General features: G+C 50.2%; 2 protein-coding genes across 7 annotated transcripts; one reads left to right on the forward strand and one right to left on the reverse strand.

Annotated features, from left to right (window-relative positions):
* The first annotated feature begins 1446 nt into the window (after positions 1-1446).
* On the forward strand, positions 1447-25322 carry ZNF787 (zinc finger protein 787). Of its 6 annotated transcripts, none has more exons than XM_060130173.1 (4): positions 1447-1615; positions 7434-7523; positions 15238-15326; positions 23572-25322. In XM_060130173.1, exons 3-4 carry the CDS (start codon positions 15248-15250, stop codon positions 24636-24638), a joined length of 1146 nt encoding a protein of 381 aa, XP_059986156.1. In that variant the 5' UTR covers positions 1447-1615; positions 7434-7523; positions 15238-15247; the 3' UTR covers positions 24639-25322. The 6 variants fall into 6 exon arrangements, with proteins under 6 accessions (XP_059986156.1, XP_059986158.1, XP_059986155.1 ...); XM_060130175.1 differs by lacking the exon at positions 7434-7523 and adding an exon at positions 16658-16755; XM_060130174.1 differs by lacking the exon at positions 1447-1615 and adding an exon at positions 6523-6625.
* Positions 25323-29275: 3953 nt separating this feature from the next.
* NLRP5 (NLR family pyrin domain containing 5) lies at positions 29276-58483 on the reverse strand. The gene is made up of 11 exons (XM_060131663.1): positions 58127-58483; positions 55046-55123; positions 50023-51619; positions 48834-49001; positions 45194-45358; positions 43280-43450; positions 40310-40480; positions 37490-37660; positions 34831-34998; positions 31476-31646; positions 29276-29408 (listed from the first exon to the last, which is right to left on the reverse strand). The coding sequence occupies exons 1-11, from the start codon at positions 58413-58415 to the stop codon at positions 29276-29278; spliced, it is 3282 nt and encodes a 1093-aa protein (XP_059987646.1). The 5' UTR covers positions 58416-58483.
* Between the last annotated feature and the right edge of the window lie 8497 nt (positions 58484-66980).

Genomic DNA, 66980 nt, shown 5'->3' on the forward strand with positions numbered 1-66980 from the left:
ATTTTATGATTGATGCTGGCTGAGCCTTGAAGGCATACAGCAACCACAGTAGTAGAAATAATACTACTAGTAAGTAATATTAATCACTACCATTTCCATTGAGAGCTTACTATGAGCCAGGTATTGAATTAAGCAAATGTACACAGATCATCTCGTTAAATTGAGGCTGTGAAAGGTGTTATTCAACAAGCTAATGACTTCCAAGCTTATGACTGTTTTGGTGATGACGATAAGAAAATAATTATAAATAACATCGATAAATCATCTGTTGCTTAGGTGACAGCCAGCCAACTACAGACCCGGGAAAGGACGAGAGGGTCCCAGCCTGCAAGGACACTGTGGTGTAAAGAGGAATTTGAAAAGCATATATTTACTAACAGAAACAGCTAACTAAGCTTACAAAGCACCCTCCTCACAAGAGGGGAGGTGGATCCCTAGCTGCTATGATCAATATTCTGTGACAGATACACTATTGATACTATGTATAAAATAGATAACTAATGAGAACCTACTGTATAGCTCAGGGAACTCTACTCAATGCTCTGTGGTGACCTAAATGGGAAGGAAATCCAAAAAAGAGGGGATATATCTATACGTATAGCTGATTTACTTTGCGGTACAGCAGAAACTAACACAACATTGTAAAGCAACTATACTCCAGCAAAAATTAATTAAAAAAAAATTGTTACAGGAGGTAGTTTGCACAGGCACGGGTCAATGCAAGAATTTGGAGCCAGACTCCACGGGTTCGAGCCCAGGCTCTGCATTCTCGGTTGTGTGACTTTCGCCAAGAGCCTTGATCTCTCTGTTCCTCGTATCTGCAAAACTGGACTGGGTACTCAATAGGACTTAAATGTATCTAAAAGCCCTTGGAGGCAGGCGTGCAATGTTATTTTAGAAAGGAGGACACAGGCTCAAGAGATGGACGTCGACGCCGGGCGGCGCCTGAAGTGCTCAGTCCAGTAAAGAAAGGACCAGCGTGGCAGACGAGGGACCGCTCCGGGCACGCGGGCTCCAACCGCTGAGAGCGGCGTCGGCAGGTAAGGGGTTACAACGATAGAGACGACAGGAGGACCATGGGTGGCATGAGCCGCCCTAGCTGCCGTCCTCACGAACGCCTCCCGTCCCGGGCTAGCGCCGGGAGCCGAATGCGCAGGCGCGAGAGCCCGGCGTGGGGGCGGGGGGCACCTCCCTAGACACCCGGAAGTCTCCGCCTAACGGGCCGAGCCCGGGCCTCCTGTCCTGGAAGGGGGCGGGGCCCGAAGCCCCTCAGAGCGCGGCGCCATAGAGCGTGGACGGAGGACCCTTGTCCTAGACGCATCCGGAAGTGGCTCCCTGGGGCGCCCGCTTCGCACCATTTAGCTGGGGGGGGGGTCGGCAGCTAGGGGTTGCCGGGCTCGCCTTCCTAGAGCGGCGAGGACGGGGTGGAGGCTGGAGGTGGGGTGGGAAGGGGAGGGGGGAGCGGCGCGGGCGGAAGCGGCCAGGAAGGTCACTTCCGGCCTGGGCGCCCGTCCCCCTGACCCCAGGGTCTGAGTCGCCGCTGCCGCCGCTGCCACCATCCGCGAGGGAGGAGAGAGGAGGAGGAGTGCGGCGCGGCGGCCCCGGGACCGAGGAGGTGAGGGGAGGGCGCGGGGGCGGGGGGCATGCGCCGGGGGCCGGGTGGGCGCGCGCCTCAGGGCGCCGGGCTGCGGCCGGGGGGGCGGGCGGGGAGGCGGGAGGCGAGCGCGACTGGGCGGGCGAGTGCGCGTGCGCGCCGCTGGGGGGGCGTGAGTGGGCGCGCGGCCGGTGACGCGGGGCGGGGCGGGGGCACCGGGAGGGGCTGCGGGGAACGCGCTTGGGGAGTGCGCGTGCGCCGCTCCCAGGAGCGCGCCCGAGGCGGGAGCGCGCGCCGGGCCGGAGGCTCGGGCGAACGCGTCCTCCCTAGCTTCCCTGGCCGGTCGTGGCCGGAAGCGGTGGCGACTCCCGGGGGAAGTTGAGGCCCCGGTGGGGGAGGCGGCCGCGCGGGCCCAGCTTGCCTGACCGGAAACGGCGGCCCCGGGGGGCCCGTCGTGGCCCCCGGCCTGCCCCCATTCCTTCCCCCTTTCAAAGGAACTCGGTCCCGCTGTCGTCCCGGGCGGGCTGCGTGCGGCCTTTGATCCGGCCGATAATTACGGGCTTTCCGGCCGGCGGGAGGCTCATTCATTCGCCCCTGCGCGGGCGGCGGGCAGGAAGCGCGTGCGTCAGAGGGGAAGTGATGGGCCAAGGTCAGGCACTGCGTGGCCCGCGGGGCAGGGCAAGGACGGTGGCCAGGCCCGATGGCCATCCCGAGGCCTCCCGGGCGCCGAACCGCGCCCCTGAACCCCAGCTCCCAGTCTCCGCCGTAAAGGGGGACACCCCAGTTCGTGGAAATGAGTGCCCTTCGGTCCCGCGGGGTCGGGCAAGCTTGGGATGGCGTGATCAGTCGGAAAAGTGAGCCACAGCGAGTGTGGACAGAGGCTGTTACAGAGCCGTTACCAATGCTTGGCACCAAGGACAGGGAGATGAACAAGGTCCCTGAGGGAGCGGGTAGAGACCTGGACAGAGGTCCGTGCCCCTCTCCTCCCCTCTCCACCCCCGTCCTCATCCAGGGGGCCGAGGGAGCCAGGGAAGACACCCCACCCAGCCCAATCCAGAGGGGCAGTCAGCGTTTTAGGAAAGGACTGACTTGGTTTGGGTTTTCCGTGTGGTTCCTGGTGCCCGGCCCTACGTTGGGCAATGCTGAGGATCCAGCTAGGAGCTGGGTCTGGCCTCGCTTCTGGGGAAGCACAGTTGCTGTTGATCCTGGCTTATCTCCTAAGACTGTAAGCCTCTTTGGCTAAATGCAGCTGGCATTCACCTACCTGTCTCTGCTGTAGTCTCCTTTGTCCTCCTGCCTCAGCCACAGAGAACATTGAGATCAGATTCCTTCTAATGTTATCTCTTGTATTAGCCCTTTTCCTCCTGGAAGTCATCCAGGTCTGACCACCACCCAGCAGAGCTAGAGAACAGGGAGGGCTTAGCACCATGCTGGGCCGAGGAGCAGCACTGTAGTGTGTTAGCCCGGGGCTCTGGGGTCAGACTGACTTGCTTTCAAGTCCTAACTTCACCGTTCATCACCTTTGTGACCTTGCGGCACAAGTAATTTCTCAGTTTCTACTTGAGTGAAACAGGGATAATAATAATAGTATTGATCTTGGCAGGAAGATTCTTAACGCTTTCCTCTTAGAGCCAAAGCAAATCTCATAAAAGTGGGTGTAAAGCATGTGGACAGGCCTCTGGGGCCAGGCATTCCTAGGCCAGGCTCTGGCTCCGTCTCTTCCAGCCCTGTGACCTTGGACATGCCACTTCCCCTTTCCCAGGCTCAGTTTCCTCCTCAGTCCCTTAAGATGGAGAGCACAGTCAACCGTTCGCTGGATAAGCCTGGTCCATCAAAGCTGCTGCCCAGGCCCCGCCCTGTGCTGGGCCCTTGGACACAGCGGTGGTCCTGGTGCAGTGCTCTGCGGTGGGGTGGGAGAGGAGGGTCACTCGGCTGGGCAGCACTTCCTGTCCTGGAGCAGCTCAGAGCCCTGGCGGGAGGCACGTGCATGGAAGCCCAAGGCTCGGGAATTTGCCAGGATGGCCCTGGGAGCTAGAGGAACCCAGAGGGAGGGCATTCTGGTCAGGGAAGGATGTCTGGGGAGATGGCGTGTTCCGAGTCTTGAAAGACAGAGGAATTGGCCAAGAGGACTCTGGGACTCCGGGGAGGAGGTTGGTGAGTTCTGGGCAGGCAGAGGTAATCTTGCTCCATGGCCTCCAGCGACTGCCTGGCTGCCCTGTGCTCTTTGGTGGTCACTCCTGGGCACACAGATCTCTGGGCATCTGTGCTCAGATGAGGCCCATAGCCCCCTAACCCTGTCTGGCTGTCCCACAGTGCTGCTTGAGGTCTCCTGCCTGCCGAGGCACGTGCCGGGCACTGCCCCCAGGGACTCAGCTCTGGCCCTGGCCTCCTGGTGGAGACAGACTGCAGATCTGACGACACTGGCTGAGCCCTAGGCAGGCGGCTGGCCCTGTGCCCGGTACTCAGTGTCCTGAGCCCTCGGAGGCCCTGGGATGGGGTGGTCACCCCACTCTGGGGGGGACTGAGTCCCAGGCGCCACGGCAGCACCGGAGCATGGGTCTGTGTGAATCCAGAGCCTGGCCCTTTCCCATGATGCCACCGCCTGCGTCAGCTTCTTTTGGCCAGGCTTGGGACCTGGGGGAGACAAAGGCTGTTCTGAAGGAGGTCTCTTAGGTGTCATTAGTTGGTTTGGGGACTCGGGGATCCCCTTTCGGTGGGGCAGCTATCGTGAAGATTCGTACAGGCGGGGCCGCTGGCTCAGGGGATTCTGAGACCCAGCCCCTCATTTCAGGTGTGCCTTTCACAGGTGGTGAGGACACGGGCAGTGTGTGCTGAGATGCAGGTGTCAGGAGGCCTCACTAACCTATGAGACAGGTAGGGGAGTTCTGTTGTCATGCTAGTAGGGTCAGCAGCCCTGTCGTAGGAGCAGAGAGAGCCGTTGCCTCACCCCACTGTACAGCCAGCCAGCAGAGCTTGGGGTGAGGGGCTGGCGGGGAGGGCCCTGGGCTGCTCCTGGGCCTGCCTTGGCGGGCTTTCCCTGGCTCCGTCTGCCTGGTCTCTGGGCTCTCTCATGCCGAATGAGGAGTCCCGTGTGGGCAGCCTGGTAATGAATGTTTCTGGGGACCTAAAGACGCATCAGACGTGGCCCCAGCCTTGAGGCTCAGGGTCAGGCCGGCCAGAAAGTTGTGGCCCCGTGGGGCTCTGTGTGCAGGGTCTGCTGGGAGGTCGCAGTCCTCCAGGGCTGCGTGGGGGACACGCAGGGGTGAGTAAGCCGGGGAGATCCTCCCAGGGACATAGGCTGCATCTGTACTCGTGGAAATAAGGGGAGCAGGTGCCCCTGTCCTCGGTGGAAGGGGAAGAAGTGCCTTGGAGTCTGGCACGCTGGTTTCACCTTGGCCCTTCTGCCCTGTGGCTCTGTGGCGTTGGGTCAGCCAGTGAACTTGTCTGAACTGCGCTTTAAACTCCTGGTTCACGCTTACTAGGCAGTACCGGGCACCTGGCTCCTTGTGGAGCGCGTCATCTCGTCTGATCTTGACGCCAAGCCCACGAAGAGGAGACACGGGGTGAAGCAGCTGCCCTAGGCGGTGGGTGGTGAGGCCGATCCCAACCCCGGCAGCCTGCCCTCCTGCCCGGAGAGGACGGCCTCTCGTCTCTTGGTGGTGGTGGGGGATCAAGATTATGTACCTGCTGCACCCTGTGCGCGGTCTGCAGTGAGTAGCCTGTGCTTGATGAGTGCGAGCTGGCCATTTTTTTGAAAAAATTAATTATTTATTTTTGGCTGCATTGCGTCTTTGTTGCTGCGCGCGGGCCTTCTCTAGTTGCGGTGAGCGGAGGTTACTCTTCGTTGTGGTGCGCGGGCTTCTCATTGTGGTGGCTTCTCTTGTTGCAGAGCACAGGCTCTAGGCACACGGGCTTCAGTAGTTGTGCCACGTGGGCTCAATAGTTGTGGCTCACGGGCTCTAGAGTGCAGGCTCAGTAGTTATCACGCACGGGCTTAGTTGCTCCGCGGCATGTGGGATCTTCCCGGACCAGGGCTTGAACCTGTGTCCCCTGCACTGGCAGGCAGATTCTTAACCACCGCACCACCAGGGAAGTCCTGCGAATTGGTCTTATTTGATAAGAGGGGACAGTTGAGCTGAGGGAAGGGAGAAGTCTGGGAAGGATTTCCGGAGGAGGTGCTGTTTTTGCTGGGCTCTGGTAGCAGATCTACAGGGGGAAGGCGGGTGGGCAAGGTGGAAGGAAGCACCGTGCAGATCGCACAGATTGCCAGGTTGGGAGAGTCCATGCTCACCTGGAGGATGGGGAGTCTGGCCCGTTGGCCTGATTGAGGGGTGACAGAACATGAGATGCCCCATAGGTGCAGTTCTGGTTTTTGTTTTTTGTTTGTTTTTGTCCTGAAGAGTATTTTGTTTGTTTAAACAATTTTCAGTTGCTCACCAACATTTAAGAATCAGGAGTGGTCACAAATGTTTCGGAAGCTCTAGAAGCACTAGGTGGTGGCCGGTGGCTGGGACGGGGCAGAGGCTGCAGTGCTCCCCTCTACTCCTGGGTGGGCCTGCGGCCGTAACAGTAGGTCAGGGTTCTAGGAGTTCCAGAAACTTCTGTCTCTCGTGGAGCAGATGCGGAGTGGTGACTGGGGCTGTGCGTGTCTACCCTGAGCTCACTCTTTTCTGAGCCAGCCCGGCCCTGCTGAGCCCCTGGGAAGGGCTTCAAAGGACCTGAGAGAGGCCAGGTGTGGGAAGTAAAGCAGTGTAATAGACTTAGCAGGAGGCAGCCTAATTGAAGGAAAGGGGGAGGAAGCAGAGAGACAGAAGGAAACTGGAGGGGGAGCCTCAGGACCTCGCTCAACCCTGTGTGTCTAAGCATGCTGGAATCCTTGTAGGGAAGAGTGGTCTGCCCAGCTGGCCCCAGACCAGACAGAAAACATCTAAGTGGTCAATCCATGGAGAAAACACGGACAGTTGCCACCAAAAAAGGGGTGCAAGATCCTGATGGCATCACAGAGACATTCCCCCAACATTCAAACCACAGGTCTGACGTGGGGAGGGCTCCCGGACCACCTTGGGGGCCCGGGGGGCCCAGACAGATGCAGAGGAGGGAACAGACCGGGTCTTCAGGCCTGGAGTGAGGGGTGAAGAAGCCTACAGAAAAGGGAAGTGAGGAAGGAGCTAGATGGGAGATGTAGGGGTGTGCCTGCAGCCCTGGGGGTACTGGGGGGCACCTACCATCCAGGGAGGGCTGAAGAGGGGCTGAGGGGCTGAGGCGGCCCTGTTGAGTCGGTGGTCTGAGAGCTCCAGCCCACTCACCTGCAGGGAGCTGGCGTGCACAGGAGCGGATGCTGGAGATGAGGAGGGCCATCCCAAACAGTGGTGGGTGGTGGCAGCCTTGGAGGGAAGTAGGCCCTGCGCTGGGATGTCGGCGGGGCTTGTTGGGCTAGGGATTTGACATTTGAGCAGACCCTTGAAAGGTGAGAAGGGGCCAGGCAGGTGGAGGACTGGGCCAGGCTCTCTGGCGGGAAAGAGGAGGCCTGGGTGGGAGGTGGGAGTGAGGGGCTGGAGGAGGAAGTGAGTTTGCAAGGGTGACTGGGGCCGATGGGGCCCTGCAGGACCTGCAGAGGAGTCTGGATTTTGGACTGAGTGCAGCGGACACATGTTGGAGGTGGTTCAGGCAGGGGAGTGATGTGAACTGAGCTACCTGAAAAAACAAAAGTAACGGTTTCATTGTGATGTAATTCCCATGTTGTACAGTTCACTTACTTAAAGTATACAGTTAACGTATTCACAGGGATGTGCAACCATCACCACGCTGATTTTAGGACTTTCTCATCATCCCCTAAAAGGTTGTGTACCCACTCGTGTCCCCCGGGCCGGAGCCTCTGAGAACCCCTGGTCTGTGTTCTGACTGGATTTGCCTGTCCTGGACTTTTCACGTGAGTGGAATCACACACCACGTGGTCTGTGTCTGCCGAGGTCCATCTGTGACGCAGCACTGGTCAGTGCTTCCTTTTCCTGGCTGAGTAATACTCCAGCTACAGATGGACCACGTTTGTGCGTCCATTCACCCGGTGATGGGGGTTTGGGTTGTCTCCACTTTCTGGCTGTTGTGATTTATGCTTCTGTGAACACGTGTGTATAAATTTTGGGGCGGACATGTTTTCATTTCTCTTGGGTACGTGGCCAGAAGTGGAGTTGCTGGATTATACTGTAATTCTGTGTTTAACCTTTTGAGGAGCTGCTAATCTCTTTTCCACAGTGGCTGCACCATTTCACAGTCTCAGCAGCAATGCACGAGGGTTCCAACTTCTCCACACCCTCGCCAACACTTGTGTTTTCTGTTTTTATTATGTCCGTCCCAGTGGGTGTACAGTGGGGTCCCTCTGTGGTTTTGATGAGCGTTTCCCTGAGGGCTGATGATGTTGAGCATCTTTTCATGTACTTAACAGCATGCTGTCTTTGGAGAAACCTCTCTTCTGATCCTTTGCCCGTTTTTAGCTGCTTATTTGAACTGAGTGCCTTGAAAAGATGAATTGGTCCGTGGTGTGGGGAATGGACTCTGGAGGGGTGTTTGGCAGGAGTGTGGGCCCCCGGGGGGTGGGAGGTGGGAGTTGGGAGAGGAGGGTGGTGAGGATGGCAGGCAGGGGAGAGGGAGCGGGGAGGGAGCTCCGGGAAGGGAGGGAGCGTGTGTGCACACGATGGTGCTGCCTACTGTCCCCGGGGTCAAGGCTGAGAAGTAGCCACTGGATTTGGTGACCAGAAGGTTGTGGGAGTGGCGGTTGGAGGATGGCGGGGGAGGAGGTGGGGGTCACAGCTCAGCCCCGACAGTGGAGGGAAAGCAGCTGGAGAGGAGAGAGAGGCACGCGGGGTGAGGGGACAAGTGAGTGGGCCCTCGGGAGGGTCTGGGGCGGAGAGCGAGGACAGGGGGAGCAGGGAGCCGCCGGCAAGCAGAGCTGGGGGAGGAGGACGAGGTGAGATTGGCAGCAGAAGAAAGAGCTGGGTAATTGGTGGGCAGGCATCCAGAGGAGGTGGGCGGGATCTAATAACAACAATAATAACGATAATTTGTCTTGCACTTAATAGCCAGCGCTAATTGAATCGCTCAAGGCCCCAGCAGGGGCGTGTCTTCGTCTCTGCAGAGCGGGGGTCTGAGCAGGGTGAGGCTGGGCTGGTACTGTTGAGCGTTTGGGGGTCTGGGGGAGAGTAGGACCCTCTGCTTTTGGCCTCCCGGGCTATCAGAGTCCACAGTCAGGCTGGCTGCGGGAATTGCCCCTTCTCCCCCAGAGAGCCGCCCGGGTCCTGAGAGCAGCTAGCTTAGGGGCTGCCCGAGGCCCTCAGCTCTGGCCGCTCCCCTCTGAGGTCCTGGGGCAGGACCCCAAGCCCCCCGGATCAGGACAAGAGGGCCCAACAGCTGCGTGAGTGGATGAGCGCATGAGTGACTGGCTGGACGGGGGAGGGAGTGACCTGGGTAGGATGGTTTAGTGAACGCCCTCGGCTCTTCACCAGGATTGCGGTTGGCCCCCCAGCACGCGCTTCCTGACCTCTCACTCAGCTCCAGGGGTACCTGCTGGTCCCTGTTGCACGGGGGCGGCAGCCGAGGCCCAGAGAGGCTGGGCCGCATGTGCAGGGTCACAGAGTGGAGTGGCCGAGGCACCAGGCTCCAGCCTCCGTGCCAGGAGCCAGGGCAGCACCGCCGCCGGGGCCTTTTCTGCGGAGACAGAGGAGATGCCGGGGTGTTCTCACCTCGTGGCTGGTTTTCAGTCTCCCTGGTGGGTGGTGTAACCTCCCTCTGCTCAGGGCTGAAACCGAAATGCAGAGCGGACTGTCCCCGAGTCCCCAGGTGTGCCCTGCACCAGGCACCCCTGACCAGCAGCGCCAGTGGGGGCCCCTGCCGAACCCCCAGAAGTCATCGAGAGAAGCTGCCTCTTTCTAGGGCCTCGTAGTAAAGTTCTGCCTAGTCAGGGCTTCCTGCGTGTCTGGAGTACCATGCAGACGCCTGGCTGGGCCTGCACGGCCCTGCTCTGGCCCCTCTGCCTCTAGTGCCTCATCTACTACCCCAGGGCAGGGCTGGCTCCGTCGTTTTCAGGGCCTGGCATGAAATGAAGAGGTGAGCCCCTTGGGCAAAAAGCAAGAAAAAAGCTTTTCCCTTTCTTCCGAGGTCTCTCAGCCTGTCAGGGTGTTTTTAACTTGGTATTTCGTGTCGCATTCCCCCAGGTACAGGGTTGCCCTTAGGGTGCAGGCCTGGCTTCTGCCCAGGCCCCCGTAGGACCTCCTGTGCAAAACACGGATCCCGAGATAAGATTAGCAGTAGTCTCAGGGCGGCGACCACAGAGTATTGACCCCCATGCGCTGGGCTCCCTCACCACTGGTGGCCCTGCTGTGGCCCCTGCAGGCACCCACCTGCCCCTTCCCGCCCTCCATTCCACCATCCAGGGCTCAGCCTCCCTCAGGCCCACCTATCCTGTCCCTGCCAGGCCTTTCCTGTGTGTCTGCTTGGCCTGGGACGCTTTCCCCTAAATCCTGGCATCCATCATTCCTTCGCATCTGGGTCAGCAAACTCTCCTTAATGAGCCAGAGAGTAAACGTTTGAGGGCTTACAGACCAAGAGGCCACGTTGAGGGTATATGTTGACACCTACATACCAGTTAACGTGTGACCATTTAAACCCCGTGAGAACCGTTCTTGGTTGGAGGGCAGCTCCCAGGAGGGTCATTGTGTACGGACCCTCCCTTACGTTATCCCGTCTTGGCTCCAGTCTGGCCCATGGAGGGGCCTTTGGCAGTCTGTAGGGGGTGTAGGATTTTCCTCTGCCCTCCTAGGGCTTCCGGCTGGACTGACTAAGGCGGATTAACAGGAGAAAAGCATACGAATTTTATTTCCGTGAGCTTGGGAGCCCTCAGGAGAAAATCGCCGGAGTGCTCCTTATACACCAGGGTGAGCAGGTGCCGTGGTGGGGAGTAACCGCGGGACCCGGGGGGTTGCAGGAAGGAAGGTCATTTTAGCAGGTCTCTCTCGGGATGTTTCTTCTTCCTGGAGCCGGGAGGGCACTTTCACGTGCCCCCTGCTTTCGGGGGAGAAGGTGCGTTCAGAGCGTCCTTGTTGCACCTGCTGTTTTCCGACTGCCCTGAATTCGGGGTCATCAGTGTGGTAAAGCAGCCTATCAAGGTGGAAGTTCTGCATCTCACGTCCTGGTTCAAGAGCAGCCCCTTCCCCTCCATGCCCAGCCTCACTTTCCTGCTGGCTCTTCCCACCATGGAAATCGGGGTGTTGGTTCCCTCACTGCCTTGTTCTGGGCAGCGTGGCTCCCGGTGCTCAGTAAGCACCTCTGGGTGCAGGGAAATCTCTGGTGCAGGGCTGGCCGCTGTCACCTCCCTGTCCTCCGTCCCTTCCCCCAGAGCCTGTGGGTTCCCTGGAAGGAGGATGGAGGCCAGCCCAGGCCCTGTCGCTGCAGGAAGCTGGCCTGAGGTGGACGCTCGAGGCCGGGAAGTCCCTGCTTTATTGACTTAGATGTGATTGTTCCAGTGGCAGCACATGATAACCTCCTGGCAAATGAGTTTCAACCCAGAAGCCACAGAGGAGCGGCCTCTGTCCGTCCCACCTCCTCAGCCCCCGAGCCCTTGGCCTCTCTTCCTTTTCTTTCTCTTGTGTGTTTCTGTTGTTGCTGGGGTTTGAATAAGAGGGCCCCGTACGAATTCTTAGGTCTTTTTACTTTTTAATTGAGATATAAGTCACATGTTGCAAAGTTCGCCCTCGTAAAGTGTACAGTTTAGTGGTTTTTTAATACCGTCACAGAGTTGTGCAACCATCACCACTGCCTGATTCCAGAACATTTTCCTCGCTCCACAAACCCCGTGCCAGTGCGCGATCCCTCCCCGCCCACCCCCAGGCTGGCAGCCGCTCATCTCGGCCCGGACGGTTCACATCCCCGAGCCGCGCTGAGTGGCCTTGTGTGCTGGCTGCTTCCCGGGGCGTTGGAGTTGGCACGCCTTGTTGGCTGTCACACACAGCACTGCTGTGAATAACACTTAGGAGTGGGGTCCTGGGGTCACACAGTGACCCCGTCGTTATCAGGACGTGCCAGGCTCTCCTCACGGCGGCTGCCCTACCGGCACACCCGCCCGCCGCGCAGCTTGCACGTTTACCTGTGATCTGAGGGCCCACGCAGTTCTCCCTCCCCAACACCCCGATTTCCCTGTTGTGATACATAGGCCTTGTCACCAGAAAGAAGCCAACCTTTAGTCTTTTCCCCTCGTTACACAAGGAATTATCCATTAATGTAAAAAAAATTGAGAAGGTGAAGGTAAAGGAGAAGAAAATGTTAAGGTGGCTCTTCCTGTTATTGGCTGGGGGGGCGGGGGCGGGGCGGCCACTTTACAGCGTTGTTTCAGAGGCTGTGAGATGTCCGTAGACTCGCTTCCCATGGTCTGTGATCTTATTACACTTTCTCCCACCACGGGGCTGGCGGGTTCTTTCCGGTTCTTACCCTGTTCTAAATCTTGCTGTGGCAGACCCTGCAGGAAGCATTTTCCGAGGTTTGGGTTTTCCCCGCAGATTAGCTTATGAAGTGGGCTTCCCCGGGCAGGGGCCGTGAGCTCCACAGCGGCATCACCTGACTGGGCCCTCATCACCCGATGGGTCCGAGGGCCGGTCTGTCCTTCTGGTATGGGTCTCACCACTTCCTGCAGTGGGTCCTAGAAGGGGGGTGGTCGTGGGGGTCGGATTTGGGGTGCACTGCGTTCCGTCCCTCGAGCCTCTGCTCTGTTAGTTGGCCTGTCACCCACCCGTTGGCAGCACATGTCTGTGCCTGGCGCTGTCGTGGGGCCCCTGGAGGGTCTCGGCAGGGCCCTGGAGGCCGGGTACATCCCCTGCCCCGTGACCTTCAGCGAGGCCGTGGGCCCGGGAGGGAGGCAGGGCAGCGTCCTCCTTTGTCCCCTGGCTGCCAGGGTCCTGGGAGTCGTCTCAGCCCTGAGTCCCGCACCACCAGCGCTGAGTAACTCCTGGCTGCTGTCCAGGTGCTCCCTGCTGTTGCTGCAGGGGACCCGGGATCCGGCCCCGCTGCGTCCCAGATACAGTGACGGGAAGCTGCCTTGGTTTTGTCATCAGCCCTGCCGTGGCCTCCAACCAGAGCTTGTCCGCCTCACCACCGGCCTCACCTCTTGCCACTGGCTCCATTCCCATGAGCTGCCTGGTTCAGGCTCCCACCTTCTCGTCAGATTTCGGCAATTCTTGCGTGCTTAGTGGGGGTGTCTCCCTCTTCGTGTCCCGACAGTCTGCTCACTGCCGGGTCCAGGGGGTGCTTGGGCAGCTCCGCCCAGAGGTGGCCCAGGCCCCGACAGACCTCTTTGAGGGGCGTCTCCCTCCCTGGCCTCCTGGCTTGTCTTGCCCTTGGATTGCGCCCCTGCTCTTAGAGTCCTTGTGACCATTTGTTGAGCATCAGGATGGTGGAGCGGGTGAGCCACGCGGCCTGTGTCCCTCCTCTGCTCCTGGGCGCTTCCACCTCTGTGCCCTGACCCGGGGGGTGGGGGTGGTGGTCACGTGGGGCACTTGGGCGCAGGTTAATGTAGGGCTGCGTCTGACTGTGGGACCTGGGCCCGCCTTCCCTCCTGGCCCGCGAGCTCTGCGGCAGGCCTGGCCTCTCCGGTTACTGCCCGTCTCCTGGTCTCAGGACTCCGTGAGTGAGCGCTTGGGAGAGCCAGGCCCAGACCCTGAGCGGCAGCTCCGCTGGTTCTGGGCACAGACTTGGAGCTGGGACGGTCTGCCTTCACGCCCGGCTCTGCCGCCCCTGCCTCGGAATCCTCACGGCTGGGGGTGACGGTCGCCTCTGCCCAGAGGGTTGCATCAACCACTGAGAACAGTACCTGGGGGCTTGTGAGCGACTTGCTCGGCACAGCCGCGTGTGTTTATTACTTAACTAAACAGGCCGGTTAAACAGGCCAGTTCTCTGAGCTTCTGGCAGATGTCAGCAGAGGTTACTGAGGGGCGGGCCATGGAACGGGCTCCTTTCCGTGCCTGGATGGTGGTGAGCCCCTTGTTACTGGGGGAGTCAAGAGAAATGGGTCAGGCTTGTTGTGCCAGGGGGTGTGATGCTTGGGGCTGGATGGCTCCGTTCCCAGATGCCCGGTCCCCCAGCTGGAGTGGGGGACAGAAGGACTGTGTGGGGAGAGGTTCTCTGAGCTGTGTGCATGCAGACAGACGGGCCTTGGTTTGCACCTGAAGGGGCCTGAACACGAGAGGAGGAACCGAGGCGCCGCCCCGGGTCCCAGTCGGTGTGCCCCTTCTTGTCAGAAGGCTTGCCTGCCTGCCAGCGTCCTGCTGGAGAGGGATGTCACACCAAGGAGCAGGGCCCAGAGGGGACCGGAATGCCGTGGCCCCAGTACCAGGCTCCGCTGCCGGGGCTGGGTGCCTGCCCACACCTCCCCGCCCTGCACACTGAGTCCAAGACGCAGGCAGACCCCTGCCGGCTCCACACCTCTGCACAGCCTGGAGACCAGGCCTGGCAGCTCCTGCCCTGCCTGCCCTGCCCACCCTGCAGGGGCCAGAGCGGGAAGGGGATGAAGGCTGAGCTGTGGCGCCCCGAGGGCCAGATTCTGCTGTGGCGTTGCCCCGGGCAGCGGCGGGGAGTGGAAGTGTGGGCTCTGGAGGCAGGCCACACAGTATGTGAGGGACGTGCACGCCAGTGTCCACAGCAGCCGTGCTCACTTTAGCCAAAGGGGAAACACCCAGGCTCTGTCTGTCATCCAAAGAACAGAGAAACAAACAACACGTGGTCTGTCCCTGCAGGGGAGCATTACTCAGCCGTGAAAAGGAAGGAAATTTTGACACGCTGCTCCGTGGGTGAGCCTTGAGAGCGTGCCACTCAGCGAGAGAAGCCAGACGCCAGAGGCCACGTGCTGTGTGGTGCCATTCATAAGAAACGTCCAGGGTTAGGGCGAGTGGTGGCCAGGGGCTGGGACCAGAGCGGCCGGCGCTCCTCCTGTGCAGGTCCCCAGAGGGTCCATCGTCGCTGTGTCCAGGCCTGGTGTGGAGTTTTGCTTGGCTGGCCCATGTCTGGAAGCAGACCTCAGACTGTGAGCTGCTCAGACGCTCAGTGCCCGCGTCACCTGTCTCCCTGTCACACACTGTCACGTCTCAGTGGGGTTTGCCTCATCCTGGTCCAGGGAGAGGCCTTAGGACGGGCCTGGCAGGGGAGCCCTTCTGGCCTTGATTGGTGGGATGGGCCCTGGCCTGGAGTGGATTTAGGGTTCCCTTGCTTGGGGTGAGAGCTCCGTCTGTACTTGTCTCGCGTGGACTTCACGACCCATGTGTCGGGCTGTCCTCCATCTTCCTGGTGAGGAAACCGCGTGGGGGGGTGGAGGGGGTCTCTTGCCCCGGCCCCAGCTGGTCAGCGGTGGAGCTGGGCCAGGTGGCCGCAGCCGGAGCACTTCCTCCTCACCTAGGTTGCGTGTGGCCTCGGGCTGGACCCCTGTCCAGTGGGGGAGCAGAGGGCCATCTCTCCCTTGGCCCTCAAGTCCCCGCCGCCACGCACCTCCTGTCTGCTGGGCCTGAGCCGGGCGCTTGGAGCCCACATAGCACCTGTCCCCCCACCCCGGGGCCCTCCGTCCAGTCTGGCGTCCTGTAAACTCTGTCCTCTGTCTCGTCCCCTTCTAACAGGGACCCAGACATGGAGCTGCGGGAAGAGGCGTGGTCTCCGGGGCCGTTGGATTCTGAGGACCAGCAGATGGCCAGCCATGAGAACCCAGGTGAGGCGGCCTTGAGGAGTTCTTCCCAGCTGGTCCCTCACCCTTCCCTGGACCCTCGCTTCCTTTGTCTCCCCTTCCCCTCCCGTGGCTCGGGGCTCACCATCCTTCCTCTGGGGGCTCAGCCAGGCTGCCTCCCGGGCCTGTGTAGAGTCTCCGAGTTCCCTCCCAGCTGGGAGCCCCTGGGGGCTGCCCCCTCCCCTCGCTGGGTGCTCGGCACCGTTTCTAGGTGGCCCCTTGGACCTCCTGGGCGGGATGCTCTTTAGACCAGGGTGGCAGGCCCACATACCGGTGGGCCAGGACGTGGAGAGCTGGGGACAAACTGTGATGCGTGGGGAGCGGCAGGCTCACAGAGCAGGGCCAGTGACCATCCTGAGGGACAGCTGGGTGTCTGGGTTTTTATGGGGCTTGTATCTTTCTGGGGTTTTATCTGTCACTCTTTAAATATTGGCCACATGTTTTGTTTGACAAAGCGTTATTTGGGTTGAATAAAACTCATCTTGGAGCCCTCGGGGACTAGGCTTTGCTTGCTGAGACCCCACCTGGCCCCGCTGGCCCCTTCACGGCCTCACCCCTTGCCCTCTGGTGAAGATGTACTCCCCGTTTCTGGGGGTTTTCATGCAGGGCACCTGAGAAATAAAGTATGAGCTCTTTTTCATGCTGCTTTTGATGCGTCTTCGTGCGGGCATCCCATCCTCGTGCGTTTTGGACGGGGTCAGCCAGCATTTCTTGCTGTGAGGGGGCAGAGGGGAGGTGTTTTCGGCATTGTAGGCCTTGTGCCCCTGCAGCGTGGAAGTGAATGGGCGCGACCACCTTATTTATAGAACAGGCTCTGAGGTCATGATCCCGGTGCCCGCATGTCATAGTCGTCCAAGAGAGGTTACGAGGGCCTGGGCGGGCTGGGGACAGATTGCATAAAGCACTCGAGCCCCTTCGCCTGATCTAGTTCTAAGATCCACTGAGGGGGTGAGGGAAGCTCCTTGGGCTGGCTCCGGGCAGCCGTGGTTACACAAGAGGAAACAGATTTCAGGGCACATGGCACGTGGGGCGCGGACCCTCCACCACCCAGCAGGAGGGCGCACGGCCCATCCTTCCCCATTTCATGCTGCCGGGCCTGCCCCTTCCTCCTTTCCCTGTCTTTTAGCCTTTTTAAAATTAATTTTACAGTCTGTTTCATGCTGGAAATTGCAAACATCGATAGTGTGGTGATTGCACTTCCCACTGCCTAGCCTTAGCGGTGAGCAGTACTTTGCGGTCTTTTCCCTGGTTGTGCCTGCTTTTTCTTCTGGAGAATTTTAAAGAAAATCCCAGATATTGTATCATTTCACCTACAGATTCTCCAGCAATAACAAACGCTCATCTCACCTGACGAAGCGTTGCCCAGTGTGTGAAGGTGTCCCCAGCTGTCTCCAAAATGCATGTTTGCCTTGAAGTAAGGTGGTTTTAATTTTACACTCCGTCCACTAACCCATTCTCTTGAGGAAACCTCTACAAAGCACAAGTGGGTTCTCATATCCCCTTTGTCCGGCCTGCTGTCCCCGACCCAACACCCCACCGGAGTCTGTTGCAAGTCTGCTCCGGCCCCTCCCTGCGTGGTACCCCCAACTGCGTGACACCCCTTCGCTCAGCTTGTAAGCCGTGTGGCCCGGATGCCTCCAAGCTGCCGTGCGTCCCCTGGTTCTGGGCCTGCCCTGTTGGGTCCTACCTCTGTGGCAGCCTCCTGTGATGGGACAGGGCCGGACCCCTGCCCTGAGACCCCACCCCCCACCCCCAGCTGATGCCTGGACGCAGGAGCAGGAGGCTTGGGCTGGCGGTAGCCCCTGTAGGCTGTTTCCCTGTTGGGTCGGGACGAGGGGTCCGTGAGCAGGGCTGTGAGCGCTTCCTGTGTGCCCCGAGCTTGAGGCCAGCCACCTCGGGCAGGCCCTTTCATGGAATCCTCACACCCTTCGAGCTCGGGGTGCTGATCAGAGGGTGCTGGGCAGAGAGAGGCCAGGCCACCGCCCAGGGTGACGAGGCAGCCAGGAGCCAGTGGAAGGGGCCTGGGGCCTGGACTGTCCGTAGGCTGCAGCCAGAGTCTGTTGCGCTGCCTCACTGGCGCACTGACCCCAGCAGGTGCGAGAGCTGTCCAGGCTCGGCCTGGGGCCTTAGCTACAGGGTGTTCAGAAAGAGAAGCCATCCAAAAATGAATAATAAAGAGACATCCCAATTCTGAGGTGGGAAAGAGTCTTCAGCTGGTGTGTTGGAAATCACCCACCAGGGACAGGGTCCCGGCCTCCCGCTCTCACGCCCGCCTCTCACATCTCAGTGCCCTCCAGAATGACCCCGCAGAGTTCACCGCAAATGCCACGTCTGAGCCGGATGACAGCAGACCCACGTAAAAACACAGCAACTGCCTGTGGGCAAAACCCATGTTCCCGGGTCACACTGGCAGCACACCTTAGGTGCAAAGCCCCAAAATACAGCTGGATGGGGACAAGCCAGCAGCCGGGGCAGTGTGGTGTTAGCAGGGGCAGGAGGGGAGGACGCCCCAGGTAGCCCTCGGGGGTTCACCGGAGGACTTGGGGCTGGTCACGCTGCGGCCAGCAACTGAAGCTGGAGGGGTTCTGTCCAGACCAGGAGCAGGGAGCGCGGGGCTGCTGGGGCCCATGGCTTTCTTTACCCAGGTAAAGTGCCCTGCCCTGGCAGGACCCACGCAGAGCAGAGCCCGTCAGGAGGGGGTTCAGGATCGAGTGGGACCCCTGTCATTGGCCACAAGGGAGAAGGGAAGGTCCAGATAAAATCAGGGGTGGCCGCAGAGCAGGCAGCCCTGCACTCGGAAGAGGGAGCCCTGAGGAGCCAGAAACGCTGTCCAGAGTGTAGCCTCCCAGAAGTTCAGGGAGACTGACCACAGAAATGAGCGAAACTGGAAAATGGTGAGTTCAGTCCTCTTGCTTCCACCCCCCAGGAAGCTATTAGAATAAAAAAGAAGAGGGGCAAATAGTATCTCCACAGACAGGGAGGGTGGTCAGAGATACACCTGCAGACAGGTCAGGATTGTTCAGAGTGGCCAGGAGATGACGGCCCCTGGAAGTGCAAGATCAGAACAGCTCAGCCCAGGGGGCAGAACTCAGCAGAGAATTAGAAACAGAGTCAAATTAATTTCAAAGTGAAGTAGGAGGAATTCGAGACTGAATAAAAATAACACATTGTTCCTTAAGAAAAATCGAAGGTGAAAAAGAGGACCATTTTAAAATCAAAAAGAAATGAGTAAAGATTAAGGCAGAGTAAAAAAAAAAAAAAAAACAGGTACTGAAGTTAGGTAAAGAAAGCCCTTTGAAGAAGAAATCCAAAGGAATATAATGGTAAAAACTACGAGTCCAGAAAACATTCCTGAAATGTCAACGTTAGGTATTGAAGGAACAAATCACAGATCTGAGAATATCAGCTCGGATGAACAAGGCATATTCTATTCAAGTCACTGGGCTTTAAAGGAAGAAGCAAATCCTTTGGGGCACCTAGGCAAAAAGAGCAAATGACTTACAAGGCAAAGTAGGTGGGATTGCTGTCAGACTTTGCCAGCAATGCTTTATGCCAGGAGAAAATGGAGTCATATTTATGATTCTCAGGGGAAGAAAAGGTAGAGCTAAGAATCGTATTCAGGAAGACTGCCTTTCACGTTGGAAGGGCGCAGATGACCTCAGCCAGCAGGAGCTGAGCAAACAGGGTTGTCGTGGGGCCTTCCCGAGGAGTCTGCGGGCAAGTGAGCCTTGCGCAGCCGCCGTGGCCAGAGAGATGGGCGCTGAGCCGGGGCAGGCTCCACGAGGGCTCAGGCGGCGGAGGTCTGGCTGTGAAATCAGTGAGGGGAACAGGAATAGTTCACCTGATTTCTCAGGAATGGTACCTGGCAGTGGTGGGGGTGATTCTAACCATTCAAGTTAGAATGCTTATCTTGAAGCTGTGTGATGTGGGTTCAGCAAATAAGCAATTATGGGCTAGTCAAGTCCTCTCTCCCCTAGTGAGGAACAGAGATGCAGATGTCCTAGAAAAGACCGCATAAAAGCCTTTTGGCCTGAATTTGTATGGGAAGTATCAGAAGTCACAGGAATTTTATCTTAAAAAAAAAAAAGTGAAGATCATTTCCACATTTTGGTTTTGAAATTGTTTCCCACGAAAAGAAACCAGAGTCCCTTGGAGAAACGGCCAGTTGCAGGTTTGGGGTGGGAAGTATGGATGAACCTGTAGCCCCTTGTTAGGCTGGATGGCAGAGAATCTGTCAAAGACCACCTGGGTCCCGTCCAGAGGACTCGGAGCTCACTTGAGGCTCCCACGCGCTGAAGATGGCAGGCAGTGCAGCCTACCGGATATATTTAAATCCGTGATCTCCTAATGATGTTAAGAAAGGAAAGACTATGTGGTTACCTTGGAGGGTGGTAGGGAACCAGTTTGTAACCTGGAAAACTGGGCAGGTAAGGGGAAATGAGATTCATCCTGCCATAACCACATGAAATTTACCACTGGATACCAACCAACAGATGATGTAGAGTCTCTAAAAGCTATTCCAGCTCCTAAACGCAGGAGAAACCACAGGGCAGCCCCATTTTGCACCCCTCGACGAATCAGCAGACCTAAGCGTTGAGCATCGGTGGCCCTTGATATCACAAAAAGAGAAACACGAGATATCGGGTGCCTTCAGTGAAAGAACAGGATTGCACCTTCAGAATGACTTCAGGGGCCGGCGGGGCTGGGTGAGCCAGCTGCTAACCGGCAGCAGATGCAAGGCACTAGGAGCATGCAGTCAGCAAGGGTCCAACTGGCCTTAGGGCTCCGCTTCTTAAAAGGAAAATCGTAAGGAAAAGCAAGAGATGGAGGAAGTCGTGTCTTACAGGAGACTTAAAGACATACTGAAGTAGGGCTTCCCTGGTGGCGCAGTGGTTGAGAGTCCGCCTGCCGATGCAGGGGACGTGGGTTCATGCCCCGGTCCGGGAGGATCCCACATGCCGCGGAGCGGCTGGGCCCGTGAGCCATGGCCGCTGAGCCTGCGCGTCCGGAGCCTGTGCTCCGCGCAACGGGAGAGGCCGCGGCGGTGAGAGGCCCACATACCGGAAAAAAAAAAAAAAAAAAAAGACATACTGAAAAAGTAACGGACCGAACTGTCTGGGATGTTGCAGTTGGGTGACAACCGTACAGAAATGCAAGAGAACGATTACTGCACAGGTCAGGATGGTGGTTATATTTGGGGTTGAGAGGGGGTGAGCTTGGGAAGGGCACGGAGGGACTCCCGGTGGGTGGCCAAGACCTGTATCTTGACGGGGCATTTGTCTTTCTGCATTGATTGTGGTCAGCTCTGCATTCCGGGCTCTGCATGTCGTGTGTTTTAGGGGAAAAAGGTTAACATCCGGTAAAGCCGCAGGTCCTGCCCTTCCCCAGAAGGTCTGCTTGGGAGGATCCACCCTGGGGCGGGAAGCTGCGTGGGCGGCAGGACCCCTCCTGGGCCCAGAGCGCAGGAGCCGGAGCTGAGCCCTCCTTCAGCGAGAGAAGGACCCTGACAGTTGCTGTGGGATGACGGGACCTGGAGCCTGGGACACCCCTCCCCTTCCCTTCGGGAATGACGATCACTCGTCATTTCTGTGCTTTTGATTGAGTGAGCCCTTCATGCTGGTCGCTGTCCTCTCCGCTTTCCGGGAATTCTTGCATCCTTTTAAAGATGACGTTTGTGCGGCAGTGAAGTTGCCCCCATGAGGAAGGCGGCCCAGAGGGAAGCCGCTGACTTCCAGCCTGACCTGGAGGGGTGCAGACTCAGACTCTGGTGTGCCTGAGAGCCGCCCGCTGCTTGGAGAGCGCCGGTCCCTGCACACTCGCAGGGGGGGCCAGGAATCCGAAGGTTGAGAGAGAACCCCGCCTCCCGAAATGATTAGACCCTTTTCCATTTAACAGCTTAACACCTGCTTAAAAAGTAGTGAGTGGGGGAAACAGAACGCAGCAGCGGAGAGAAGAGTCACGTAGCCCAAGGCTACAGAGGAAGCCTGCACCCGCTGCACGCACCTCACTGCCCAGCCGGCTCCTCGGGCCTTCTCTGTTTCTGGACCTGGACGGGTGGTCGGCCCCTCGCCAACCGCCCCCCCCGCAACCCGCATCCAGGGCCCCGGATTGAGTTACAGGTGTTTCACAAGTTCAGATGGGCTGTGTTCAGTTCCTGTCATCATGATTGTAAATACTCTTCATCGCTGAGTCAGGCGGCATATTGTCAAACTTTCTTGACAACTTTGAAAACAAGACGTTTATTTCAATCAAAGGAGTGCAGAATACTTGCTATGGGTCAGGTGGTGCGGCTCATTTCCCGCAAAGAGCAAGTCTCCTTTCCAGCCCAGCCCAGTCCACCCCTGCTGCCCGGACACACTGCTCAGAGGCAGACAGCTCCCCAAGGTTCACTTTTTTATTCTTGAATATCTCCACATAATGTGCTTATGACTCTCTTGCTTTTTCTTTCTTTTGGCTGTGCCTGGTGGCTTGCGGGATCTTAGTTCCCTAACCAGGGATCGAACTGGGGCCCGTGGCAGTGGACGCCTGGAGTCCTAACCACTGGATGGCCAGGGAATCCCCATGATGCCACTTCTTGATTTATGTTGACACCAAAGTGGGCCCTGTGTCATCTCTTGAAAAGCGGCCCCCACCCGGCCCAGACTTCCTACCTGGATTTTTTTTTTTTCCTGCTCCATATATGATTCTATATCCCATTACCCTTTCCAGTACAGGCGGTCTTGGGACCCAGACTACCCGTGCAGATACTGCTTTGCTGCTCCCAGGCCGTGTAGCCTTGGGCGGTGGTTCATCTTCCTGGTGCCTTGGTGTTCTCACCTGTAAAGACCCGAGTTCCATGGAGCCCACCTTACAAGACTTAAACGCATGGATGCTTATGAAGTGCATGGGACCACTGTCTCAGGACAGTTGGAGCACTTTGTTCCCGGCCAGGTGCTGGAACACAGGGATCGGGCCACTGTCCTTGTGGGCTTGCAGGCTAGTGAGAGGGAGAGGGAAAACAATGTTTGGTAGGTTATAATAGGATTCATCTTTGAAAGACACCTTCGCGGTGCACCTAGGGGCGGGGCCAGGGGCGGGAGGGCGGGGCTGTGATCAGGGGGCGGGGCCGGAACCCAGGCACGAGTCCGCGCTTGAGCACGTGCCCCACCTCCATTCTGTAACTCAGGCCCAAGCCGGACAGGGAAGGCAAATGTCGCCAAGGGTGCACACAGAGCAGGCCAAGCGTGCACACAGAACAGTCTCGGAGAGCTGGGCAGGCTGCGGGGAGGGGCAGGCTCTCGTCTCTCCCGGGAGGCCGGCCGCTCAGGCCAGGCGCGGCGTAATTGTATTAGAGGCTTTGTTGGGCAGATGGCCCGTGGTGGTGTCCTCAGTTTGCAGACGCCAGGACCAAGGCCCCACGCTCCTTTATTGTTTGCACTGGGCATACAGTACCTACAAACCCAGGGACCAGGGTGAGGAAGTCTGTAATAGAGGCTGCAGTGTTTGGAGGTTGCACTCCCAGTTAATGGAGGGTCAGGACTTCCATGCGGCCTGTGATCCCATTAACCAGTCCGGTGACCCCTTGCTCTTCTCTCTTCTCCACCCGCAGCCAGGATTATCTTCCGAGAGCCCAGATGTGACACCATCATTTCCCGCTTGTACACCCACAGGGTGCTGCAAGCCCTTGTCCCTGGGCAAAGGTGGAAACCGCGCTGCGGCTGCCTTCCGGTCTGGAGGGGACGCACTCTGCTGGCCCCCAGCCTGGGGCCTGGGCTTCGGGAGGCATTCTTTACTAGGAGCCTTCCCTAGACCTCCATCCCGTACCCCCGTTGGTTTCTGTTGTTTCCTTTAGCAGACATTTCTGGCGTCCCTACTAAGTCCCGGGCATTGTTCTAGATGCTGGGGAAACGGCCGTGAAGGAAGGAAGAGTCCTAAGGGATGGGTAATGAATGTTTAGTAAAATGCCGGGGCGTGTTCGATGCCCTGAGGACAGACACTAGGAGGGGTGAGGGGAAGGGGACCGATGGGAGGGACGTCTGACCAGGGCCAGGTCCGTGAGGAGGGCTCCGCACTGGCAGGGCCCAATTGCCCTCTGAGGGAGGTTCTGCCACCGCCCCCGTTACAGGGAAGCCTGGGAGGGCGCACAGGTGAGCGAGGTTCCCGGGGGCACGCAGAGCAGCAGGTGGAGGGGCCCCAGGCCGCCCTCGCACGTAGCCTCTCTGACTCCCTCCTCTCCCCTCTTGCCTTCCAGTGGACATCCTCATCATGGATGACGATGACGTCCCCAGCTGGCCCCCAACCAAGCTGTCCCCGCCCCAGTCGGCGCCCCCGGCTGGTCCCCCGCCCCGGCCGCGGCCGCCCGCCCCCTACATCTGCAACGAATGCGGCAAGAGCTTCAGCCACTGGTCCAAGCTGACGCGGCACCAGCGCACGCACACGGGCGAGCGGCCCAATGCCTGCAGCGACTGCGGCAAGACCTTCTCGCAGAGCTCGCACCTGGTGCAGCACCGGCGCATCCACACGGGCGAGAAGCCCTACGCCTGCTCCGAGTGCGGCAAGCGCTTCAGCTGGAGCTCCAACCTCATGCAGCACCAGCGCATCCACACGGGGGAGAAGCCCTACGCCTGCCCCGACTGCGGCCGCAGCTTCACGCAGAGCAAGAGCCTGGCCAAGCACCGGCGCTCGCACAGCGGCCTCAAGCCCTTCGTGTGCCCGCGCTGCGGCCGCGGCTTCAGCCAGCCCAAGAGCCTGGCGCGCCACCTGCGGCTGCACCCGGAGCTGTCGGGGCCTGGCGTGGCGGCCAAGGTGCTGGCGGCCAGCGTGCGCCGGGCCAAGGCACCCGAGGAGGCGGCGGCGGCGGACGGCGAGATCGCCATCCCGGTGGGCGACGGCGAGGGGATCATCGTGGTGGGCGCGCCGGGCGAGGGGGCTGCGGCGGCCGCAGCCATGGCGGGCACGGGGACCAAGGCGCCGGGACCCCGCTCGCGGCGCGCCCCGGCCCCCAAGCCGTACGTGTGCGTGGAGTGCGGGAAGGGCTTCGGGCACGGGGCCGGGCTGCTGGCCCACCAGCGCGCCCAGCACGGGGACGGGCTCGGGGCGGCGGGGGGAGAGGAGCCCGCGCACATCTGCGTGGAGTGCGGCGAGGGCTTCGTGCAGGGCGCGGCGCTGCGGAGACACAAGAAGGTCCACGCCGTGGGCGCGCCCTCCGTCTGCAGCCGCTGCGGACAGAGCTACTACCGGGCAGGCGGGGAGGACGACGACGACGAGGAGGCGGCGGGCGGGCGGTGCAGCGAGTGCCGTGGCGGGGAGGGCCGGTAGGGGCGGGGGCCCGGGGGGGCAGGGCCCCTCGGGCTTGGCGGGGACGACGGCGCAGGACCCAGAGACCCGGGGAGAAACGGACAGAGGGCTGCCCCGGACCGGCGGCGCGCTCTACCCCCTCCCCTCCCGCGGCCTGAGAGGTGCGGCGGGCCTGGGGCGGGACACTGGGGACGCTCACCGGGCCGCCTGGCCCCTCCCCGCGCCCGGCCCTCGGCCTGGCCTGACCCTTGTAGGTTCTCGGCCGAGCCCGAATCAAGACGTGTGAGAACTAGAGAGACCAAGATACGACAAAACCCACGAGCGAAAGACCATTTTCCCTCTTTCTCTTCCCCACCAACGGGGGGTGTTGAGAAGATGGCGAACATTGGGACCTTTCCACTCGGAGGGGCCCCAGAGAGGGAAGGGAAAGAGGGGTCCTTTTCCCTTTTAGAATTTTCTTTATAATCATATCCCCTTCCTGACCCCGCCTACCTATTATTTTCTTTCTTCTTCGCGGGTCCCATCCTCTTTCCTCGCCCTAGTCCTTCCTCCCCCTCCTGGATCTGGGGTAGCAGAGAAGTGCTGGAGCGGAACTAGCCCCTGTCCCAGGCGCACCCCGCAGAAAACGGGTTCCCGTCTCATCCCAGGCCTGGGGACGGTTGGAGGAGGGGTGCGGGGGGCAATAAATCGCACTATCCAATTGTCCCTGCTGTGCGTGTTTCTTGAGTTCGGGTAAACGGAGGGCTCCGCACCGGGCAGTTGCTGCTGAGGGGGTACTGACCACGGGCCAGGCCCGTGGAGAGGCTGCCGGCTCGGCCCGCACTCGCGCCCGGGTGCAGACTGGGCGGTTGTCCTGGAAGAGTGACCGGCCAGGTCACTGGCAGCGGGTTCTGGGCCCCAGCGGAGTGGCCGTCAAGTATCCAGGCTGGAGGATGGGCAGGCCTGTGAGGAACTGGGGCGGTTGTTCAGAGTAAGGCCCACCCACTGCTGCTTTTGAAAGGAATCTCACCGTCTGGAGGTGCAGGTGGGAGTTGCACAGGCCGTGCCTCACCTCACAGTGGAGGGCAGCCTCCCCCCACGCAGTAAATGAGCCCATGCTCCCGTCTGGGCGTCCTCCCCCAGCCCCTGCAGCCCCTTCCTGCATCCAGCTTCTTGGAAGACTTGGCCTGGACGTTGCACCTGTGTCCCCCTGCTCAGATCCCATCGGGGGAGCAGGGGACAGTCACGGGGTCACATGTCACTGCAGAGGAGGCTGGAAGTGTCCCTGGCCTGCCACTGCTTCCTAGCAACAAAACTATCCTAGAGGCGGGAGATGGACTCTGGTGGGTGGGTGGATACCTGCCTGCCCCCAGGGCCCCACTGGAGAAGCCAGCCAGGGGTCTGGCGGGAAGACAAGGGTGGGCAGTTGCTTTCTGGTGTTTCTTGTGTTCTAGGCGCTGTGCTACTTGCCAGATGGACCTGGTCCTGCAGCATCATCGCAGCAGTCCTGGGACGTTGAGGACTGCTAGCAGGTCAGTCCTCAGGGTGGGGCCCAATGATGCCAATTCCAGTGTCCTGGGACCCTCAGCTGGAGTCCTGGGGACCACGTCCCCGGGATCTTCAGGGGTTATTTCCAGCCTGGCCAAACGCCGTGGCTGGACTCAACGTTCCTTTTACCTCTGCAGAAAGAGAGAGTTTACCAGCAGAAGGGGAGCTAAAGGAGGAAGGGGGGTTTCTACCTTGAGCCCTGAATCTCCCCCTGGTGCTTTGCTGCCCTTGAGCAGATCCTGCCCCCACCCACCTCAGGGCCTCAGGTTCTCACCTGGTGAACCAGGGGCTCAAAACCAAGGTCACGGATGGCCATCTGGTGGGCAGAGACGTGACTCCCCAGGAGGATATATTAGAACATCTTGGGTGCGATCGTAGGTCAGAGAACCCTGTTCTCAAGTGGCCATCGCCTCACTTGGAAGTTGGTTGAGGCCGTTCAGTTTGAGATCTCAGACCCCTCCAAAGGAGGGAGGGGTGACTCTGTTGTTTGTCCAGAGCGGGCTTGGGTAAACAAAGGCTAAGAACACATTGCCCGTTGCCCGCAGTCCCTTCCCTCTCATCCAGCGCTGCCCTTGGGCGCTTCCGGAGGTGGGGGAGGGAGGGAGGGAGGAGTCGTGCCTGGTGGGTGGAAGGGACATGCCCCGTCACTTGGGTTGAAGTAAGGGCTTGGGTTGAGTCATTCTCTCCCTACCCCTGGGGCAAGAAAGATTCTGGGCCAGTTTCCACGGTGCTGCGTATAGGCTGTGTGACTCTGGGCAAGTGAGCTAGTCCCTCTCACCCTCGGCTTCCTCCTCTGTGCAGAGAAGATCTTGCCTGTCTCGACTGTCTCAAGGGATCCCTGGGAGTGTCTGTAAGTGCCTGGTCCTTGGTCACTGACAGCTAATTCCTGTCCCGGGAAGGCACCTAATGCAGGGGTGAGGAACCAGGGTTCAAGTCCCTGTTCTGCCAGCAGGTGCCGCTTACCCTCTCCAGGCCTTGTATGCACTCACCTCCTGAAGGACATCTTGGTTGCTTCCAAGTTTTGGCAGCTATACCTTTGGGTCTACGAAACAGCTGTCCTCCTACGAGGGAAACGAGAAGTGGCCACACCCTCAGCATTACACGCCGATGTGGGCTTGCCAGGGAAGCAGTTCTGTCCCGCGGGGTGTGGCGGTGCTTCCGAGGGAGGTTTCTCTGTTTAACGTAGAGTGGCAGTTCTCGGGTGGTGGTGAGTGTGCCCCAAAGGTAGCGTCTGGCGATGTCTGGAGCCGTTTTTAGTTCTCAGGACCGGGGGTGGGTTGCACCTGGCATCTAGTTGGTAAACGCCAGGGATGCTGCTCGATGCCCTACCGTGCACAGGACAGCCCCCTTGCCCACCACAAAGGATTATCCTGCCCCAAAGTTCCACAGTGCTGAGGATGAAACACCTGCCCTGGGGACGTGTGAGCCGTCCTTTCTGGGTGACGCTCTACCGCCACCTAGTGAGCTCCAGGGGAGGTTCAAGGGAATGGCAGGGAGGTGGGTTGAGATCCTGCTCTCCCGGTGCTGCTGAATTCACTAAACTCACCAGTCGGGGAACTTCTACTCAGTGACCTCAGGTCAGGAATTCTGTGACTTGTAGCTTAGAGGATCAGACCTGACATGGCTTCACACCACACACACCCCCAACATTACCCACCTGCAGAGTGTGAGGAGTGGGTAGAAGGGAGTGCTCCATCACATGACACGGGGAAAGGATCCAACTGGAGAAAATGACAACGGAAGAGCCCAGAGTCATCCAGGAGGCAGCATGTGCCCACCCTGGGTCCCCACCCCGTGGCCAGACGTACTAGGTCAGGGCGATGTCCCTGGATTTGCCAACGGTTGCCTTCCAGGAGATGCTCCCTGTCCTCTTGCTCTGCCTTCCGGGGGGCGCAAATATAAAAAGAAATGTGCATGCAACTATGCATCATATTTTAGATCCCACATATAAGTGATGCCACATGGTATTTGTTTTTCTCCTGATTTACTTCATTTAGTATGATAACCCATGTAGCTGCAAATGACATTATTTCATTCTTTCTTATGGCTGAGTAATACTCCAGTGTATACACGTACCACATCTTTATCCTCTCCTCTGTTGATGGACATTTAGATTGTTTCCCTGTCTTGGCTATTGTTAATAGTGCTGCTATGAACATTGGGGTGCACATGTCTTTTCCAATTAAGAGTTTTCTCTGGATTACTAATTGACTTTGTGACACCAGACAGACAAATGTCAACATCCATCGGCCTCTGTTTCCTTATCTGTAAAATAGGGAAACTATTACCTACCTCTTGGGGTTGGTTTGAGGGAGAGACTGTGGTAGACCAGTTGTTCTTTACTACACTAAGCAATAAATTCAGCTTTGTGTTTATATCTCAGATGTTGAATGATAGTCACATCCTCCTTTGAAATTCAGATATGTGCTTTAAAAAACCAGCAGATCTGTGTTATCAAAATTTGGGGGCACTTTTAAGGACCTAAGTCCTCCCTCCTCTGCTCTGGAATCACACCCACATTGATCAAGAAGGCCACCGGAGGGACTTCCCTGGTGGTGCAGTATTTAAGAATCCGCCTGTCAACGCAGGGGACATGGGTTCGATCTGTGGTCCAGGAATATCCCACATGCCGTGGAGCAACTAAGCCCGTGTACCACAACTACTGAGCCCACGTGCCACAACTACTGAAGCCTGCACGCCTAGAGCCCGTGCTCTGCAGCAAGAGAAGCCACCACAATGAGAAGCCCGCGCACCACAATGAAGAGTAGCCCCCGCTCGCCACAAGAGAAACCCCACATGCAGCAATGAAGACCCAACGCAGCCAAAAAAAAAAAAAAGAAGGCCACTGGATGCTTTTTCCAAATGCTCAGTGTTTATTTGATTCTCTCTCCATGCCCTCTGGTAGGACAGGCATTTCACAGATACTGAGGTCCTATGACATGAAGTTCACAAGCCTACCTCAGGCAAATGCAATGACCAAGTTAAAGTGGACACACAAGAATCACTACCTATGAGGGCTTTATGAGAATCAGAAATCATTATCCATCTTTGAAAAGGAACCCCTGGGCACAGCTGGACCCTAGAAGTTTCCTCCATCAGAGTGAGTGTGGGTGGGGAGGGTTTTTACGTCTTCAGTTTTTCCACCAGTACCGGTCATCTTCCGCAAAAGAATACCAACCGTCACCAATTACCATGTGCGGCTTGAGTCGCTCTAGCTCCTCCAGAAGCCTTCTTATTCGAGCAGGGTATTGCCATTTCCACAGCCTGGGGAGCAAAAAGGGGACTTACTACTCTGAGAATTTGCTTCTGACGCTTCTCCCTTCCTCAGAGTTCCTGGACACCCCACCAAGGGGCTGAAACCTCCTCTTGCACTTTCTTTTTTAATTTTTGGCCACACCACACGGCATGTGGGATATTAGGTCCCTGGCCAGATATCAAACCCCCATCCCCAGCACTGGAAGCACGGAGTCTTAACCACTGGATCGCCAGGGAAGTCCCTCCTCTTGTATTCTTGAGGAGAAACAGCGTGTTCCCCATAGAACGAAAGTCAGTCCCTCCTTGTAAAGGAACCCTTTACAGGGCAGACGCTACACTGGGTTTTTACAGGCCCCTGTCCCTCATAGCTATCTGAAGAGACAGACATGGTTATTCATCCGTTCACGAACTCCCTCCTGAGAACTGACTTTGTGCCAGGTCCTGTTACAGGGTTTAGAGGCACAGTGATGAACAAGGCAAAATCCCCACCACCATGAAGCTTATATTCTGGGAGAGAGAAACAGGTATCCAAATAGACACATGGTATTGTCCCCATTTGACAGATGAGGAAACAGCCTCCTGAAAGGTCCGTTAGTAAAATCTAGGTCTGCCTCTTCTCATCTTTACCTGCTAAGTCCCCTAAGTCACAAGCTTATCTCATCAAAGGCTCCATTGCCTCATGAGTCACCGACACAAATATGCCCCTTTTCAACACAGCCTTCTGCCTTTTCAGCTCACTCGCTGAAGTGATCGCTGAAACCGTTCTCTTTGGCTGCATCAAGATCTCCAAATCCACTGAGCCATGCTTTCCAATCCACCCTCCCCCTCGGATTTCACACCACAACCATCGTGTTCTTTCTGGTGCCGTCCGTCAGTCAAAACTTGACCCCTGGATAAATCCACCTGCTGTACGCTGGACCATACAGGAGAAACCAGTTAGTCAACCGGGAAGTTTGCTACTGATATAAATACATCACAATCAACCACAAGGGGCCTTCTGTGCTGCCACAAGTTTTATGTTTCTCCAGTCAGGTCTTTACTTCCCTCAATCACAGCTGTACTTCTTCACCTCCAGGGGTGCCCTGAGCTTCTATTTTGTCTACAAACATGAGGTGCTAAGCAGCAAATACTTTTTCTATCGTCAAAATTAATTCCACACCCGGTCACTCTCTCTTACTCTTTTGTTTCCTTCTTGTTGTTTACCACCTGCAGTAATCCTGAACATTAAAAACATTTAATGGTGGGAAAATTACACATAACCTTTACCATCTGAACCATTTTTCATCGTACAGGTCAGTGGCACTCAGTCCATCCACACTATTGAGCAACCATCAGCACTGCCCATCCTTATAACTCTTTTCATCTCCCCCAGCTGAAACTCTGTCCCCGTTAAACACTAACTCCCCGTCTCCCGCTCCCCAGGCCCCCACCATTCCACTTTCTGTCTCTGTGGATCTGATGAGTCTACGGACCTCACCTAAGTAGTATCATGTAGTATTTGTCTTTCTGTTACTGGCTTATTTCACCAAGCATAATGTCCTCAAGGTTCTTCCACGTTGTAGCATGTGTCAATTTCCTTCCTTTTTAGGCCGAATAATATTTTATGGTATGGACAGACCACACGTCATTTATCCATTCACCCATCAGTAGATACCTGGGTTGCTTCCACCTCTTGGCTATTGTGAATAATGCTGCTACGGACACAGATGTGCAAATATCTCTTCGAAAACCTGCTTTCAATTTTGTTGGGTGTATACCCACAAGTGGGATGGCTGGATCCTATGGTAATTCCAGTTTTAGGGTTTTTTTTTGAAGATAAACATTTTATTTGTATGTCATCCCTCCACGCTCCCCAAACCCATCCCCAGAGGAAACCCCATGGTACCAGGCACTGTACCCACCCTGTATGCACAGCACCCCAGGCGGTGCCTGGAACACGGTGGGCACTTAGCGGTTGGATAAAGATCTGGTTGATGAGACAAGGTCTCAGCTTCTCAGATCCACTGCCTCTCCGCCAATTAGTGTACCTGTAGCAGAAGGAGGTTCGTATTTCAGAAGACATCGCCGGGGACTTACCCGATGGTTTGTAGATTAGATGTGGGTTGTGCAAAGGCCAAACACAGCTTTGTCATCCCTCTGGGACCGAAATTGTTCTGCATCAGGTTTAGGCTGGTCAGGTGCTGATTGCAGGAGAGGGCAGAGGAGAGGGCCTCACAGCCATCGGAGGTCAGTCCACATGTCTCCAACCTTTAGAGAGCACAGCACAGCCAAGGAATGACCCCAAGATCCGGATCCCTCCTTCAACACATGTTTGACTTCTACCACAACTTTAAAATCACAGCGGGGGGCTTCCCTGGTGGCACAGTGGTTGAGAATCCGCCAGCCAATACAGGGGACATGGGTTCGAGCCCTAGTCCAGGAAGATCCCACATGCCATGGAGCAACTAAGCCCGTGCACCACAACTACTGAGCCTGTGCTCTAGAGCCCGCGAGCCACAACTACTGAAACCCGCGAGCCACAACTACTGAAACCCGCGAGCCACAACTACTGAGCCCGCGTGCCTAGAGCCCATGCTCCGCAACAAAAGAAGCCACCGCAATGAGAAGCCTGCACACCACAACAAAGAGTAGCCCCCACTTGCCACAACTAGAGAAAGCCTGCACACAGCAACAAAGACCCAATGCAGCCAAAAATAAATACCACAACGGAATACTACTCAGCCATGAAAAAGAACAAAATCTTGCCACTTGCAGCAACGTGGGTGGACCTGGAGTGTATTATGCATAGTGAAGTAAGTCAGACAGAGAAAGACAAACACTGTATGTTTTCACTTAAATGTGGAATCTAAAAAATAAAATGAATGAATGAAGAAAACAGAAATAGAGTCATAGACACAGAGAAAAAAACCAGTGGTGGGGGAGGGGCAATAGAGAAGTAGGGGATTAAGAGGTACAAACGACTAGGTATAAAATAAATCAGCAGCAGGACTTCCCTGGTGGTCCCCTGGTTAAGAATCTACCTTCCCAATTTTTTCAGATTCCACATATATGCGTTAATATATGATATTTGGTTTTCTCTTTATGACTTACTTCAGTCTGTAGGACAGTCTCTAGGTCCATCCACATCTCTACAAATGACCCAATTTCATTTCTTTTTATGGCTGAGTAATATTCCATTGTATATATGTGCCACATCTTCTTTATCCATTCATCTGTTGATGGACACTTAGGTTGCTTCCACGTCCTGGCTATTGTAAACAGTGCTGCAATGAACATTGGGGTGCATGTGTCTTTGAATTACAGTTTTCTCTGGGTATATGCCCGGGAGTGGGATTGCTGGGTCATATGGTAGCTCTATTTTTAGTTTTTTAAGGAACCTCCATACTGGCTGTATCAATTTACATTCCCATCAGCAGTGCAAGAGGGTTCATTTTACTCCACACCCTCTCCAGCATTTATTGTTTGTAGAAACAATGTAGTTTTTAAAAATTATTTATTTATTTATTTATGGCTGCATTGTGTCTTCGTTGCTATGCGTGGGCTTCCTCTAGTTGCGGTGAGCGGGGGCTGCTCTTTGTTGCCGTGCGCGTGCTTCTCATTGTGGTGGCTTCTCTTGTTGCAGAGCATGGGCTCCAGGTGCGTGGGCTTCAGTAGTTGTGGCATGCAGGCTTAGGTGCTCCACGGCATGTGGGATCTTCCCGGACCAGGGATTGAACCCATGTCTCCTGCGTTGGCAGGCAGATTCTTAACCACTGCGCCACCAGGGAAGTCCCAAAACAGTGTACTTTAATTAAAAAATACTTTATTGCTAAAAAATGTTAATCTTCTGAGCCTTCATCAAGTCATCAAAGTTCACCAATCTAGAATTAACAGATACAAGCTACTGTATATAAAATAGGTAACCAACAAGGACCTACTGTATAGCGCAGGGAAGATGCTCAATATCCTGTAATAACCTATAAGGGAAAAGAATCTGAAAAATAATTATATGTACAATGTATAACTGAATCACTTTGCTGTATACCTGAAACTAACACAACATTGTAAATGAACTATATTTCAGTTAAAAAATTAGAAAGTAAAAAAAAAGCTCATTGCTCACAGATCACCATCACAAATATAATAAAAATGAAAAAGTTTGAAACATTGGGAGAATCACCAAAATGTGACAGAGACACAAAGTGAGAAAATGTTGGAAAAATGGCACTGATAGACTTGTTTGATGCAGGGTTGCCACAAACCTTCCATTTGTGAAAAACACAGTATCTGGGAAGAACAATAAAATGAGGTCTGCCTGTGGTCTACTTTCTGTCTTTATGGATTTGCCCATTCTGGATATTTCATAGAAATGGAATCATACAACATGTGACCTTTTGTATTTGGCTTATTTCACTTTAGCCTAATGTCTTCAACATTCATCCACATTGTAGCATGTGTCAGTGCTTCAGTTCTTTTTTTAAAAAATTTTTTATTTTACATTATATTATTGATTTATTGACACAATGTTGTGTTAGTTTCAGGTGTACAGCAGTGATTCAATTGTGTATATATATATAATATATATATATATATAATATATATATATCCATTCTTTTTCAGATTCTTTTCCCATATAGGTTATTATAGAATATTGAGTAGCATTCCCTGTGCTGTACAGTAGGTCCTTGTTGGATATTTTATATATATATATATATATATATATATATATATATATATATATTAGTGTGTACATGTTAATCCCAAACTTGTAATTTATCCCTGCCCGCCATGTTTCCCCTTTAGTAACGATGTTTGTTTTCTATGTGAGTCTGTTTCTTTTTCATAAGTTCATTTGTATCCTTTTTTTTAGATTCCACATATAAGCCATATCATATGGTATTTGTCTGTCTCTGTCTGAATTCCTTCACTCAGTATGACCATCTCTAGGTCCATCCATGTTGCAGCAAATGGCGCTATTTCATTCTTGTTTTATGGCTGAGTAATATTCCATTGTATGTACCGGCACACTGTTTTAAACAAGCCTCTGGGGTGATTCTGATGCTTACTAGGGTTTGAGAACCAGCCATGTCATCATTTGCTCTTTGGTCCACCTTTCTCACTAGACCATAATTGCAGCCACTCCATGGTCCATATATGTCCATACCTCCACCATTTGGCACTGTGCTCAGCACACATGGGTTTTCCAGTAAACATGCATCTATTTAGTTCTCACTACCTCCAGACCCTGTTCTCAAGCGTTGGCTATTTAATTCATCCACATAAAGGAGCCCAGTTGGAATTTGTGCCTCAGTCTGTTACTCTGCCGTGGTTGTATGCTGTCTAATTTGATGGAATTGTGAAAACCAGAACACGGTCTTTGTTCAAGCGACTTAACGTTTGGGTCCCCTTCACTCTGTGCCCAGCCCTCAAAGAGGTGATCCCAGGAACGTACCCAAGTCTCCTCAGAGAATTCTTCTGTTTCAATCCCTCACACAGCGCTGCAATCCCGTGGTCACCCAGGGCATTGGCGGCTAGATCCAGGCTCTTCAGGTGTTGACTTCTTGTGATGACATAGGACAGATTCTTGCAGCAAGCGGCAGTGAGACGGCACTTTACCAATCTGCAAGAGGAAGGAAGTGGGGGTCGGTGGGGGAGAGAGAGCGTGAGAGAGAGAGAGATGGAGAGAGAGAGAGAGAGAGATGAAGAGAGAGAGATGAAGACAGAAAGAGAGATGAATAGATATAGAGAGATGGAGAGAGAGAGGGAGAGAGAGGTTGAGATGAAGAGGAGAGAGATGGAGATTATTCAGCGAGATTTAGAGAGAGAGACAATATCTCTCCTTTTGAGGAGAGCGCCACAGTGGGATAAGGTTCAGAAACATTAGTAGAGATTCCCCTTGTTCCTTCCTAACTGGGGATCTTTCTGTCCATCCCTGTGAACAGCTTAGGACAGTTTATCATCTCAAGAGACAGATAATAGCAGAGGGTGGGAAAAGTTTTTGAAGAGACTGGAGGCGTCTTCAGACAAAGAAATGAGCTATCAGAGCATTCTTTTCACCTGAAAATGAGATAAACATTCTCCCTGGTGGAGGGCAGGGAGAGAGATGGAAAAAAACGCCAGTAGAAATTGATAGAGCCTCTGACAAAGGGACAGAGTCCTGAGAGGGACAGAAAAGATGATAGAAGTCACTGAAACATTAGGTAGGGTTTGGGATCCAAAAGGAGAAGGGGTCTTGTGTGTCTGTTCCCAGGAGGAGTGGGAGAGGGTGGAAATGGCCCCTTCAGTAGTGACTATGTGAGTCATCTGAGTAGACATGACAGAAACAGCTCTGGAGTCTCACATCATCAACTTAGTGTGCTCAGCACAGAATGATCCCACTGGGTCCATCTCCATGAGGCATTCACATCAAGAACGAGGAAGGAGGGCTTCCCTGGTGGTGCAGTGGTTAAGAATCCACCTGCCAATGCAGGGAACATGGGTTTGATCCCTGGTCTGGGAGGATCCCACATGCCATGGAGCAACTAAGCCTATGAGCCACAACTACTGAAGCCTGCACGCCACAACTACTGAAGCCCGTGCACCACAACTACTGAAGCCCATGTGCCTAGAGCCCGTGTTCTGCAACAAGAGAAGCCACCGCAATGAGAAGCCTGCACAAAGCAAAGAAGAGTAGCCCCCACTCACAACAACTAGAGGAAGCCCGCATGCAGCAACGAAGACCCAACGCAGCCAAAAATAAATTTAAAAAAAGAAAAAGAAAAAAGAACGAGGAAGGACTCACTTGTGAATACCAGGTGGGAATGAACAAGTCTTAGAGGCCAGTATGGACCAATGGTGATGGTGAGGACCAGAAAATCTCCCAGCACTTAAGTGCAACCCCAAAGAAATGGCGTCTCCAATGGACTAAGCTGAATTTTCTATACCATGCAGCATTAGGGCTCAAAATGCCAATTCCATGAAAAGAAATAGAAGAATTAATACTTGGGGGCTACTCAGAGGTTTGTGTACTATGATCTCTATCCAATTCCTTTCGTTTACTTATTTTTGGGGAGGGAGAGCTCTCAAAGTGGTCCCATGTTTTGGTCCACTAACTCTACCTTTGTAATCGATCATAAGAAAAGGCTATCAAGCACACAGAGTTTGATAAGGGACACATGACTAAAACACTGGACATAAGCTTTTGGGGATTTTATTTATTAAAATTTTATTTTTTGGCCACACCACTTGGCATGTGGGATCCTAGTTCCCTGACCAGGGATTGAACCCGTACCCCCTGCAGTGGAAGCACAAAGTCGTAACCACTGGATCGCCAGGGAAGTCCCAGCTCTGGGTGTTTTTAAAAGTTATTATGCACCATTAAATGGAATACCATATCGTGCTTCATTTATTATTATGATTTGCTTATCCTCAAGGACAGAATGTGAGACCCAAGCAAGGTTTATGGTCCTTGGGAGTTTTAGTTCCCCCTGGTGTATGATTGGTGGGGGAACTGCAGAAATATTGAGAGCCACATGCCTGCCACATGGTAAGAATACCTGAAGTGGAAACTGCTAGGATCCTTTCTTTGTGACACATTCAATGCTGCTTCTGCATCCGGGAGACATTAACTGAAATATCGAGTGATTATTGCTTGGTTTCAAGCTTAGAGATTTATTTCTGTTCGTTGAGGTCCTTTAATTTTTTTCTAGTTGGTTTAGTGATGGAATACTCCTAGTATATAAAAATGTTCCAATAGGGGTGAAGAAATTTGAGCCCCAGAGAGAAAAGGGATTGAGAGATAGACAGCTGCCCCCCTCCCCCTCCACCCCACAAACAGAATGAATAGCTGAAGATTAACCTGGTGCAAGATGTTCTGAAAAGTAAAGAGGTTTTAGAGATCAAGCATGTCCTAGAATCCCACAGATCCTTCCACGGGGCTCCCGTTCAGAATACTTTCTCTTTCCTTCCCATACTCACTGCAGTGTCAACACATCAACTTACGCAGAGTGTCCACTGGAAAGAATGAGCCTCAGTCGACCCTAGAACTAATTTGTGGTACCATCGCTCTTGACATTCTAGAACCTCAGGCCCCCCCATGGTAGAGTTGATCCCCAACAACCAGGGAAACTTACTCAAGGTCCTGGAGGAGACAAGACGGCTCCATCATGACCTCACACAGAAGGTTCATCCCGTCATCTTCCAAGGGGTTCATGCTAAGGCTCAGATGCGTCAGATGTCTGTTGCCCATGAGTGCAAACGCAAGAAAGCCACAGCCAGCCACATCCAGGTTGCACGCGTTTAGTCTGCAGGGCACACACAGGGAAAGAGGACGGTCATACATGTTCCTCAGTGTGACCTCACGTGAGCAACTCCCCTCGGCCTCAGTTTTCTCCTCCTGTGGGTGTCAGGGATGGGATGACCCTGGAACACCTGGCACAGTGCACGTGCTGGATGCTACTCAAAATCCATCTTTTTAAAATTTTCCTCCATACTCAATGCATTCGCTTCCTGTGGCTGCTGTAACAAACGGCCACAAACTTAGTGTTTTAAAAACACACCTATGTTATCTTACGGGTTTGGAGGTCAGGGTCTCACTGGTCTGGAAATCAAGGTGTCAGCAGGGCTGTGTTCCTTCTGGGGAGAATCTGTTCCCTTGCCTTTTCCAGCTGTTAGAAGCTGCCCCCATGCCTTAGATCTTGATCTCCAGCCAGCAACTGTATCACTCTGTTATCACCCCTCCACCTGTGAGTCTCCTACCTCCTTCTTTCCTCTGAAGGACATGTGTGATTACATGGGGACCACCCAGATAATCTAGGAGAATCTTCCCATCTCAAGATTATTTTTAAAAATTTTTTCTTTTGCTCTTTTATTCTATTCTATTTTATTTTTACTTTGGCTGCACCGCACGTCTTGAGGGATCTTAGTTCCCTGACCGGGGATCAAATCTCTGCCCCCTGCAGTGGAAGCACGGAGTCCTGACCACTGGACCACCAGAGAAGTCCCTCAGGATTCTTAATCACACTGCAAAGTCCTTTTTACCATGTAAGGTAACATATTCATAGGTTCCGGGGATTAGGACACGGACGTCTTGGCGAGGGGGTGGTGCCCACTAGTCTCTCTACGCTGCTATTTCCCCATACTTACTCACTGGGGAAACTTAGAACTCGTCATAAGGTAGACATATGAATCAAAGTTATATTCTTCAACAGAATTTCTGGCTACAGGTATACCATTAATGCACGAATATTTTCCCCTCACGTGACATTGTTGGTGGACTAATGGGTCAAAGAGGTGAAACGGCAGAGCTGGTTGTCGGCACTAAGCAGGGCTGACAGTCTCACATTCTTACCGTCGAACCAAAGATTTCTGATAGAAGAGTCTGGCAACACGAGGGGGCAGTATTTAAAACAGTGACAGGGACACCTACACCTACTGTAAAATAGCTAGGGTACACAGCACCCCCAGATATGTGTGTGTGTCACACACACTCTGTGGCTAATAATCCTACATCACCAGTACCCTCGTCTAAAAATCTCATCTCTCTTTTTTTTTTTTGGCCACACGTCACGTGGGATCTTAGTTCCTTGACTGGGGATCAAACCAGTGCACCCTGCATTGGAAGTACAGAGTCTTAACCACTGGACCGCCAGGGAAGTACTGAAAAATCTCAGCTCTTATCCAACACTCCCCTGCCGGAATCTAACCTATGTAAACATAGAGACCACATCTGCCTCTCATCTCTGTCCCTAGCAACCAAGAGTGTTTGCCCAACGTAGGTGCTTAATAAATGGTCAAGCCTCATTATTCATGGACTCTGCATTCCTGAATCCACCTCCTTGCGAACACTGGTGTCCCCAAAAATTGATATTTTCAAATCAATAATGTGCAGAGCAGAGAAAAATTTGAGTTGTCGGTTGCACATGCTCCTAGCTGAGGTTGGAATTTTTCAGCTGTCCCACCATAAATGGGCATCCTTTTCACGGTCCAGTTAACGCCATGATTTTTTGCATTTTTGTGTTTTTTGTTGTTGGTGGTGGTGACTTCATTGTTTAAAATGGCCCCCAAGGGTAGTGCTAAGGTGCTGTCTAGTGTCCTAACGGTAAGAAGGCTGGGATGTGCTTTATGGAGAAAACATATGTATCACATAAGCTTCCTTCAGGGATGAGATCTAGTGCTGTGGGCTGTGAGTTCAATGTTAATGAATCAATAATATGCATTAAATAAAGTGTCTTTAAAAAGAAACACACAAAACAAGGTTATGTATTGATTGGTTGAAGAAAATGTGACACAAGTGAACTTATCTATGAAAGAGAGACAGACACACAGACAGAGAACAGACTTGTGCTTGCCAAGGGGGAGGGAGGCTGGGGGAGGGATGGATTGGGAGCTCGGGATTAGCAGATGTAAGCTATTATCTATAGGATGGATAAACAACAAGGTCCTACTGTATAGCACAGGGAACTATATTCAATATCCTGTGATAAACCATAATGAAAAAGAATATATATATGTATAACTGAATCACTTTGCTATACAGCAGATATTAACACAACAATATAAATCAACTATACTTGAATAAAATAAATTTTAAAAAATGTGACCAGCGGCTCCCAGGAACCTAACCCTGTATTCCCCCACCGCCCCAGGAGCAATGGTTCAGTATTCGCTAATTCAGCATTTGCTAATTCAGTATTCACGGCAACTTTACAGAACACAACTGCCACCAGTAATGAGAATCGGCTGTATTTGGATAAATGAGGACTTCCCACTGTAAGAAAACACAGAGGCAGAGGTGGAATTTTCCACGGAAGGATGAAATATAGACGCTCTCAGGAGGAGCAGGATGTGGCACTTATCAGGTCCCTTCGTCCTGACAATTTCCACGTTCCCCACTGCTTTCTGCTCTTTGTAATAAAGCTACGAATCCTCGCAGGGCAGCGAGTTGGACTCACATCAGCCTCTGTAGACCACAGTTGGGAAGTTTCACGGCTCGACACAGCAGATTCATGCCTTCACTCCCCAGGCTGTTTCCTGACAGGTACAGGTGTGTCAAGCTCTGGTTCTTGGTGAGAGCCGAGGCCAGATCCTGGCAGTCGGTGGCTGTGAGGCCGCAGTTCCCCAGTCTGCAAGGAGAGAGTCCCAGAAAGGCAATGATATCTATTCTTAGATTTCCATCTCTCCCTCCCTTGCAAGGAAGGGAGAGAAAGGTCACCCTCATAGCTGACACGCCCTGGCAGATATCTGGTGATGTCACATCATGTCTGTGTTTAACTTGCAAGCTCAACTCCAGTGATTCAGTCCCCAAATTGCACTCTGAAAGAATGAAATAATGCCATTTGCAGCAACAAGGATGGACCTAGAGATGGTCATACTGAGTGAAGTAAGACAGAGAGAGACAAATATCATATGATATTGCTTATATGTGGAATCTTAAAAGATACAAATGAATTTACAAAACAGAAATATGACTCACAGACATAGAAAACAAACGTACGGTTACCAAAGGGGAAAGGTGGCGGAGAGGGATAAATTAGGAGTTTGGGATTAACAGATATGGACTACTATATATAAAATAGATAACAAATAAGGACCTACTGTACAGCACAGGGAACTCTACTCAATGTCTTGTAATAATCTACAAGGGAAAAGAATCTGAAAAAGAATATATATATATATGTATATATATACATATATATACCTACACACATATATATACATACATGTACATTTATACACATATATGTGTGTATATACACATATATATACACATATATATATATACACATATACATGTACGAAGTCCATCACTTTGTTGTACACCCAAAACTAACACAACATTGTAAATCAACTATACTTCAAATCAAAACAAAACAGAACAAAGCAAAACAAAAATACGACTCTAAATATCATGGGTGATTAAATCTTCCATCAACCACCATGGGCAGCGCCCGGGCAAAGCAAATCTCTCTATCTGGCTGTTTTACTGTGGTGTGAGGTTTTGCAGAGATGGGTGACTTCCCTATTTAGAAGGACTTACATTTAATACACCATGACCCATAGATATAAACTAGATAGTCCACCACTTTAGCAAAGCTTAAGAAGCAACGGTACTTGAAAATGAGAGTTTAATAGTACTTCTCTCATGGGATTGTGACAAAATTAGATGAATTGACACATCTGACGTGCTTAGAGCAGTGCAATGCCCATAGCAAGCACTTCCGCTGTATTATTGGTGGTGGTTCCTTTCGATGAAGGAAGAAATGCTTGCTGGGTTGGACTTGAAAGGGATCAGGACAGGCCACCTCAAAAATATGCTACTTTGACTTAAACAGTATTTTGAGCTGGAGGCAATTAAGAAAAACCAGACACAGGAGGAGCTCTCTGCCCTCCACCTATCTGCCTGAAAGCAGGGCACACATTTCCCCCACTTCCTGTACCAGGGAAAGAACAACCTTTATCACAGAGATAGAGGTGGCACTGAGGCAAGTCTTCCTATAACCCTTATTTTCTATTAGTTTCCCCCATTTACTTCCTAGTCACCTTCCCATAATTTATCAGCCCATAGAAGCCCCAAACCCCTTTCCTTTGTCTAGTGACTTCTCCGCAATTCATTACCTTTTGTTAAAATGGTATATAAGCTCCTGAGTCTAACTGCTTCTTCGGGTTTTTCACTTTCTTTCCGTGAAGGCCCCACGCGCGTTAAAAAAAATTAACATCAATAAAATTTGTATGCCTTTTCTCCTGCAAATCTGTCCATTGTCTGTTTAATTTGCAGGCCCCAGATACTGATCATAAGAGTGTAGAATAACGTTTTTCTCCCCCACCCCTCCACAGGTTGATGGCTAGAAGGTATGTTGGCTTCCACTGTGATTTTTTTTCCCCCTTTCTGGGCTTGAAAGGGTAATTAGTGCCTCTTGGTTTTCAACTTTTGCTCTGATTCAAAACCAAATTCCCGGGCTTCCCTGGTGATGCAGTGGTTGAGAGTCTGCCTGCCGATGCAGGGGACGCGGGTTCGCGCCCCGGTCCGGGAAGATCTCACATGCCGCGGAGCAGCCAGGCCCGTGAGCCATGGCCGCTGAGCCTGTGCGTCCGGAGCCTGTGCTCCGCAGCGCGAGAGGCCACAACAGTGAGAGGCCCGCGTACCGCAAAAAAAAAAAACAAACCAAACTCCCACTGAAGGAGGATGCTCCTGCCATGGCACGTTTTGGGAATGGTGGGGAGAAACAACCTTGTCCGAATTGTGGGATGTCAAGGAGGAAATTCCCAGGTAACAGAGCAGTTCCCTAGGTATCAAACGGGAGCTCAGAGTTGAGTTGTGCCTTTTATTCCCTGTGTGACCTGAGACAAGAGACTTCCCTTCTTCTGGATTCTGTTTTCCTTATCAGCAAGTGGGAGGAAAAAATTCCCAGCTGGTAGGTTGCTTGTGAAGATGATGTTAACGGGAGAGAACACTTAGCACAGAGCCTGGCGCTTCAGGATGCCATAGATGGCAGCTGAACCACAATCCTACGTCTCTTTGGGATTTGGGCGTTGGAGAAAGTTTCAAGTATATAGTACAGTATTGTTAACTGTAATCTGAATGCTGTATGTTAGATCCCCAGAACTTATTCCTCTTATAACTGGAAGTTTATACCCTTTGACACATAGCTCCCCATTTCCCCACTCCCAGCCTCTGGCAACCTCCATTCTACTCTGTTTCTTCAAGTTCAGCTTCTGCTCTGGTCTTTTATATCCGTTTGGAGTCAGTAGCAAAGACATAGATGTTAGTTTTTGGGTCTTTCTCCAACCTCCACATTGGGCTCTCCCACGAGGTCCCATCTCCCATTCTAACCCTCGGCTTACTCAGCCAATTCCCCTCCCTTTTCCCACAGACTTGGATGATCTCAAGAGAAGATAACTCTGGTGAACAGAGTTCAACTCACATAAGCTTCTGCAGGGTGCACTGTGTGACCTTCAAGGCATCACAGAGAGACTTTATGCTCTGGTCCGTCACCTTATTTCCTGCCAGGCTCAGGGATTTCAGGCTGATGGACGTAACAAGCATTTGGGCGATCACCTGACAACAGGTGTGGGTTAATTCACAGTGATCCAACCTGCAGAGACAGGCAACGGGAGACACATCCTCACCTCTTCCCAGAAGCAAGCCATTTCCCCTCCTTCCCTGCACGGCAGCCACTCTGTCCATTTGGCTGGTTCCTGGATGCTGTTTGCTCCGGCCTGAGGGTCTGAGCATTTGCTGTTTCTGTTTGCAACACCCCTTCTCATCCCAGCCCCAGGTCTTTTTGTGGTTCAATTTTCCATTCACTCTCCGGAGTGTCATTTCTTCTGAGTAAGTGAGTCTCACTACCTTCCTTAACTATGCCTGCCCTTCCCTACCCAACCCCATCCTCTTGCTTTAGTATTATTTTATTCATAGCAATTATCAAAAGCTGACATCTCATATATTTATCTGACATATAACATTGTGTATCAGGTGTAACTTGATATATTTATACATTGCAATATGTATACATTGATTTGATACATTCATATATTGCAATATGATTGCCAATGTAGCAGTAGCTACAACCTTTATCACATCACGCATTATCATTTCTTTTTTTTTGTTTTTGGTGGGAATAATTAAGATCTAGTCTCCTGGCAATTTTGACGTTTATAATACAATACTGGGGCATCTATAATCATTATACTGTGCATTAGATCTCCAGGACCTATTTATCTATTGGCAAGTTGGTACCCTTAAATAGTATATCCTCTAGGCCTGATGTGTCACGTAATCTGCCGTTTTGCAAGTAGCTTTACCATCTGAAACATGGAGATAACCGCTACCAATCACAGTGGTGCTTGTGAGGATTAAAAGAGTAAATACCGCAGCCAGGCATTGCTCTAATTGTGCAAACCTGTTCTTGCTTTTACCTGGATGCAGAGTTGGACTACATTTCACAGCCTGCCTTGCAGTGAGTATGATCACAGAACTGAGTTCCTGCTAAGAGCAATATGAGGGGAAGTGATTTGAACCACTTCTGGGTCAGGTCCATAAGACCTCCAGGTTTCCCCAAGCTCCCTCTGCTTCTATAAGCAGACTGCCTGTGCCCAGCAGGGTCTTGGAAGCTGCGTGTTAACAGTAGAACCTGGGCTTCCCTGGTGGAGCAGTGGTTAGGAATCCGCCTGCCAATGCAGGGGACACAGGTTTGAGCCCTGGTCCACGAAGGTCCCACATGCCGCAGAGCAACTAAGCCCGTGCACCACAACTACTGAGCCTGCGCTCTAGAGCCCGAGAGCCACAACTACTGAGCCCGTGTGCCACAACTACTGAAGCTCGCACGCCTAGAGCCCGTGTTCCACAACAAGAGAAGCCACCTCAAGAAGCCTATGCACCGCAACAAAGAGTAGCCCCCGCTCACCGCAACTAGAGAAAGCCTATGCGCAGCAAAGAGGACCCAACACAGCCAAAAATTAATTAATTAATCAATCAAAAAGAAATATAATGTTATAATGTTATATAAGTTTCATATATACAAGTCAATGTACCACCATAAAAAAATGTTTTAACAGCCTAAATAAAATTGGTTTTTGCCAGAAAAAAATATTGAAAGTTACTTTTTTCTTGTGGTGAAATATACATAACACAAAATTTACCATCTTAACTTTTCAGTGTACAATTCAGTGGCATTAATTATATACACACTGTTGTGCAGCCATCGCCACCAACTTTATCCAGACTCCTGATTCTCTGTAATATTTTAGCAGCTTTCTGTGAATGATTATTTCAAAATAAAAAGTAAAAACAATAAAGCCCTGAAATCCGCCAAGCAAAAACCATACCCAGGACTTACCTCAGAGACTCCAGCAAACAGTTTGGGTGCTTTACTGCTTCACATGCCATCATAACATCTCTATCCTTCAGGTGAGTGCTTTCCAAGTCCAGGTATTTAATATTTCTGTTGATAAGCGTTAGCCAGAGGTGACGGAGACCAGGGGTAATCTGGGCACCTGTAAATCTACAGAAGAGGAAAGAAAACACTAGTTAGACATTTGGGTGACATTTGGTTGTATCCTAATGTTTCCTTCTTGCTCTTTCTTCCATTTCAACTCTGATCTCTCATTATTTGCATTTACAATTGCCCCTCAAATAACATGGATTTAAACTGCACAAGTCCACTTATACATGGATTTTTTTTCAGTAAAAATATATATGTAGTACATTGTGTGCAAAACTTGTATTGAAGTGGGTAGCCTATCATTACACAGGAATAAGGTGAGTGATATTCAGTATAAAATTAATGTGTTTGTTTTCTCACTGTTTTAAAACTTTGCTTTCAAAGAATTGCATTACTGTACAGTCTGCCTTTCTCATAATTGTAGACACTGAATCAGCTGATCATCACAGGTGTTTTTTTTTAAAAATGTAACAATGTTTCCAATACTGCATTATGAGTATGACTGTAATATGGATGCCATAAAAACTTTAAAATAGGGCTTCCCTGGTGGCGCAGTGGTTGAGAGTCCGCCTGCCGATGCAGGGGACACGGGTTCGTGCCCCGGTCCGGGAAGATCCCACATGCTGCAGAGCGGCTGGGCCCGTGAGCCATGGCCGCTGAGCCTGCGCGTCCGGAGCCTGTGCTCCACAACGGGAGAGGCCACAACAGTGAGAGGCCCGCATACCGTAAAAAAAAAAAAAGAAAAAAAAATTTATAATGATTCATTCATTACTGTACAGGCTAGGCTACCATAAAGCAATCTTATTGCTGCTTCCTCATTATCTATGCATGAATCATTACACCTGTAAATAAATATGAATTTCTTTCACATTATATTTTCGTTTTTGATGTCCACTGTAACACGTATGTATCTACACATATGTATGTTATACATATAACATCTAAAGTATTTTGTACCATATAATATTGATGGAGATACTGACAAATGATTCCCCTTATAAATAGACAACGTCAATTTATGGTATCAATACAGTACTGTAAAAATGTACTTTCTCTTCCTTATGATTTTCTTAATAACATCTTTTCTCTAGCTTACTTTATTGTAAGACTAAGTATATAATACATATATAAATATGTATTAATTGACTATGTTATTGGTAAGGCCTCTGGTCAACAGTAGACTATTAGTGGTTAAGTTTTTGGGGAGTCAAAAGTTATGTTTGGATGTTTGACTGCATGGGGCCAGGGCTTGGCATTGTTCAAGGGTCAAAACAATTCCTGCATTGTTCAAAGGTCAAAAGTATTTTATTTTAAAGCAGCAAACACTTGAGTACCTATGATGCATCAGGCACTGGGAAGAGTGTATTAAACAAATGCTAATATTCTGTGCCTTATGGAGCTTAATCTATCAGGGAAGGCATTCAACAGAGGCAAAAGAGTTATGCATAAGAAAGCTAAAAATAGAGCAATCCCACTCCTGGGCATATATCCAGAGAAAGCCATAATTCAAAAAGATACATGTACCCCGATGTTCACTGCAGCACTACTTACAATAGCCAGGACATGGAAGCAACCTAAGTGTCCATCAACAGATGAATGGATAAAGAAGACATGGTACATATATACAATGGAATACTACTCGGCCATATAAAGAACAAACTAATGCCATTTTCAGCAATGTGGATGGACCTAGAGATTATCATCCTAAGTGAAGTAAGTCAGACAGAGAAAGACAAATATGTGATATCACTATGTGTAATCTAAAAAAAAATGGTACAAATGAACCTATCTACAAAACAGAAATAGAATCACAGATGTAGAAAACAAACTTATGATGACCAAGGGGGAAAGGGTGGGGGAGGGCTAAATTGGGATATTGGGACTGACATATACACACTACTATATATAAAATAGATAACTAACAAGGACCTACTGTATAGCACAGGGAACTCTACTCAATACTCTGTAATGACCTATATGGGAGTAGAATCTGAAAAAGAGTGGATGTATGTATATGTATAGCTAATTCACTTTGCTATGCAGCAGAAACTAACACAACATTGTAAATCAACTATATTCCAAAAAAATTATAAAAAAAGAATGAAATATGTTATAGTTCATTAAGAATAGAGCTACAGATATCTAGCCAAGTTCAAGTGGAAGAAAAAAGTCAAATGTCAGACTGTGCAATGTGATATCATTTGGATTAAAAACTTCATATGCCACTAAATATTTATAATTGCATGGAAAATTTATGAGAATATGTGAAAGTAATTAGGCAAACAGGAAGCTGAAGAGGCATCAGGGGACTTACTGAAAATCCTTTGGACTTCCTGAATCTCTTTACGATGATCATGTATTAGGGTTGAATGACAAATAGTGATGACATGGATTTTTTTTTTTAGAGTTACTGTTTTTCCTTTTAACATCTTTATTGGAGTATAATTGCTCTACAATGGTGTGTTAGTTTTTGCTGTATAACAAAGTGAATCATCCATACATATACATATATCCCCATATCTCCTCCCTCTTGCATCTCCCTCCCACCCTCCCTATGCCACCCCTCTAGGTGGTCACAAAGCACCGAGCTGACCTCCCTGTGCTATGCGGCTGCTTCCCACTAGCGATCTATTTTACACTTGGTAGTGTATATATGGATGACATGGCTTAAAGCAAGTGACAGGGTGTAACAAGAGCTTAACATAGGGGCGGCTAGTGGGGAGGGATTCCCAGGGGAAAAACAGTTAAGATAACAGCTGACAGAGCAATCAAGTTTGGTGCAGGACTTAAGGTGAACAAGGCATTATTCCTTATTCTGGGATCACCAAGTTCCTTGGCTCAGCCCAGTTTAAGGAAACTAATTAAGGAAGAGATAGAAGTGGCCACAGGAGAGGAAAATGTTTGCAGCCAAGAACTTGACTTGGTCTAGTCTTGAGTGTCACATGTGCTTCACTTGGTCCTGGAGGGAAAAGTAGAAATAGAACCTTTGTTGAAGTAGAACAAGCCCTTCATTTCCTGTTCTAGGTATCTGGTAAGTACCCTGGCATCTCCAACAGACCCAGGAACTTATTGGGTTGGCCCAAACAGTTCATTTGGGTTTTTCCGTAAGATGTTATGGAAAAGCCCAAATGAACTTTTTGGGCCAACCCAATATATTGGATATTTAAATATTTGTTACCTTATTAGCCTAAAAGCATTAAGGACTGATTTAAAGGCTCTCACAGATCATGCACTTTGATCTTGCTATTGCCTCATGCTCTACCATTTATTGAAATGAGCCTCCCTCACTTTTCCCTCACTAACAAACTCCTATTCATCCTTCAAGACCCCGAGTAAATGAACCCACCTTAGTAATCCCTTCACAAGGTCTTTAGTCATTCCCCATCCTGTGCTTTTGGGAACTTGGTTCCTATACCTTCCATGGCACTTATTCCCTCCAAATACATTTTATAGATTGGTCTTCCTCAGTAGGTGGGAGAGGAGAGCCATGACACAGCCAGGCAAAGGGGCATGTACAAGGGCTGGGAAGCCTTACATCAGATTCTGTATTTTACAGGTTGGCTGCCTCAGCTTGATGCAGAGGGTCTTCATGGCCTCTTCACTCAAGATGCTGCCACTCAGGTCGAGCTGTCGTAGGTTTGGGTGGGTGCTGAGCACAGAGCAGAGGTGTTCCCAATGCTCATCATGGGTCTTGATCTGCAGGCTATGTTGGAGAAGGAAATAAGCATTTGCTTCCACAGGATGGATTTTGACACGAACAACTGCCCCAAAAATGCCCGGGGAGAGAAACCCGTGTATTAGGGCGGGACAGGGATGGTTTTAGAGACTCTGAGGCTAGTGCAGCAGATCTCGCATCATGCTCTGGAGAAGTGCTCTCATAACCACCTGCCTCCGGAATATTTCGACACCCACGGGGCACACCTCCAGCTCTCGAGTAAGATTTGTGCTTAAATTCTAGCTCCCCCTTGAATGTCAGAGGGTGCAGCCACTACTGAAAACAGTATGGAGTTTCCCCCCCAGATTAAAAATAGAACTACCACATGATCCAGCAATCCCACTTCTGGGAGTATATCAGAGAATTGAAATCAGGATCCCAAAGAGATATTTGTACTCTATTATTCACAATAGCCAAGACATGGAAACAACCTAAGTGTCCGTCAGTGGATAAGTGGATAAAGAAAATGTGGTATACACACAAAATGGAATATTATTCAGCCTTAAAAGAGAAGGAAGTCCTGCCATTTGCAACAACTGGGATGAAGCTAGAGGGTATTATGCTAAAGGAAAAAAGCAGTAACAGAGAGACATGCATGATCTCACTTACATGGAGATTCTAAAAGAGTCGAATTCATAGAAGCAGAATGTAGAGTGGTGGTTGCCTGGGGCTGGGGGTGGGGGAAATGGGGAGATGTTGGCCAAAGGGTACAAAGTTTCAGTTATGCAGGATAAATACATGCTGGAGAGCTAATGTACAACGATGTGGCTAGGGATAGTAGGTAGTCTTAAGTGTTTTCACCACACACACACTCTCTCTCACACACACAAAGAAAATGATAACTATAAGAGGTAATGGGTATGTTAATTCGCTTGATGGTGATGATTATTTCAGGTATATCAAAACACCAAGGCATACATCTTAAATATATGCAATTTTCATTTGTCAATGATAGCCCCCCTCCCAAAGATGGAAAGGAAAAAACGAATTGCAGAGATAAGGTACTCACCCTTGGGGAATGCTGGGCCATGACTCAGCAAATTCATGCTTTGGGACCTCTCTGACATCCAACCGAATTTTCCGTAAATACTGGCAATGCCGGAAACAGAAAGAAGACACTATTAAGTCCATTGGCCGGTTCAGTGGAAGCCACACTTCTTGGAAGCTGTTCAATGCCGAGCGAACAAACTCATCATCCTGTGTCTCAAAAAGACAGTAGAAGGCGTCAAGGAAGTCTAGCGGGGCAGTGGTGTTGGTGTGTTGACCCAACAAAGAGATCCAGTGCAGAAGCCTCTGCTTTGCCACCAGGGGGACAGGAGATCCCAGGAGGGTTCCCAGTGCCCCCATCACCTCTTTGCTCATGAGGCCAAACAAGAACCTCTTCATCTGGACCAAGTGGACGTTGAAGTCAATTTGCTTGAGTTCCATCAAACTCTTTACATTCTCAGTGAACAGAGAGTAGGGGTCCCCCTCTCCTTCCCATCCTTCCAGGACATAGTACAAGGCAGCAAAGAACTCCTGGAGGCTGAGGTGTAAGAACATGTAACACTCTTCACAGCGGCTGCCTTGGAGGAGGATGCTTGTGTGAAACAGAGCGGAGAGCTCAGGTTCCTTCAGTCCGTGAATGCCCAGGTCATCGCTGTAAAACACGAACTTCGCATTCCACACGCCTTCCACAGCCATCTGGCACAAGCCCTTCAAGGTGACTCTTTCTTCCTGACGCAGACAGCTCCTGACTGCATCTTTTGGAGCGAGCTGATGGAACACGAATGAGGCATACAAGCCCGTGAGAGTCTGGCAAGTGATGGAAAGGCTCTTTCCTGGTGCCTCTTGCAGGTTGAGAGCCTCACAGACCAGGGAGCACACGACGGACACCTGGCACTTGTCAAACACCTCATGGTTGCCCACTACTGAACGCAAGGTTTGCATCTTTTGATGTTCATGCTTCATATGCTCAAGAAGCAACTGCATCCTTTTTTCCACTGAGAGTCCCCCCACCAACAGGTAATGGGGAGACCGGAGCACGGACTGGAGCTTTTCTATGCCCGAGTCTCGGACGGTGATGATCAGGGAAGACTCGGGAAGCAAGACTTTCTTCAGAAGACTGTGCATCAAGACGGACACGGGCTGCTTCTCCGCCCAGTCTCCAGAGAGATTTGAGTCATCGTCTTTGAAGGCGAGGTCCAGGTCCTCAAATCCGTCAACCACAAACAAGAGCCTTTCTGGTTGGGACAGGATCTCCTCCACCTGGACCTGGGTGTCTGGCCACTGCCTGGAGATTAACTCTGCAAAGCTGCACTCCCTCATCCACTGTACCTCTCTGGCGTGGAGGAAAAAGACATAGGAGAACATGCCCTGGTAGAGCTCACCTTGTGCCCAGAACAGCAGGATCCTTCTGGCCAGAGCTGATTTCCCGATCCCCGCCTTTCCGTGTAGAACCACGGTGAGAGGCCGGAAGTCCCCCTGGTCTGGATTAAAAGCCCCCAACAACACGTGCACATCTGGACAGTCAGAGGCAAATTTTTCAAAGCTGTGGTGTGCATCCAGCTTCGTGGAGAATTTCCTCATCACGTGACTCTTATAGTCTTGTTGGTCATCTCTGTGGCCTGAGTCAGACAGGAGAGAAGAAGAACGAGATAGAGAGTTTGAAGAAAGTCTGGATTTCAGTTTAAAAAACTAGCAGAAAAGCAAAACAAAAACCGCAGACCTAGTGGATCCTAAGTCACACAGCCTACAGCTGTGGGTCTTTTGTTTCTTCCTAGCAACGTACACATAACAAGCTCTGTCCCTCGTATGAAGATCACTTCCTCAAAGTTTACTGATGCTCTGCAAAATCGCTCTGTGTCCCTTTAACCTGATTTCTCTTTCCAGGACTTCATACCTGATAGGTTGCATTTTTGTTTGCTTATTGTCTGTCTCCGGCAATGGATTCTGTGCAGGGACTTTGCTACTTGCTACTGTTTCTTCAGTATTGTAACAGTGCCTGGTGCCCTGTGGACACACAACTACGTATTCACTGAATAATCTACATTGAACATGCCTATGTGGTCTCTGAAAGACAGAGAAGCCTGGGGGAGGTGAGGATGCGTGCGTGGCCCTGCGTTCCAGACCTCGGGGTGGGCGTGCACATTCAGTTCCAGCCCAGGAATCCCGGGCTACTGTGGAGAAACAGCTCCATGTGACGGGATACTGCTGTTTACGGGGAGGTAAGCACAGCCTTTGAAGTTAGACCGGTACTGCCTGCAACTCGAAGCTCTATAGTGTCTGTGATTTGGAACAAGTTGCCTCATTTTCTGGACCTCCATTTCCTCACCCATAAGATGAGATGGACATCCTCTTCAAGGGCTGCGACAAATATTTAAGGAACAGAAAGTGCATTCGATATTTATCGGCACGGGGCTTGGCAAAGATGAGCAATGGCCACTATTAGCATTACAAAGTGTAATTCTTTCAACCTTACCCTCTTTATTTTATTCCCAACACTTGTCATAAATGGCAATTCTTTTATGTGTTTAATCATCTAGCTCCCAGCTTCCAAGGTGAGCTCCATGAGAAAAATACCTTGTCATTTTACCTCCATCCCTGCCTGTAGCCTCCTTAACCGTCTCTGACATCCAATAGGTATGCACTAACATAAAAAATTAGATGATCATACTACGTGAAATAAGTGGGACAGAGAAAGACTAGTATCATAGATATCACTTATAGGTGGAATCGAAGAATGGATACAAATGAACTTCCTTACAAAACAGGAGACTCACAGACCTAGAAAAGAAACTTATGGTTACCAAAATGGGAAATGGCGGGGGCGGGGGGAGGGAGAAAAGTATACACACGACTATATATAAAATAGGTAACCGACAAGGACCTACTGTATAGCACAGGGAACACAATATTCTGTGTTGGGAAAAGAATATGAAAAAGAAGAGATATATATGTGTTACTGAATCACTTTGCTCTAAACCTGAAACGAACACAACACTGTAAATCGACCATACACCAATATAAAATAAAAATTAAAAAAAATTTAAAAATTCCTATCCGGTCCCTTACATTTGCTGGTACTACCATTATCTTTAAAAAAAAAAAAAGAGAGTAAGACTCTCTCTATACAAGTGCATGAGACAGTGACTAGCCCTACATAAAATCTCTACACAAAAGTTCCAAATCTTAAACTTCATTGTTCTGCATCAGGAAGGTCATGAACAGATCGGTGTTAAACCCACAAGCAGCAGACCCTCTGAGATCGGAACAAGGTCCATTTGCTGAGGTCACACTGATGTATTATCTTCCGTCAAAAGGACAGACTGTGCTCCTGGGTTGTAGGTTTTTGTAGAGGTAGAGGAACCCCAGAAAGAGAGGCTGCAGTTGAATTCAACCCTTCTTTGCCTCTTCCTCAGCCGCTTTTTCTTTTTCTTCTTTTTTTTTTAAAATTGAAGTACAGTTAATTTACAATGTTGTGTTATCTTCAACTATATAGCAATGTGGTTCAGTTTATATATATTTATATAAATATTTGTATATATATTTATTTATATATATTTATGAGTATATATAAACACATATTCTTTTTCAGATTATTTTCCATTATGGTTTATTATAAGATATTGAATATAGTTCCCTGTGCTATACAGTAGGTACCTGTTTTATATATGTTTTAAATATACCTATTTTATATACAGTGTTGTGTATATATACAATGGAATATTACTCAGCCATAAAAAATGAAATAATGCCATTTGCAGCAACATGAATGGACCTAGAGTTTATCATATTAAGTGAGGTAAGTCAAAGACAAATATCATATGATATCACTTATATGTGGGATCTAAAAAATGATACAAATGAACTTATTTACAAAACGAACAGACTCACAGACATAGACAACAAACTTAGGGTTACCAAAGGGGATACTAGGGGTCGGGGGGAGACACCTTTTCTTCTTCCATGGATTTAGTGATCATGTCTGTACTTAAGAGTTCCAAATATTGCTCTCTAGTGCTGATTTCTTCCCTAAAAATCCAGGATCATATGTCTAACTCACTACCTTAAAGGGACCTCAAATTCAATGCACCAAAAACTCATTTCAGCTTTTACCTCTAACCAAAAACTTACTCCTTCTGGTAAGTGTCCCGTAAATGATAATTAGAAAGAAGCTTCTCTTTCTGAACTTACCTTGGAACAGATATTTGGCTCATTCCCTTATACAGAAATCTAATTTTAGCCCCACACCATCACTCTATGGTAGTTTTTCATCAATAAAATGGGGATATTAATACCTCCCTTATGAGACAGGTGTAGGATCCCACAACATAATCCCAAAATGTGAGAACAGCGCCCGGCCCACGGCAAGTATTCTAGAAATGTCGTCATTGTTGGTATTTGTTACTACCCATTCCAACTGAAAATGGACAATACTGGCCGCTATTAGGTTTTCAAATATTTGTCCAAGGAATGATTAAAGTAACCCACACCTGCCAACGTAAGTTATGTTGTACAGATGGAATAAAAGCCCAGCTTGAAGTGATTTCAGAGTTTGAAATGTACTTCATTGACTTTCAGGACTTCCCTGGTGGTCCAGTGGCTGAGACTCCGCGCTCCCAAATGCAGGGGGCCCAGGTTCAATCCCTGGTCGGGGAACTAAGATGCCACATGCCATGCCACAATGAAGAGTTCACAGGCTGCAACTAAGATCCTGAATGTGGCAACGAAGATCCCGTGTGCCACAACTAAGACCCTGTGCAGCCAAATCGGTCAATCCATCAATCAATATTTTTGAAAAAAATCATTGACTTTCCACATCACCATCCACCAGGTTGTCTGAACAGAAAGGTGGGAGCAATTTCTGAACCTCTGTTTTTCTGAAACCCTCAACGCCAAGTTCTACTAGATATATCTACCCCATATCTTACTGAGATATTACTATCTTAGATCGCAATAAATATTTTTCTGTGATAATTTCCTTATACATAAATGTTAATAGCAGCATCATTCATACACATCCATTTTCCACCCCCCTCTCCCCCACTAACTTGGTACTTCTTCCATGCTTAGACCTTGGTCCGTCTTTGTTGGTGTAGAATGTTCTGGTATTTCAGCCAGTAAATATTCTGCAATAGAGAGTAGATGAGATAATGTCTCAATAAAGTCATGGCAATTCCCCAAATCAGGGATGAGCACATCCTCTGCCCAAATTACTGAGGGCAACAAAGACTAGTCTCAGGATCTCACAGTTTATTCCATGACTAGTCTGAAATGAGAAAAATGGAGACAGACCCTCAAATACCACCAGCACGGTGAAGCAGCAGAGATTTATAGTAAAGACTGTCTAATTTTGAGCACGTAAATGTACATTTCAGTCCCATTTTTGCTGTGTGATCCTGGGTAGGTCATATAATAAGACAGTATATTATGGTTATTAAGAGTTAATTGTCAAGGGCTTCCCTGGTGGCTCAGTGGTTAAGAATCCGCCTGCCAATGCAGGGACACGGGTTCGAGCCCTGGTCCAGGAAAATCCCACATGCCGCGGAGCAACTAAGCCCATGTGCCACAACTACTGAGCCTGCGCTCTAGAGCCTGCGAGCCACAACTACTGAGCCCACGTGCCACAACTACTGAAGCCCACGTGCCTAGAGCCCGTGCTCTGCAACAAGAGAAGCCACTGTGATGAGAAGCCCGCACACCACAACGAAGAGTGGCCCCCACTCGCTGAAACTAGAGAAAGCCCGCGTGCAGCAATGAAAACCCAAGGCAGCCAAAATAAATTAATTAATTAATAAATTTTAAAAAAGAGTTAATCGTCAAGAGTCATCTTAAACACCTCTCTCGAACATCAGAATAGTTCGTTAACTACTCAGATGCCTGTGAGTTCTCCAAATAGAGGTACCTTCAACTCATAAGCTCTAACATTGACCAATCCTCCCTCCCCCTCCCCCTCCCCCATCTACTTGCTGCAAAAATCTCTTCCAGTATTTCCTGGGATGAGGCAATGGAACCCCATCCACCCCGTAACTCATGCCAGAAACTTGGGTACCATGCTTGATTCCATATTCTCCATCTGCATTTAGTCCTCAAAAACTGTTGTGTCTGTTTCCAAAATATCTTCCAATTCCATTTCTACTTTTTCTTTAACTGCCATCATCACCCTAGTCCAAGCCGCCTTTATTTCTCCCATGGGATGCTAGAATGGACCCCTAACTGGTCTCCCCACATCCACTCATGACTCTTTCCAGACCACTCATGACTTCAGCAACAATGGTGAAATGCCAGTTTGATTATTTCTACCCTTACCCCTTTAAAACTATTTAATTGCTTGTGCTTTGCTATTAAAATTATTTTCAAGATGCTGTCTGACTTCTAGACCATCTTTTTTTTTTTTTGCGGTACGCAGGCCTCTCACCATTGTGGCCTCTCCCGTTGCGGAGCACAGGCTCCGGACGTGCAGGCTCAACGGCCATGGCTCACGGGCCCAGCCGCTCCACGGCATGTGGGATCCTCCCAGACCAGGGCATGAACCCGTGTCCCCTGCATCGGCAGGCGGACCCTCAACCACTGCGCCGCCAGGGAAGCCCCTAGACCATCTTTTTATCTTCATCTCCTGCCATATTCTCTCCAATGCTTCATGGTCTATCCAACCTCTTTCTTTGTTAAAGACTTCATAATGTTGCTCTCTTTTGCTCAGAATGTTCTCCTCTACCCAATTAGCTCGGCTAATTCCTTTTCTTCATTTTTGTCTCAGTCTAAACCTTACTTCTTCTAGGAAGTGATTCTAGTCTTCACATATTTTTCTACACCATCCATTTAAAAAATTGCCCATTTATCCCTCTTCCCTATTGCATTGCAAGCTATAAATCTCTGGCACAGGATACACGAGAGTATGCAAAATGAATGTTAAAAAGTAATTTTTGTCACATATTAGGTCATGAACTTGGTCAGCTTACACGAGAATTTAAAGATACGCAAAATGAATGTTAAGTAATTTTTGTCACATATTAGGTCATGAACTTGGTCAGCTTACACGAGAATTTAAAGATACGCAAAATGAATGTTAAGTAATTTTTGTCACATATTAGGTCATGAACCTGGTCAACTTGTGTAACTTGGTAGAATCTCTATTTTAGCTTCTGTCATGGGGAACCTATTTTTTGGGTGAGTTTGAAAATCAATAGCAGAGCACACGACAACTTCAACATGGTATTTAGACTGGGGTACTGACTGGTAAACACCAACGATTATTTTAATTTTATAACCCTTATTTCCTGTGAATAATACTAATATGTTTTCCACCCAGGGCTTTTTTGAGGCTCCGAAGGAATAGCTTCCGTTCAAGTCCTTTGCAGCTACAGCTGATGAGCTACATATAGGCATGTAATACCTGTAAGTCTTTAGGGCCAATCTGATTGCTTACACTTGGGGCTCTTCGTTAAGTTTTTGTCCACAGTTGAGGAGACAATTCCTCCTGATGAAGGAGAGCTATTATTTTTTTCTACTACCTTTCTCCTAACTACCTTAAGATAACTACACAATTTGATCTAAGGACACGGCTATAATATGGGCACCAACATTCTGAGGAAGGTCAGTCCTTAGAGAAGTTCCTTGAACCTTAGTCCCTCAGTCTGGGGCAAGAAATAAGGGAGATGCCCATTGTACAGCCATTAGTGTTCTCAAAAAATGAGTGAAGCTTTGTTAAGCACTCTCTATACATTATCTTATGGAACCTCTGCGACAGCACAGATAAGCATCACAGTTACTGTTCCCAGTTGTGGAATCCAAGGGTCAGAGTAGGAGAAAATTTGCCAGAAGTCATACCTGTGGTGGCACCTGAGCTACGCACTTCTGACTACAAATCCCATCTACTAACTTTGACCAAATTCTGTCCAGATAGAGGGCTTATCTACCCCTGTCTTCTCCTTCATTGTTTCACAGGCTGGAGATGACTCTAGCTTCCAGCCAGGGAGGTGGACCAATGAGTGAGTTAGCTCTCCTAGTTCAGACTCATGCTGTAGAGGGGGACTCCCTGAGAGAACAATGATACCTTTCCCATTCCCATGGGAACTTGAGGTCACCTCCCTTTTCTCCTACCCCTAGATCTGCCCCAAATCTGTCTTACTCACTTTTCATCTCATCCCTGGCCATCTCTGAGAGGGCCGACAGGCTCATCTTCTCAAAGATGTCAATGGATATCTTCCAGGCGAAAGATTCTTTATAATGCTCATGCAAGAGGGAGGTGAGCTGTTCCGAATCGGCATTATCCACTTCAGCCAGTGGAAAGGAGCAGGCTGCTGGTTCCGAAGCGCTTTCCTTTAGTAATGCCTTAAATATCTGAAACTCTTCTTTGTGTAGCTGCTTGAAACACCATTGCAGTCCATAGCTGGAAAAGGAGGATAATTTGGCTTCTCCCATCTTAACGCAAGGCTGAGAGCTCAGGTTTTGTTGGAGAAGTAGATTCTTTGGTAAACGAAGCAAATGGGACCTGTTGGAAAAGTGACACGATTCAAAAGAGAACCTTGCATCCAATTCTCAAGTTTGTACAACCAGCCTCAATGGACTCACCAGATGGAATGACATTCTCTGTTCCTTTTGTGAAAGATACTGAGAGAAGCCCCATTAACAGGTAACAACTCTTCATAGACTTAGAATTACTTGACGCCGTTATCTATCTTGTTACCAGAATATAAGCTCTGGGATATTTTACTGCCTGTATCCCTAGTTCCTGAAATAGCATCTGGCACAGAGTAAGACTGAAAACACTTGCCAGTGAATGATCTTGGCTCACAGGCCAGACTCAGGGAATTGGCAAATAGGTTCCCACCACTTACTGAAAATCAGTCACACAGTTTTTAGATCAGTTGATTCCGGTTGTGCCTGTTAATATAACATTCAGTTATACACACACAGTAAAGATTTTTGGTATAAAAGTATACTGATAGGGCTTCCCTGGTGGCACAGCGGTTAAGAATCCACCTGGCAATGCAGGGGACACGGGTTCAAGCCCTGGTCCGGGAAGATCCCACATGCTGCAGAGCAACTGAGTCCATGTGCCACAACCACTGAGCCTGCGCTCTAGAGCCAGCGAGCCACAACTACTGAGCCCACGTGCCGCAACTACTGAAGCCTGCGTGCCTAGAGCCCCTGCTCCACAACAAGAGAAGCCACCGCAATGAGAAGCCCGTGCACCGCAACTAAGAGTAGCCCCTGTTCATCGCAACTAGAGAAAGCCCACGTGCAGCAACAAAGACCCAACACAGCCAAAAATAAATAAAATAAATAAATTTAAAGGTAGATGAAGGAAGGTACTACTTAAAAAAAGTATACTAATAAGTATCTGAAAATATCTGATATGGAACTTGTATCTAGAAAATATAAAACTGCTCTCAAGTCCAAGCTCTCTCTGCTCGCCAAACGACAGGCCAATAAATTGGAGACGAGTTGTTCGGAAAGCCGACAGACTGAGAAGGCGGCAGACTAAAGTCTCCAAATAACCATCTTATCAGGGTTTGGATGCCAGCTTCTTTTATAGCACAGAGAGGGGGAGGAGATGAGGAAGTAAAGTAAAAAAGGCCATAAGATTTGCAAATATCTCCTGGAATGGCCAGCCTCCGGGAGCGGATGTGTTAATTTCTTCTTTCTTGCAGCCATTCACAGGTCGAACAGGGTCCAGATGTTTCCCTGAACAAAGGCACTTCGATTTAACCTTCAGGCAGAGGGCAGGTTTCCCCAAGGCAGGCCATTATGTATAGACAGTATCCTTTTAGTGAACAAAGGCAACAGGAAGCAAAGGTTAAAGTAAAAGAAACAGATCCAACACGTAGTCAGTTTTGGCTCTTCCCTGTAAAAAAACCTCCTAATAAAAGGATAAATAGGGCTTCCCTGGTGGCGCAGTGGTTGGGAGTCCACCTGCCGATGCGGGGGACGCGGGTTCGTGCCCCGGTCTGGGAGGATCCCACATTCCGCGGAGTGGCTGGGCCCGTGAGCCATGGCCACTAAGCCTGCGCGTCCGGAGCCTGCGCGTCCGGAGCCTGTGCTCCGCAATGGGAGAGGCCACAACAGTGAGAGGCCCGTGTACCGCAAAAAAACAAAAACAAAAATTAAATGAGTACTTATCTAAATCCCTTCTTAGGAGATTTGCAGCATCTCAGGTAAACTTTCTGTAAACAGTATCAATATATAACGATTACTGTATTATTACTATAATAATAATATTATTATTGTCCTCACTTTACAGAGTTGAAATCAGAGGTTCTGTAAAGTTCTGTAAAGTGGAAGAGCTTGCTCTCTTTTAGAAAAGAGCATTGTCCTGTGCATCTGATTCTAACACTCCACCTCTTCCAATACATCCCAGACTGGGAACTGATACATCAAACACAAAAGACAGGTGAATTGATGGGAGGAGAGCCCAGGTGGAAGGATTAACGTGGGATAGGCTGACGGACACCTTCTGCTGTAAAATCGAGGCAGGATTGGTGAGAAGGCAAAGACATTATTCCAATAGAAGCAGGACTGTAGGTTGTAGGGATGTAAGTTAAGACTGGTAGTCAGGGACTTCCCTGGTGGCGCAGTGATTAAGAATCTGCCTGCCAATGCAGGGGATATGGGTTCGAGCCCTGTCTGGGAAGATCCCACATGCTGCAGAGCAACTAAGTCTGTGCACCACAACTGCTGAAGCCTGTGCGCCCCGTGCTCTGCAACAAGAGAAGCCACTGCAGTGAGAAACCCACACATCTCAACGAAGAGTAGCCCCTGCTCACCACAACTAGAGAAAAGCCCGTGCACGCACAGCAACAAAGACCCAACACAGCCAAAAAAAAAAAAGAAAAAAAGACTGGTGGTCAAAGCTATTTTCTGGGAACAAATGACTCACCAAAACTGTGTTTGTCTCTATCCTTTATCTATACTCTTTCCTGAAACACCTTTCTGCACAGGTATCTTAAAAAAATTTTTTTTATTGAAGTATAGTTGATTCACAATGTTGTGTTAATTTCTACTGTACAGCAAAGTGACTCAGCTATACACATATATACTTTTTTTATATTGTTTCCCATTATGGTTTGTCCCAGGGTGTAGACTATAGTTCCCTGAGCTATACAGTAGGACCTTGTTGTTTATCCATTCTATATGTAATAGTTTGCACCTGCTAACCCCAAACTCCCAACCCACCCCTTCCCCTTCCCCCTCAGCAAATGCAAGTCTGTGAGTTTGCTTCTGTTTTGTAGTAGATAGGTTCATTTGCTGCACAGGTGTCTTGAATGATTCCACAGAAGCAGTTAAGATTACAGGGCTTGACATAAGTTAGACCCCGTTTCAAATATTGAGTCACCTCTTAGCACCCCAGGCAAACACATTTAACTCACCTGTAACTCTGTTTCCTCCCTTGACAAACACCCTCAGGACCATATAGCACTTTGATGGCTGTAAGCCATAGTGAACATATTATTAGCAGAATTAAAAAAGGAGTCTTGTAAGATGTGGACCAGACATCAGCTGGTCTCGACCCTTTGAGTCAGAGCACCCCAATTCTGTCCTGCACTTTAGACCTAGAGATTAGGAAGCATTGAGAGCTGTACCGAAACACCCCAAACAGATATGTTTTGTGGGTAGATCTTTTCAGCAAAGCGGGGAAATGGGACACTTCCTTCTGTCTAAGGGTATCTTTGGTCTCTGGGCTCTGACTAGTCTAAATGGAGAGAGAGGGAGCACAGAGCAGGGCGCAACAAACAGTTCCAACCAGGAATGTAGAAAAACGGGGAGAGAAAGGTACCAGGAACAAGACAGGAGAAACTACTCACCAAGTTCACTCCTCGCCTCCAAGACCAGATCCCAACTGGCAACCACGTGGTGATGGGTCTTTGGGGAATCTTGGGCCGGTGACGTTGTTGCCGTCCATTGGCTGCCACGGCTCTAAATGGCCAGACCCAGGGTAGATGTGGAGCCGCTGCCTTCTGCACCTGCATGCCCCGCCCCCTTCCCACCTAACAGGTGAGGATGCTGCAGCACCCTTAGCACACCTGTGCCCAGGACCTCTACAGCCCTCACCTGGTTGTCCCAGAGCAATGATGTGTGTGTGAGTCCTCATTTTACCAGACCTGGCATTTACTGACCACTCTCTAATGATGCTGCTGTTGTTTGTTCAATTGACTTTCTCCATAAAACTCTCTCACCTGGAGTCCTGTGAACTCATAATATATATACCTGTTTGTTATCAAATGAATCTTTTCCAACATTCTAAAGTGCCCCTCTTCTCACCATTGCTAATCACCAGGGAAATGCAAATTAAAAATGCAATGAGATATCCCCTCACATCTGCCAAAATGGCCATCACCAGAAAGACCACAAGCAACAACTGCTGGACAGGGTGTGGAGGAAAGGGAACCCTAGTTCACTGTTGTGGGAATGTAAATTGGGCCAGCCCCTATGGAGAACAGTATGCAAGTTTCTCAAAAAACTAAAAATAAAACTACCATATGACCCAACAAGTCCACTCCTGGGTATATATCTGGAAAAAAACAAAAACTCTAATTCGAAAAGATACCTGCACCTCAACAGTCATAGCAGCACTATTCACAGTAACCAAGATATGAAGGCAACATAAGTGTCCACCAACAGAGGAATGGATAAAGAAGATGTGGTACATATATACAATGGAATATTACTCAGCCATAAAAGGAACATTTTGCCAGCTGCAGCAACATGAATGGACTTGGAGGGCATTATGCTAAGTGAAATAAGTCAGAGAAAGACAAATACTGTATTTTATCACTTATATGCAGAATCTTAAAAAAATGCAACAAACTAGTGAATATAACAAAAAAGAAGCAGACTCACAGATATAGGGAACAAGCCACTGGTTACCAGTGGGGAGGGGGAGGGGCAATAGAGTGGTGGGGGAGTAGGAGGTACAAACTATTTGGTGTAAGACAGGCTACAAGGAGGTAGTGCACAGCATGCGGGAATTTAGCCAATATTCTGTAATAAATGTAAATGGAAAGTAACCTTTGAAAATTGTGTAAAAAATAAAAATTTTTTAAAAGTGCCCATCTCGGTTAATAGCAACACCAGCTACCTTGTGCCTCGAGCCTCCACATTAATGGTTACCTCCCAAAGCAGTTCTTTCTCTTTTTCTGGCTTTATTGAGGGAATCATCAACGCTGTGTAGGCTTAAGGTGCATAACATGTTGATTTCATAGACATATATTGCAAAATGGTTACCACAGTAACAATATCTCCTACTTCAGTGGTTCCCAAACTTCACTGCAGGTTGGAATCACCTGGGGGAACTTTTTTTTACATCTTTATTGGAGTATAATTGCTTTACAATGGTGTGTTAGTTTCTACTTTATAACAAAGTGAATGAGTTATACATATACATTTGTTCCCATATCTCTTCCCTCTGGGGGAACTTTTAAAATCCCTCATACTCAGGCTGCACCCATTCCAATTAAGTCAGGATGTCTGGAGCTGGGAGCTAGGCTACAGCATCTTTAAGGATTCCGTGTTAATACAGTGTGCTACGAAGATGGGAAACCTCGATCATACTTTCAGCCTTGCTCATCTCAAGGCATATTCCCTCCTTGCTTTAGCAAAGTGGGGGTCTCCTAGGTCCTTCTGGGGAACGTGTCAGTTGGGGAGGTCTCTGGCTTTACATTGCCCACCTCTGAGCCTGCCCACCCCCGGCAAAGCATTTTGGGCAGCCTCACCTCAGTCACTGTGAATCCTTTTAGCAATGCATGACATGTGAAATTCTGGGCTCTGGAGAACAAATTAAAGCAAATTTTCACTTTAGAGTCCGACTTTGGATGGACATTTATTTCTGTCCACCCCTGAAGAATGGACTGGTGGTGGGGTTGAGGGTCTCAACTGCTCTGACTTTTGCAACAAAACCCCTTTAGAGAGTTGAGAAACCAATGTAGGTAATACCCGGTCATCACTTTGTGTAGAAAAAGAGGACTGTTTCAAAAGAAAATACTTGTATGACTGCTTTCTAGATCTTTGAGTTCTAAATGCTGCCCTAATACTTTAATCCTGTGCTAGATAGCTAGGACCTGAAAAACTGCAGTCTGGGGAATTCCCTGCTGGTCCAGAGGGCCTGGGTTCAATCCCTGGTTGGGGAAATAAATCCCACAAGCCACATGGTGCGGCCAAAAGGAAAAACAAGTGCAGCGTCTGCCCTGTGATGTGCAGTCTATTCCACAACGTTGCACAGGAGGCCACCTGCACATTCTAAAGCTTCTCAAGGTCCTGTGATGGGAGACAGAATTCAGGAAATTCTGGGAGACAGAATTCAGGAAATTCTGGGAGACAGAATTCAGGAGACAGAATTCAGGAAACCACCCTCTAGACCTTCCAAACTGGGTCCAGGTTCAGCCTAGTACACATCCAAGAGAAATTCGCTTTAATTTGTTTATTAATGGACTAAACTCCTTCAAAAAAAAAGTTGAGTCATACTTCACTTTTTATTTTTATTTATTTATTTTTAATTAATTAATTTATTTTTGGCTGCATGGGGTCTTCATTGCTGTACGCGGGCTTACTCTAGTTGCAGAGACCTGGGGTACTCCTTGTTGCGGTGCGCGGGCTTCTAATTGTGGTGGCTTTTCTTGTTGCGGAGCATGGGCTCTAGGTGCGCAGGCTTCAGTAGTTGTGGCACACGGGCTCAGTTGCTCCGTGGCATGTGGAATCTTCCCGGAGCAGGGCTCGAACCCGTGTCCCCTGCATTGGCAGGCAGATTCCCAACCACTGCGCCACCAGGGAAGTCCCACACTTCACTTTTTAAAAAAGAGTTCCTTAAACATGAGGTGATTTCCCTGTTCCATCATTTGCTGTATTATCTCCCTCAGAAATTTTCTTTGGACACTGTTTTTTTCCTATTTTTTATTATTATTTTAAAAACTTTTTATTTTGTATTGGATTGGAGTATAGCCAATTAACAATGTTGTGGTAGTTTCAGGTGCACAGCAAAAGGATTCAGCCCTACATATACATGTATCCATTCTCCCCCAAAGTCTCCTCCCATCCAGCCTGCCACATAACATTGAGCAGAGTTCCCTGTGCTATACAGTAGTGGACCCTCTTTCGAGGCAAGATGTTTTCCTTCATAACAGTTGATGTACAAGTCTATTTGTAAATAAACAACACTTGACAAGTTTTTGAATTGCATTCATGCACATTTTTAATTCAATTCTCACAATACTCCAGTAGGTGAGTCATATATTTCCCAGAGACAATATTAACATGACATATTCAACGACTTCCAGAAGCCAGGAGTAGAAGTGAGCTGGAACGCTGCTTACCGTGGTGCCCCCAATTCCGTGACTAATCTATGTCTGACACGTGACCTTCAGTATCTCCGAGGGAGCTATTTGGAGGTCACGCGTTACACCATTTCCCAGAACTAACTGAGCCATTGTAGACTCAGAAGGGCCCACAGAATAGGAAACCATTGCCCAATTTTTCATCAGGAAAAAATCATCCAGGGCGTCACTGGATCAATTCGTCCACTCTGCCTTATCACAGCACTCATCTTTCCAATCCTGAACTATCTTCAGGATTTTGTTGTTCACTACTGGGCCCTCCAGTCTTCTCATCATATCCACTCCATCGCTCTGTTTCTTCTCCCTGAGAAGGATAAGAATCAGGTTTGGTTCTCCTATGCTCAGTTTTCTTTTGCAGTGCTGGAAAATATGTAAAACCTCTAGGACAGAAATTTACCACCCATGAGATTGATATAGTAAGTCCCCTACATACGAACACATTCCGTTCTGAGAGTGCGTTTGTAAGTCCAATTTGTTCATAAGTCCAACAAAGTTAGCCTAGGTACCCAACTAACACAATCAGCTATATAGTACTGTACTATAATAGGTTTATAATACTTTTCACGCAAATAATACATAAAAGCAAAGAAAACATTTTTAATCTTACAGAACAGTACCTTGAAAAGTACAGTAGTGCAGTGTAAGAGCTGGCATACAGGGGCTGGCACTGAGTGAACAGGAAAGAAGAGTTACTGACTGGAGGAGGGAGAGGAGGTGGGAGATGGCAGAGCTGAAGGATCCTCAGCCATAGGAGACTGAGGGCGAGATGCACAACCAGTAGAGGACGCACGCACGAGACAATGTATGCCAGACAGGCATACACAGATGTGAATGCACGTTCACATCTCTGAAAGCTCGCAACTTGAAGGTTCATACGTAGGGGACTTACTGTAAATGGAATATTGCCTGCCGTATCAGTAAACAAAGGATGTCACAGTCATCAGTGATTGCAACCCAGTGGTGAGCTGGTGAGCACTGAGGGAACTCAGGAAGGAAACAAAGAACACCTGCCATCTAGCAGCCATCAGACTGCAGCCACTCCCCACGGTGAGCCCTGAGGGAACTCAGGCTGAGAAAACACAGGATACTGGCCCCAAGTAGCTGAGATACATAGCAAAGGAATGATTTCAGTGAGCCCAGACTCTTGCATCTTCCCATACATAGAAAAGTGCTATATGCCTTAACTCGAGGTATCTGCTTTTCTTTTATTAACAGTAATCTTTTGTTCCTACCACCTGCCCTTTGTTGCAATACTCCTATATATCCTAGCTCCCCCCTCACCTCCTCAGAGCAGTTTTCTCAGGGTTACTTGAGACTCTGACTCCTGGGTTTGAAGTCCTAAAAATTCCTACTGAATAAAACCTACCTCTCAACTTTTAGGCTGTGAATATATTTTTCAAGTCAACAAGCTCAAGATCAATGGTGCAGCTCTCAAGAGCTCAGGGATGAAGCCCAGGTGCCTTGGATCCACCAATTACAAGGTATGGCAGGTGACTCCAAGTGGCCCCAAAGATCCTTCTTCCTGTTATTCACACTATCATGTAGCCCCCTCTCTCACTGGGCTATAGTGGGTCTGTGTGACCGTTAGAGTAAAGCAGAAGGGATGGGTCTTTCAAGATTCAGTAATAAAGGACTGTGGCTCTGTTTTGGGCACTTTTGC

Source organism: Lagenorhynchus albirostris, chromosome 19 (assembly GCF_949774975.1).
Source record: "Lagenorhynchus albirostris chromosome 19, mLagAlb1.1, whole genome shotgun sequence".
In the NCBI taxonomy this organism is placed as follows: Eukaryota; Metazoa; Chordata; class Mammalia; order Artiodactyla; family Delphinidae; genus Lagenorhynchus; species Lagenorhynchus albirostris.

What these genes read in the sequence shown, in the direction of transcription:
- NLRP5 (XM_060131663.1), bottom strand. Translation starts at nt 58,415, where the DNA reads ATGGGAGAAGCCAAATTATCCTCCTTTTCCAGCTATGGACTGCAATGG. An exon ending in AAGCATGGAAGAAGTACCAA is followed by an intron (nt 51,620 to 55,045) that starts GTTAGTGGGGGA and finishes TGTCTGACTCAG; the next exon opens with GCCACAGAGATGACCAACAA. An exon ending in AATTCTCTGAGGAGACTTGG is followed by an intron (nt 31,647 to 34,830) that starts GTACGTTCCTGG and finishes TGCTCTCTAAAG; the next exon opens with GTTGGAGACATGTGGACTGA.
- ZNF787 (XM_060130171.1), top strand. Translation starts at nt 6,537, where the DNA reads ATGGAGAAAACACGGACAGTTGCCACCAAAAAAGGGGTGCAAGATCCT. An exon ending in CCCCAACATTCAAACCACAG is followed by an intron (nt 6,626 to 15,237) that starts GTCTGACGTGGG and finishes CCCTTCTAACAG; the next exon opens with GGACCCAGACATGGAGCTGC. An exon ending in GGCCAGCCATGAGAACCCAG is followed by an intron (nt 15,327 to 23,571) that starts GTGAGGCGGCCT and finishes CTTGCCTTCCAG; the next exon opens with TGGACATCCTCATCATGGAT.